Below are 72,089 nucleotides of genomic sequence, written 5' to 3' on the forward strand. Positions count from 1 at the left end.
TGAGCTTACTGCTGACATTTAACTGTTCATCAACTGTAGCCTGACAGAGGTTCTTGAATACCTCCATCTCCTCCTCAGTGATAGTTTTAGGCTGAACGTGACGAGCAGTCTCCAGCAGGTCCTGTGTTTCTTTCAGAGCTGCTGCGATCCTGTTCGTCTCTGCTCTCTGTTCGTCCATCTGGGCTTCATTGAGAGCCTGGGCTTTTTCCAGTGTCTGTTTTACTGCTTCCTTCTCTTGTGCTCGAATGGAAGCGATGACCTGCACCTGGGAGTAAAAGTGGTCACAGTTGTTTTGCTGGCGTGCTTTGAGGAAAGACTTCTCCTGTTGCCATTGTAAACGACCATTTTCCAGCTCCTGCTTGGCGTTATCAAGAGCCTCCTTGAGCTTACTGCTGACATTTAACTGTTCATCAACTGTAGCCTGACAGAGGTTCTTGAATACCTCCATCTCCTCCTCGGTGGTTGTTTTATGCTGAACGTGGCGCGCAGTCTGCAGCAGGTCCTGTGTTTCTTTCAGAGCTGCTGCGATCCTGTTTGTCGCCGCGCTCTGTTCGTCCATCTGGGCTTGATAGGAAGACTTCTCCGCTTGCCATTGTCGATGACTATTTTTCAGCTTCATCGTGGAGTTAGCCTGAAAGAATATCTCAGATATCTTCATCTCCTCTTCTGTCTTTTCGTGGACAACATCGAGAAAATGTTGAAGACGGTCTTCATTAATTTCCAGGAGGATTCTGTTCTTAATTTTGGTTTTGGTGATCCTCGCCTCGCTGTCCAACAGTTCACATCTTACTTGTTCCTCCAGGGAACTGATGTAATAATTAGTTGGATGTTCAACCTCTTCAGAAATGACTTCCATTGTTGATTTGGTGTATCTCTGATATACGTTACTCTGTGAGTTCGCCATTGCAATTGTCAAGTGTTTATCAATCTTAATCAATTTGATGTCTGCTCTCAGATGTGAAATGTAGGAAATGTACAGGGACACAAAGCCAAGGGGTACATATAAATCCACGGAATCCATGAGGTCATCAGGACAACATTCTGGAATCCGTGACATCATCATGACAACATTCTGGAATCCGTGACATCATCAGGACACCATTCTGGAGTCCTTGATGGCATCGTTACTATGGATACCAGATTGAATGTTTATCTTTGAATGTATGAATGTAATGATTTCTGATGATACTTAAAATATGGCAAATAAATTAAACGATATGTAACTATATACATATATGTATGTGTATATGTATATGTATATATGTGTATATATATATATATATGTGTATATGTGTATATATATATATGTGTGTATATATATATATATGTGTGTATATATATATATATATATATATGTGTATATATATATATGTGTATATATATATGTGTATATATATAATAATAATAATAATAACTTTAATTTATATAGCGCCTTTCAGGGAACCCAAGGCCGCTTTACAAGAGTAACAGTTAGACAAAAACAGTTTAGACAAACAGTCAGAAAAACAGAACAAGTGAACTAGGGGCCGAAAGCCTTGGCGAACAGATGGGACTTGAGGGCCCTTTTGAAGGCGTCCAGAGTGGAGATGTTGCGGATCACCGCAGGGAGAGAGTTCCAGAGGGTGGGGGCTGCCACACTGAAAGCTCTGTCCCCGAAGGTTCGCAGTTTGGTGCGGGTGGTGGCAAGCAGGCCAGAGTCTGAAGACCGCAGGTTCCGGGGAGGGGCATGTGGGCAGAGGAGGTCCGATAGGTACTGGGGGGCATGGGCATGGAGGGACTTGTAGTTGAGGAGGAGGATCTTGTATGAGATGCGGGACTTGACCGGGAGCCAGTGGAGGTTGATGAGGGTGGGGGTGATGTGCTGCCAGGGCTTTGTGTGCGTGAGAACCCTGGCGGCAGAGTTTTGTACATACTGGAGCCTGTCCAGGGTTTTGTTGGGTACCCCGAACAGGACACCATTGCAGTAGTCCAAGCGGGAGGTGATAAACGCATGAACCAGGGTTTCAGCAACAGACTCCGAGAGTGACGGTCGGAGTCTGGCAATGTTCCGGAGATGGAAAAAGGCAGTTTTGGTGACGGACTTGATGTGGGACTTGAAGGAAAGGGTGGAGTCCAGGATGACACCCAGGTTGCGGACTTCAGGAGATGGGGAGATGGAGCAGCCGTCATATATGTGTATATATATATATATATATATGTATATATATATGTGTATATGTGTATATATATATATAGATCTATATAGATCTATATATATATATATATATATATAGTTCTATATATATATATATATACACAGCAAAATTGGTAGTGTTAATTGGTGTTCATTTTCCAGTGTCAAATATTTTGACAACCTGGGTTTTGTGTATCGGCCAATACCGAGTACCGATCTGATACCAGTGTTATTAATTAACTGTATGCTTCACTGTGTGGAAGTTCCTATGATCATTATTTTATGTCGAAGGCAAAATCAGGCTTGACTTAAACATTGCTTTCCTAACTTTAAAAAACAAAATTTGACGAATAAATACCTGGATAAAAATGTACTGAATTGTTATTTTTCAGTGTGGGTTTAGCACAAAGGCAGTAAAACTGCCTGTGCCAAAGCACACTGTATATAATCCAAAGTGTCTCCCTCTCACTCGTGCACAGTTGTGAGAGTGTGCTTCGGTGCGATAGCTCGATGTTTGGATTGCGTCCTCATATTTTCTTGTATGGATATTGTGTAACCCCACCAAAAGTTTCATCCCAAAATCGCCGCTGTTTGCCAGTATAGTATTGAGCACTCACCATTGACTCCATTGTACATTTCTTTTCACAGCATGATGTTTGTCTTTGTGCTCTTCCTAATATCATTTCACCCGGGGGACCACGGTTTGATTTGTTGTTCAAAGTGCCTCACCAGAAGCAGCTCTGGATAATTTGGGGATTTGTGCGCATTTTGTTTTCCTGCTTACATTTAGGGATCAGATAACATCCCACAACGCACACTTGTACATCTCGCCCCCCAGCTTTATACAAACGAGAGCAATTTATTTGATAAATGTCTCGTTCTTCATTTCAGATCTCATAAAACGTTGTGCAGTCATGGTGGAGTATTAACTTTTCAGCGGGAGGAAGAGCAGATTATTTCGGGTCTTTCGTGGATTCTTGTCAAATTAGCGCAGACAGACTTTATCCTCACTGCGGCGGAGTCCCTGGGACGGGGACACATTTTCTTTTCAATGTGCTAAAATTGTTGAGTAGATCTGCAGCACAGCCTCCTGATGGAGGTTAAACTAGTAACAATAGAAGTAACAACGGCTTGATGTTGTACTTGTTGCCTAGATTTTTGTGTGAAAGAAGTACATATAATTGGGTCTAAAGTGTCATCACTTGAAACAAAAGCTAATTTCAGGTGTAAATATGAAGGTGACCAAAGGCATCAAAGTGAAGATGTGAATGTTAGGCGTTTCATATTTAGAAAGTTAATCATCGTCATATATTTAAGTTTCCTCCTGGCGTTTTGAGGAATAAGCGTAAAAGTGCAAACAACCGAAACACTGACCAAACTTTAAACAACTATCCAGAATGAAAATGTTAACTACACTCCCAAGATTCAAGTCATTCTGTTTTATTTCTGTCAAAAGCGAGTGTATTTAAAGATAATGGCAGAGGGGCTGGCATTCAGCTCCTTTCTTCTCCAGATTCACACAAATGTCACCCACGAGTCCCATTGGGGTGCATTAAACACACTTGGATGTTTACTTTGCTGCCAAAGGAAGCAGGGCAGAAACTATTTACCGAGAAAAACAACAACAGCCTGGGGATTGTGTTTGGAATAGTTGTGTGAAAATGAACAATTTGGCTCCGTCTGATGCAGTACATGACCAATCAGATAAGTCTTTTTCACTTTTACTATTTCACTTTGCTGAGCACTCGTATGACTCACTAGAAATTGTGACATTTGTAAACCAAATTGGCAGATTACTGTGCAAAGGTGGAGCTGAGAGTGGAACAACGATATTGTTGCAAGACCAAAGTATAGTTTCTCTTTATTTCTCTTTCTTTCCACGATTAAGAACCGTGATTACCGTTTATATGTAATTTCCTCTTTATAATTACATGAAACCAAAGCAACATGATGGCATTTCATTTCGTCACGAACTCCTGAAGTCCATCACTTCAAAGCTTCTAGATGCATTAAGAAAGTGAACACGGTGGTTGGTGCTGCACTTACTTTCTTTCATTAATTATCTGACTAACACACCATAATTGTCCTCTAAATGCATGGCCTGTTGGTGTGTAAAATGTTAACTGTTGCACACGAGCTCTGTACGTAGAGAAGAAGTTCACTGTGAAGAGTGTGTCGCATGAGTCCCGATAGGAAGTCTGAAGGGAGTTCTGGTTTGGAACAACCTGGACAGACGATGGTGTGACGGTTTGCAGAGGTCTGGCACTTTAAAGTTTATGAATACACTTTACTCGTGTTTGCTTTTTGAGAGATCATGTAACTTTTTTTCCCAGCTATTAAATCAGTGACTCGCATAGTTTGACTGTAACCTAGTTAGTTGTCTCTCAACTAAAAGGTCAGGCCCCCTCCAATAATGCTGAGATGGGCAAAGAAGTGAGAACACAAACACCTGGAATGTGTTTCCATTTCTGTCTTTCTTTAGCCACATTGGATAATGTTGTCTTTGGGCCTGGGACAGTTAGTTTCATGAAATGGGAAATATTTTATAACGAGTAACTATAGCTGTCAAATAGATCCAGAGGAAGAACATGTTCAACACTTCCTTCTGGGATGCGTTTTAGACGTATACGGTAGTTTCAAATGAAGATACTCTAATAAAATACCTTTTTTAAGTGAGGTAGGAGTAGATACTGCTACGGTGTATTTGGGAGGTCCTTTTCTATTGAAAACACACTGTTCATGTTGTATCAAAGTGCTCTGCAGGATAAGGGTCAAAAGCAATTAAAATGGAAAGAATATCCATAATTCAGCTATCTGGAGTGTGACGACACCTGTACAGCAGGTTCTCTCTAATCGTTCTATATTTCATTGAGGAAAACAGTCAGAAGTGACGTGATGTACGACCGTGTCTCTTTTCACCCCAACCTTGTGCCTCTTGCGCTCTCATCCCCACTAATCTGTCTCCTTTCCTCGCTCTCTTCCTCTCTAGTTTGACAAAGCATATGCCTACAGCGTGCGCCACATGTTTGGCAAAGAAGGCAAGCGAACAGACTACACCCCCTACAGTTGCATGAAGGTGATTTTATCAAACCCACCCAGCCAAGGCGACCATCATGGTGAGTTGATGACTGTCGGAAGACGCCATTACCCGTGTGATGAGCCACTCAGCCGCCATTATCAGGCTTTTTACTTCAAGTGCTTTGCCTGGAAACTGACACAACTGATAGTGGAGATTGCATGTGAGGCTCTAAATGCTGGTATTTTTAATGACGGACTATTTCCAATCACAACACAGCTGGTGTTTACTCGTTTTAACGTGTGTTTTGTGTGCATCTTTTGCTAAATGTTCCTGGAATTCCAGTGAACAAAATAATAAAAAACTGCATCATTTTGGCATAAAGTAAGAAGTGCTCATCACTGATCTAAAACCAGCCCCGGTGATGAGCGTGCTTGTAGCAGTATCACGCTGCAGGCAGCCTTCAGGGATATAGGGAATAATGAAAGAATGAAACAGCCAAAACCAGGTTCCACAGAGTCTCTCTCGCGCTCGCTCGCTCTCTCTTTTTTTTTTGCTGAGTGCTGGAGACCTTTGGATTGATATTTTAGCAGGTGAGTTACCCTGAATATGCCGTCGCCAACACTCCAGTGCTTTTAGTGTAGTACCAGATTGTGAGAGGTCTTATGTGAAGCAGCCACGGCCTGAGCTTCAACATATCTGCGCACATCATCTCTTTTCAGCTTTGCAGAGCTTAAGAAAACCAGAAAGTAAAAAAAATATGAATCAGGGCATTAATATTTAAAGTAGCCCAAATAAGCCTGTGATCTGTTTTCTCTGCGTTTGCAAAGATCTCGTGACATCATCGTGTGTAAATGTACTGTGTCGGTATCTACGGTTTAACAGTTTAGGGAAAGAACATAGTCCCATATAAGCCAGTTTCTTCATTCTTTCTACCGTCTACCTTTTTTTTGTCTCAGATCCTGGAGCTGGTTAAAGGGATGCACTTTCAGCTGGCGTGCCAGAAGTACTTTGAGCTGACGCACAACGTAAGTGCAGATTTAATTAGAAGCCGGGTGTAACTGGGGCTACCTTTTGTCAGAGACGGGGGTTTGGTCCTCAGGAGAGACCCAGAACTGTCATCACCTCCATCATCAGCTGGCTGTCATAGCCACTTAATTTTCACAGGTTTATTATAGCGTTTAGATCTTTTTAGGCCCCCATGGACACTTGTTTAATTTAATCTGTTTTAGTTTGGATGCTTGAGTCATCATCCCTTTCAGTCACACTCAAGCGCCTCATTTTTAGAGAAGCAGCGATTGAAAGAAGGAACCACGGTCTGAAACTCAAAGCATTCTTACTTGTGACTTTAAATGCAAGACATGTTTCAGATGTTGGGTTGTTTCCTATAAATTCACATTCAAACACACCCATTCACCTGGAACGCCATTGTGTAAACTACTGCGACTCTGCTGAACATTTTACAAGATCAACTTCAAAAACTACAAACTGTCTAATACACTATGATGGATGGATGTATGTATGTATGATATTTAAGTACAAGTTTATATGTGTATTGATCAACAACCCTTTAGGCCCAATGCAGATACATTATAATATTTTTCTAGGAAGTAGTAAAACTCCTCCATAATTGCCATTAAAACACATCACAACTATTTTTAGAAAATGATTTTCTTCACTCTAATTGTTCAACAATTAATTTAAAACATTGACTCTCAGTTCATGGTTTTTAAAACATCAATCACAATTGGCCAGTTGTTTTACAAATGGTGTAAAATGTCCCAGGAAGAGCATTTGAGAGAGCTTGAGCGTGTTGATGGATTCATAGGTTTTTACTCCTCATGAGTGATTTTGACATTCTACATCCTGAAAGGGCTTTTCATCTTTTCACTCAATTAGAACGCTAATTTGGCCATGAAAGCCTGCTGTCCTCATCATTGTTAATAAATTCCACATCGTCTCCAATGAAGCAGATGTTACACGACCATCTCATAGCAGATGAGATAACATTGATTCAATCAATCAACCAATCAATATGCCACCAACCTGCCTCTTGTGACGTCTATTCTCCTTCCTCCCCTGTGTTTTCTTTACTTCCTTGAGCAGATTGAGGAAGCCAATTTCTCGCTCAATCACCCCAACCAGTACTTTATAGAGAGTCAGAAAGCTTTGGGAGGAGGCAAGGACGTCAAGCGAGAGACGGACACTCCTCATAAGTCGCAGGAAAATCCTTCCGCCAAAGGATCCGGTGCCACCGGAGAGTCGGCAGCAAACACCTCGCAGGGTTTGGCTGAGATGACGGAGGAACTGGACTCCTACTTCCAAGATGCCTGATTTTTCTTTTTGTGTTTTTATCTGTTTTTTTTCCTATAAGGACTGGAGGTTAGGTGTGGTACATCATCTAACTTTAGCTGTACATGACATGTTAAGAATTCAAGTTGCATATCGCTCATTTGTCATTTCTCCATATTCTGCACATAGCAGACTTTAAGTTGACCTCGACTGGACCTAATAAAACTTCAACATCAGACCAAAGCAGAGCTTTCTGTCTTCCGTTTATTCCGTTATGTCGGTGACATGGCGTCATTAATGTTTCTGTTGAAGCTCACTGTTAAAAGTTATCTGCCTCATAGTGCACAATGCAGTTTATTCAAAGCATACATGGTCCGCAGATATTTCCTCCTCGAACTTCTGTTTGCAATCATTTGTGAACATGTTTGCACCAGTGTGGCAACATGGGCTGCTCTTTAGGAGGTCTCCACTCTTACGATCTGTTATCTTTAGATCCAATTAGATGCACTGAACATGCAGCCCTGAATTACATGAATACAAATGTGTGAATGAAAACCTTTCTGTAATTTAATGATTGTGCATTTTAAATCAAATTTTTATGTCTGAGGGTTTTGGAGGTAAAAAAAAGAGAGAGAAAAATTGCAGCACTTACGCACATTTGTTCTGCAGGCGTTTGTTAGACTTCATCACGCTTGTAACGGCGGAGCACTAGAGCTGCACACATAAAATGCAGGCATGGAGCTCGACACAGAGGATGTATCCAGTATAATAAGGCAACTCGATAACTGCGCAGTCAGGCTGCTGTCAGCAAGACGTCCATGTTTAATATTCGGTTGTGCATGACTACGTTTGACAAAGCTGGGCGCGTTCTTAGATTGTGGGCAGGCAGTTGACTGGGACAGTGTTTATCTCTGAATGGATTTACAATCATCAGTCATCAACTTGCTCTCTCTTGTAGTGCGATTTGTTTTCTTCCAGGGCTCATTACATGGGCGAGAGGTGTGCTGGGGGGTGGTGCATTAACAGAAAGGGCAAGGTGCGACATTTGTTCCATCAGCCTGGTATGGAAGCTGACATGCAGGGAGCATCTGTATGCAGAGGCGGGCCCTGTAGCTGGAGTGAAGCTTCGTGAATGTGTTGCAATCTGAAGCTGGTAAATCCTGCAAAACATACCACGCTCAAGTAAAATCTATTCAAATATAAAAGAGAAAGCAGAACTTCAGGTCTAATATAGGAACATAACAGGAATTTGTGATGGCTGCGAACATTCACACACACACAATGTCACAAACATTTGATCTCTTTAGTAAAATGAAGAATATACTTTGCTTGGACCCACAGCAAACGGGAATAAAAGTGGTGGGGCTAACGGACATTTCATGACATGACCATAGCACCACTGCTGTCTTTTTGACAGCACAGGCCTCGGGCCAATGCCTTCAGGATGGGTTCAGTCCGGTTCATCCTCAAGATGGAGACACGGCCTGTCTGCACCTGGAAGGTTGAGTTTAGGCTGTTGGATGCTGGAGGAAGGCAGACAATTACTCCTCCATGCAAATGAATACAGACAGCTGGAATCAACTCAAACTACATCCAGACATTGGAGTAGCCATTAGAACTCTAGCACACTGAGTTTGTGTTGTGGAGACTTTGTTTAACTAGCGTTAGTTGCTTGGTGTTTGAATTGTGTTTGTTTGCACCGCTCCTGTTTAAATGAGTAAACTATGGCTCTAATTACTTGATTAGAAACCATTTCAAATGAGCGAGGCTTCACTCTGACCGGTTTGTTTGGGAGGTGTCCTGCATGTGATGGTTTAGCTATCCTCCACTCGGCCCTCTTTAATTGCTGCAAAACCTTTCTGACTTCTGTTTCCTTCTTTAGGCAATGTTAATCTTTTGAATCAAATATTCAGGTCTCACTTTTTATTGTCACATCCCACGGCACAGCATATAAAAGGAAGGTTTATGTTTGACGTTGGTCTTGAATCGGGCTCAATCATACTAATCTTTATCCGAAAGTTTGGCACGCTTCTCCTCACACAGCGTTGCCAACAGCAGCGTGAAAAATACATCAAAACGTGCGGCCCGATCGGGAATAGTGTGCTGTCTATCGCAGTAGAAGTTTAGATTATTAGAACATCTGTTAACTTCTACTATCACAGTAGAAGTTAACAGATGTCCTAATAATAATAACATTAACAGATGTTCAAATAATAATAAAACTTCTACTGTGATAGAAGTTTTATTATTATTAGGACATCTGTTGAGCAAAACAACTTAGTTACATTGCAAAAGTTTGGAAAATGTGGATGAAACATTTAAACCATGAACAAATTTAAAGTTAGTGAAATCAATAGGAGAATGCTTTGGTCACCTGGGAATGTTAAAAAGAACCACAGTAAACCAGTGGGACACATACTCCATGTTGAGGTACTTGTACATTGCTTGTTTTCACATTTGATCTACTTTATACCTCTGCACCGCTGCAGTACACATGCAGTTATTCACCTAATAGGCCGACACATTTACAAGCATACGTGGGTCTCTGCAGCAATGAGCAAATGTGTTTCTATCTTTTTTACTTTACTCATATCAACCTTATAACTGAGCATTGAATGAGTATGTTATAGATAGTTTTATTTACTTCATTGTAATCTCAGCAATACCTTACAGCAGGGGTCACCAACCTTTTTGAAGCCGAGAGCTACTTTAAGGGTACTGAGCAGTACGAATGGCTACTTGTTTGATACAAACTTCCTGAATAACAAAATTGCACAGATCACCTTTTAATAATAATAATATATGTGAAGCGACTGTCTGATCACGTTTATGTTAATTATTCCTCACAATAATTAACAATTATTTCCACAACAATGATGGTAGGAAACAGATATATTTAAACATGCAACATTTATTTGTTAATCTCTTTCAACATTTGAAAGTCAGAGGACTAACATTTTTTAACAAATTGTGAACTCTGTCCCATGTTTATACAAATGATCTTATGTAAGTTATGTAAGATAAAAAAAATCAACTCTCACTTTTTTAAATGAATCCTATCACATTAGTACTACGGTAAATGGTCAAAATGACCTGCAGCCAATAGTAAGGTCAGGGTCAAACGGCCGCTGTTATTGGAACACCACTAGAATAAAAGTGAGGTTACATTTTTGTTTGAGCTAAGGGCACAGGAAAGTATGATATGGTCAACCACGAGAGTTGATGAAGCTCAACCTAATCCAGGTCTTTTATTGCCGACATGACACATACAGGTCCAACACAACCGAGAAGAGAAGTTGACAGAGATTCAGGCCATCAGACTCTTTGCCTGTTGGCGAGCAACATATAGCACACATGCCTGCCGCTGTCCTGATACATCTCTGTGTGGAGGCCAGGTAGCAACGTCACCGCGCCTGAAGAAAGACGCACCTGGATACATGGGTCCACGACGCGAGGAGAACCGAAGGAAACGCAGCCATATGTTAGCGGCTGTCTGTTAGCAGCACTTTACCATTGCGTAGCGTGAGCTGCCTCTACCGTTACACCCAAAGCATGGCCATTTGTAGAAGGTGTATCTTCTTCTTCCCACACTTTATGGAAATGTTCATTACCAAACACAGGAGCCATGCTGTTTCTCTCAGGAAAGGCCCAGTTAGCTCAGCTGCCCTTAAAAGAAGCTCTACAGAAGGTCCAACACAGACATTATTCAATGGTGAGTGAAGCTTCAGCATCTTTTTATTTGACAAGCACTTGCTTTTTTGTGTGCTTGTACAATAATGTATACACTGTCCTGCTTTCCTATGTTTTCTCACTTGAAGTCCATGGTATTTCAGTTGTGGAATGTGAATTGTCACCTTTCCTTATTATCAGGAACTATCGGATTAGTAGTTTGTCTCCATGTTTAATTATAAGGGAGAACCGTATCATGACATTTCTGAGTGAGTGTACTTTCCCTGCATTTGCAATTAGTTTGGACAACATGTCGTGTGTTTTCACATCTCTTTTAAAGAAAGATAAATATTTCGGCTAAAGAGCTGAGAGAAATGATCAGTATTTCGTGCTGTTATTCTGAGATTCAGTACGCTGCTTCCAGTTCTCAATCAATGCCTCCCTCCCTCCCTCCTTTCTGTAGCTCAGCATGGAGTACTTTCAAATATTTAACGCTTGTGAAACGGGGAAGTAGGTTTTTGTGTCACAGAGACTATACACTCACAGCCTTATGCTAAATATATCTGATGTAAAATATGCCGAGTGGGTTTTTCATTCATGTTTGTCGGACAGGGTGAATGGGTAATGTAGATAATACACCTGTTTTTGGAAGAACGTGGCCTGCACAAACCACTGAGTTAGTATATTGCTTAAGTGTTTAAATACTGCAGTGTCTGAATAAATACTTGGTTAGTAATCTGGTCTATTTAGACACTGTAGAATCATGATTTGCCTGTCTTCAATGCCTTTATTTAAATACAATTGTTCACAAGTTAGTGATTGTCCTCTGTTGATAATGCGGTGAAATGAGCCATGTTTGGCTGTCCTGTAGGAACGCGTGTCTCGCTTGTGGCTGTTATTGGTCGGTGAGAACGGCGTCGCGGCCACTTGGAAACAGCCTGTGGCCTCATTCTGGAAAACAATGCAGCGATATGGTGCACTGGAAAAAAAAAGAAGTAAAAACATCCCCCAATCTGGCAGTAAATTCTAAAACTTTTTTTAGATTGGAAAATTCTTTCAAATCCCAGTGAGGCAGCAACGAGATTCAAAGAAGACATTTTAAGCCAGCATGCAACTGGAAAGTCATTATATCTGACCATGGATCTTGGAGGCAGTGCAGAGGACAGGGAAAGGACAGTCCTTTCTTTTTATAAGAGGGCTAATGTTGAGTGGGCTTGCCCCTTGACATGCACACTCAAGGGTAAATTGGTTACACACACAAAACTAAAGATTCTTAGGACTGTTGCTGCTCGATTGTTGGTGGCGGCACTCAAGTACACGATTAAACGACTAAAGCCGTCAATACCACCATGCACAACAATACGCCATCTGAAAAAGTATGAGCACAGATGAATATCAGTACCACTGAAAGTCACTGCTTAACTGTAAACAAATCCAATAGAGAAAGTGTCACTTTCAAAATATAACTGACCTGTGCAGAGCTAGTCTATGCCGCTGGCGATCGGCATGCCCAGGCCTCCCGCCCGACCCACCGCCCGGTCTGCATAGCACCCGACCCCGATGCATGTCCCTGCGGGTGGTGGGTCCACAGGGTGGCTGCTCCATGGTGTTTATTCGGGCTGAGCCTGACCGGGCCCCATGGGCAAAGGCCCGGCCACCAGACGCTCGCCTACGAGCTCCCCTCCTGGGTCTGGCTCCAGGAGGGTGCCCCGGTTTCCCTGGTCCGGGCGATGTGGCTAAAGTCCGTGGGCTAACTATCATAGGGGTCGTTTTGAACCGCTCTTAGTCTGGGCTCTCCCCTGAAACCTGTTTGCTACCAGGGGCTAATGCCCCGGACAACATAGCTCCCAGGATCACTGAGCCACTCAAACTCCTCCACCACGATAAGGTGGCGATTCGCGGAGGAGATTTTTTTTATTTTTAATTTTCTTTTCTTTTATTTCTTTTTTTAATTTTTTTTAAATTTGCCTCAGAGGGTTTTACAATCTGTACACATACGACATCCTCTGTCCCAGAACCCTCGCATCGAAACAGGAAAAACTTCCCCAAAAGCCCCTTTAACGGGGAGAAAAGGGGAAGAAACCTGTGGCTTACTTGGCAAACAGTTAATATTTAGAACAGTTCATGTTTAGAATGAGCTGAAGAATAGACATCTACAAGGAAGTTGGACCTCTGTGAGGGGGAGTGATGCCCATATTAATTACAGGCTCGTCACTTGGTCCAGTTCAGATTTTTTTTTTTTTTAGTAGATTATTAGAACATCTGATAACTTCTACTATCACAGTAGTTATCAGATGTCCCAATAATAATAAAACTTCTACTATCACAGTAGAAGTTTTTAGATTATTAGAACATCTGTTAACTTCTACTATCACAGTAGAAGTTAACAGATGTCCTAATAATAATAATATTAACTGTTTGCCAAGTAAGTCCTTACTTACAAAAGTAGAAGTACCCGTGCAGTAAAATGTATGCTGCATGTTTTTCAACCCCGGCATGAGAAGAGTTTGAACCATTTTTTCTTCTTCTTCTGCATGTTGCTGATCTGGCTCTGAAGATCTTCGGTGGCCTGAAGGAGGTACTTCTCCTGCTGCCAAAGAAGACGCTCATTTTGGAACATATCTTCTGACTTTTTCCGGGCTACTTTGAGCCCGTTTGTCTCCGCTCTCTGCTCCTCCAGCTGGGCTTGGGACGCCCGGTTTCTTTTGGACATCTGTGTAGTTTCCTCTTCCAATGTTTGAAGAGTAGCTAGGTTCTTCAGCTGGGCATGATCGAGGTCCCTGCAGGTTTTTTCCAGGTGTGCATTGCGGGATGCCAGTTCCAGACAATTGAGATGCTCAGCTTCTAACTGATCTGCAGTCTTTTTCAGAACTGCCAAGATCTTGCTGGTCTCTGCTCTCTTTTCGTCCATCTGGGCTTTCTGGGCTTCCTGCAATCTCTGCAGTGTCTGCTTAGCCTCCCTCTCCATTCTTCCAGAATCAGCTGTGATCTTCACCTGTGTCTGATAAAGTTCAGAGGCTTTTTTATTCTGGTTTACGAAGGAAGACTTCTCCTTTTGCCACAGATTCTTCAGCTCATTCTCAGCCTTGATTAAAGCGGCCTTGAGCTTACTGTTCTCATCTAACTGTTGATTAATTGTCATCTGATAGCGGGTCTGAAATACCTTCATCTCCTCCTCAGTGGTAGTTTTAGGCTGAACGTGACGCGCAGTCTCCAGCAGGTCCTGTGTTTCTTTCAGAGCTGCTGCGATCCTGTTTGTCTCCGCTCTCTGTTCGTCCATCTGGGCTTGATAGGAAGACTGGGCTTTTTCCAGATTCTGCTTTGCCGCTTCCTGCTCATGTGCTCGATAGGAAGCTATGATATGCATCTGGGAGTGAGCGTATTGACTGCCTTTTATCTGGTGTGCTATGATGTTAACACGTTCATGTTGCCACAGGAGAAGAACGGTCTCCAGCTCCTTCTTGGCCTTGTCAAGATCCTCCTTGAGCTTACTGCTGACATCTAGCTGTTCATCAACTGTAGCCTGACAGACGTTCTTGAATACCTCCATCTCCTCCTCAGTGATAGTTTTAGGCTGAACGTGACGAGCAGTCTCCAGCAGGTCCTGTGTTTCTTTCAGAGCTGCTGCGATCCTGTTCGTCTCTGCTCTCTGTTCGTCCATCTGGGCTTCATTGAGAGCCTTGGCTTTTTCCAGTGTCTGTTTTACTGCTTCCTGCTCTTGTGCTCGAATGGAAGCGATGACCTGCACCTGGGAGTAAAAGTGGTCACAGTTGTTTTGCTGGCGTGCTTTGAGGAAAGACTTCTCCTGTTGCCATTGTAAACGACCATTTTCCAGCTCCTGCTTGGCGTTATCAAGAGCCTCCTTGAGCTTACTGCTGACATTTAACTGTTCATCAACTGTAGCCTGACAGAGGTTCTTGAATACCTCCATCTCCTCCTCAGTGATAGTTTTAGGCTGAACGTGACGAGCAGTCTCCAGCAGGTCCTGTGTTTCTTTCAGAGCTGCTGCGATCCTGTTCGTCTCTGCTCTCTGTTCGTCCATCTGGGCTTCATTGAGAGCCTGGGCTTTTTCCAGTGTCTGTTTTACTGCTTCCTTCTCTTGTGCTCGAATGGAAGCGATGACCTGCACCTGGGAGTAAAAGTGGTCACAGTTGTTTTGCTGGCGTGCTTTGAGGAAAGACTTCTCCTGTTGCCATTGTAAACGACCATTTTCCAGCTCCTGCTTGGCGTTATCAAGAGCCTCCTTGAGCTTACTGCTGACATTTAACTGTTCATCAACTGTAGCCTGACAGAGGTTCTTGAATACCTCCATCTCCTCCTCGGTGGTTGTTTTATGCTGAACGTGGCGCGCAGTCTGCAGCAGGTCCTGTGTTTCTTTCAGAGCTGCTGCGATCCTGTTTGTCGCCGCGCTCTGTTCGTCCATCTGGGCTTGATAGGAAGACTTCTCCGCTTGCCATTGTCGATGACTATTTTTCAGCTTCATCGTGGAGTTAGCCTGAAAGAATATCTCAGATATCTTCATCTCCTCTTCTGTCTTTTCGTGGACAACATCGAGAAAATGTTGAAGACGGTCTTCATTAATTTCCAGGAGGATTCTGTTCTTAATTTTGGTTTCGGTGATCCTCGCCTCGCTGTCCAACAGTTCACATCTTACTTGTTCCTCCAGGGAACTGATGTAATAATTAGTTGGATGTTCAACCTCTTCAGAAATGACTTCCATTGTTGATTTGGTGTATCTCTGATATACGTTGCTCTGTGAGTTCGCCATTGCAATTGTCAAGTGTTTATCAATCTTAATCAATTTGATGTCTGCTCTCAGATGTGAAATGTAGGAAATGTACAGGGACACAAAGCCAAGGGGTACATATAAATCCACGGAATCCGTGAGGTCATCAGGACAACATTCTGGAATCCGTGACATCATCAGGACAACATTCTGGAATCCGTGACATCATCAGGACAACATTCTGGAGTCCGTGATGGCATCGTTACTATGGATACCAGATTGAATGTTTATCTTTGAATGTATGAATGTAATGATTTCTGATGATACTTAAAATATGGCAAATAAATTAAACGATATGTAACTATATACATATATGTATGTGTATATGTATATGTATATATGTGTATATATATATATGTGTATATGTGTATATATATATATATGTGTGTATATATATATATATATGTGTGTATATATATATGTGTATATATATAATAATAATAATAATAACTTTAATTTATATAGCGCCTTTCAGGGAACCCAAGGCCGCTTTACAAGAGTAACAGTTAGACAAAAACAGTTTAGACAAACAGTCAGAAAAACAGAACAAGTGAACTAGGGGCCGAAAGCCTTGGCGAACAGATGGGACTTGAGGGCCTTTTTGAAGGCGTCCAGAGTGGAGATGTTGCGGATCACCGCAGGGAGAGAGTTCCAGAGGGTGGGGGCTGCCACACTGAAAGCTCTGTCCCCGAAGGTTCGCAGTTTGGTGCGGGTGGTGGCAAGCAGGCCAGAGTCTGAAGACCGCAGGTTCCGGGGAGGGGCATGTGGGCAGAGGAGGTCCGATAGGTACTGGGGGGCATGGGCATGGAGGGACTTGTAGGTGAGGAGGAGGATCTTGCATGAGATGCGGGACTTGACCGGGAGCCAGAGGGGGTTGATGAGGGTGGGGGTGATGTGCTGCCAGGGCTTTGTGTGCGTGAGAACCCTGGCGGCAGAGTTTTGTACATACTGGAGCCTGTCCAGGGTTTTGTTGGGTACCCCGAACAGGACACCATTGCAGTAGTCCAAGCGGGAGGTGACAAACGCATGGACCAGGGTTTCAGCAACAGACTCCGAGAGTGACGGTCGGAGTCTGGCAATGTTCCGGAGATGGAAAAAGGCAGTTTTGGTGACGGACTTTATGTGGGACTTGAAGGAAAGGGTGGAGTCCAGGATGACACCCAGGTTGCGGACTTCAGGAGATGGGGAGATGGAGCAGCCGTCATATATGTGTATATATATATATATGTGTATATATATATGTGTATATGTGTATATATATATATAGATCTATATAGATCTATATATATATATATATATATATATACACAGCAAAATTGGTAGTGTTAATTGGTGTTCATTTTCCAGTGTCAAATATTTTGACAACCTGGGTTTTGTGTATCGGTCAATACCGAGTACCGATCTGATACCAGTGTTATTAATTAACTGTATGCTTCACTGTGTGGAAGTTCCTATGATCATTATTTTATGTCGAAGGCAAAATCAGGCTTGACTTAAACATTGCTTTCCTAACTTTAAAAAACAAAATTTGACGAATAAATACCTGGATAAAAATGTACTGAATTGTTATTTTTCAGTGTGGGTTTAGCACAAAGGCAGTAAAACTGCCTGTGCCAAAGCACACTGTATATAATCCATCGGCAGGGGCGGACTGGGGGGAAAAAGTGGCCCGGGAGTTACTGTCAGACCGGCCCACTCAATACACGGCGCGCTGCCCACTCAATGCACGGTTTTTGCAGCAGCTCACTCTTTTCTGCAACACCGTCTATGATTTTCTCACTGTCCAGCATCTGCAAAACATCTGTCTGAGTAGCCATCAACATAAAAGCCTCCAGGTGCTGTTGAGAGAGCGAGCTCCTGAGCCTGTTTTTGATATATTTCAGCGTCGAAAAGCTTCGCTCGCATGCTACCTGTGTGACAGAGAGGATAATCAGGAACCTGTATGCAAGGCCTATGATGTGGTATGCATCTGTCAGGATGTTGTACTGCTTCAGAACTCGGTAGCAACAGATTGGACAGTCCTTGCAAGATGAGCACTTTTTGTAAACCATCTCTGCCTCATCTTCAGCCTCATCTTCAGCATCCTCCGGCCCGGGTTCTGTTGTCTTGGTTGTGTACTCCTCAAATACTGATGCCTTCAGCCTATCCCACTGTCGTGCCAGACGTTTGAGCTCGCTTTGTAACTCGCATAGTCAAATCAACGTAATTAACACAATGACAGCCACAAAGTCATAAGAACCAGTCAAATATATTCATATGACAACAAAGCACATCAATCCAGCAGACCTGCAGCGGATCCACGCATTCCACCACACAAGAGCACGAGCCATCAAATATTATTCATAAAAACGTTACTGCAGATGTAAAAAAACAAACGCAGTTTGTCACTTACCAAATTCTTTGTTGACAAAGAATTGAATCCCAGTACATCGTTTCAGTTCCAGTAAGAAGTCCTTCTCGATTCATGGACGCCGTGACAGTCGAGCCGCCCCTGTATTTCGCCGGTCTATGGCGGCCATTCGCACCTCCGCGGCCCCGCCCCGACCGTCGCCCGGCACGAGCGCACGGCGCAGACCGCGGTTATGGAGAAGTTGACAGAGATTCAGGCCATCAGACTCTTTGCCTGTTGGCGAGCAACATATAGCACACATGCCTGCCGCTGTCCTGATACATCTCTGTGTGGAGGCCAGGTAGCAACGTCACCGCGCCTGAAGAAAGACGCACCTGGATACATGGGTCCACGACGCGAGGAGAACCGAAGGAAACGCAGCCATATGTTAGCGGCTGTCTGTTAGCAGCACTTTACCATTGCGTAGCGTGAGCTGCCTCTACCGTTACACCCAAAGCATGGCCATTTGTAGAAGGTGTATCTTCTTCTTCCCACACTTTATGGAAATGTTCATTACCAAACACAGGAGCCATGCTGTTTCTCTCAGGAAAGGCCCAGTTAGCTCAGCTGCCCTTAAAAGAAGCTCTACAGAAGGTCCAACACAGACATTATTCAATGGTGAGTGAAGCTTCAGCATCTTTTTATTTGACAAGCACTTGCTTTTTTGTGTGCTTGTACAATAATGTATACACTGTCCTGCTTTCCTATGTTTTCTCACTTGAAGTCTCTGTCCATGGTATTTCAGTTGTGGAATGTGAATTGTCACCTTTCCTTATTATCAGGAACTATCGGATTAGTAGTTTGTCTCCATGTTTAATTATAAGGGAGAACCGTATCATGACATTTCTGAGTGAGTGTACTTTCCCTGCATTTGCAATTAGTTTGGACAACATGTCGTGTGTTTTCACATCTCTTTTAAAGAAAGATAAATATTTCGGCTAAAGAGCTGAGAAAAATGATCAGTATTTCGTGCTGTTATTCTGAGATTCAGTACGCTGCTTCCAGTTCTCAATCAATGCCTCCCTCCTTTCTGTAGCTCAGCATGGAGTACTTTCAAATATTTAACGCTTGTGAAACGGGGAAGTAGGTTTTTGTGTCACAGAGACTATACACTCACAGCCTTATGCTAAATATATCTGATGTAAAATATGCCGAGTGGGTTTTTCATTCATGTTTGTCGGACAGGGTGAATGGGTAATGTAGATAATACACCTGTTTTTGGAAGAACGTGGCCTGCACAAACCACTGAGTTAGTATATTGCTTAAGTGTTTAAATACTGCAGTGTCTGAATAAATACTTGGTTAGTAATCTGGTCTATTTAGACACTGTAGAATCATGATTTGCCTGTCTTCAATGCCTTTATTTAAATACAATTGTTCACAAGTTAGTGATTGTCCTCTGTTGATAATGCGGTGAAATGAGCCATGTTTGGCTGTCCTGTAGGAACGCGTGTCTCGCTTGTGGCTGTTATTGGTCGGTGAGAACGGCGTCGCGGCCACTTGGAAACAGCCTGTGGCCTCATTCTGGAAAACAATGCAGCGATATGGTGCACTGGAAAAAAAAAGAAGTAAAAACATCCCCCAATCTGGCAGTAAATTCTAAAACTTTTTTTAGATTGGAAAATTCTTTCAAATCCCAGTGAGGCAGCAACGAGATTCAAAGAAGACATTTTAAGCCAGCATGCAACTGGAAAGTCATTATATCTGACCATGGATCTTGGAGGCAGTGCAGAGGACAGGGAAAGGACAGTCCTTTCTTTTTATAAGAGGGCTAATGTTGAGTGGGCTTGCCCCTTGACATGCACACTCAAGGGTAAATTGGTTACACACACAAAACTAAAGATTCTTAGGACTGTTGCTGCTCGATTGTTGGTGGCGGCACTCAAGTACACGATTAAACGACTAAAGCCGTCAATACCACCATGCACAACAATACGCCATCTGAAAAAGTATGAGCACAGATGAATATCAGTACCACTGAAAGTCACTGCTTAACTGTAAACAAATCCAATAGAGAAAGTGTCACTTTCAAAATATAACTGACCTGTGCAGAGCTAGTCTATGCCGCTGGCGATCGGCATGCCCAGGCCTCCCGCCCGACCCACCGCCCGGTCTGCATAGCACCCGACCCCGATGCATGTCCCTGCGGGTGGTGGGTCCACAGGGTGGCTGCTCCATGGTGTTTATTCGGGCTGAGCCTGACCGGGCCCCATGGGCAAAGGCCCGGCCACCAGACGCTCGCCTACGAGCTCCCCTCCTGGGTCTGGCTCCAGGAGGGTGCCCCGGTTTCCCTGGTCCGGGCGATGTGGCTAAAGTCCGTGGGCTAACTATCATAGGGGTCGTTTTGAACCGCTCTTAGTCTGGGCTCTCCCCTGAAACCTGTTTGCTACCAGGGGCTAATGCCCCGGACAACATAGCTCCCAGGATCACTGAGCCACTCAAACTCCTCCACCACGATAAGGTGGCGATTCGCGGAGGAGATTTTTTTTATTTTTTATTTTCTTTTCTTTTATTTCTTTTTTTTATTTTTTAAAATTTGCCTCAGAGGGTTTTACAATCTGTACACATACGACATCCTCTGTCCCAGAACCCTCGCATCGAAACAGGAAAAACTTCCCCAAAAGCCCCTTTAACGGGGAGAAAAGGGGAAGAAACCTGTGGCTTACTTGGCAAACAGTTAATATTTAGAACAGTTCATGTTTAGAATGAGCTGAAGAATAGACATCTACAAGGAAGTTGGACCTCTGTGAGGGGGAGTGATGCCCATATTAATTACAGGCTCGTCACTTGGTCCAGTTCAGATTTGTTTTTTTTTTTAGTAGATTATTAGAACATCTGATAACTTCTACTATCACAGTAGTTATCAGATGTCCCAATAATAATAAAACTTCTACTATCACAGTAGAAGTTTTTAGATTATTAGAACATCTGTTAACTTCTACTATCACAGTAGAAGTTAACAGATGTCCTAATAATAATACTAATACAGATGTCCTAATAATAATGCTACTATCACATTAGACGTTTTTAGATTATTAGAACATCTGATAACTTCTACTATCACAGTAGAAGTTATCAGATGTCCTAATAATAATGCTACTATCACAGTAGACGTTTTTAGATTATTAGAACATCTGATAACTTCTACTATCACAGTAGAAGTTATCAGATGTCCTAATAATAATGCTACTATCACAGTAGACGTTTTTAGATTATTAGAACATCTGTTAACTTCTACTATCACAGTAGAAGTTAACAGATGTCCTAATAATAATAATATTAACTGTTTGCCAAGTAAGTCCTTACTTACAAAAGTAGAAGTACCCGTGCAGTAAAATGTATGCTGCATGTTTTTCAACCCCGGCATGAGAAGAGTTTGAACCATTTTTTCTTCTTCTTCTGCATGTTGCTGATCTGGCTCTGAAGATCTTCGGTGGCCTGAAGGAGGTACTTCTCCTGCTGCCAAAGAAGACGCTCATTTTGGAACATATCTTCTGACTTTTTCCGGGCTACTTTGAGCCCGTTTGTCTCCGCTCTCTGCTCCTCCAGCTGGGCTTGGGACGCCCGGTTTCTTTTGGACATCTGTGTAGTTTCCTCTTCCAATGTTTGAAGAGTAGCTAGGTTCTTCAGCTGGGCATGATCGAGGTCCCTGCAGGTTTTTTCCAGGTGTGCATTGCGGGATGCCAGTTCCAGACAATTGAGATGCTCAGCTTCTAACTGATCTGCAGTCTTTTTCAGAACTGCCAAGATCTTGCTGGTCTCTGCTCTCTTTTCGTCCATCTGGGCTTTCTGGGCTTCCTGCAATCTCTGCAGTGTCTGCTTAGCCTCCCTCTCCATTCTTCCAGAATCAGCTGTGATCTTCACCTGTGTCTGATAAAGTTCAGAGGCTTTTTTATTCTGGTTTACGAAGGAAGACTTCTCCTTTTGCCACAGATTCTTCAGCTCATTCTCAGCCTTGATTAAAGCGGCCTTGAGCTTACTGTTCTCATCTAACTGTTGATTAATTGTCATCTGATAGCGGGTCTGAAATACCTTCATCTCCTCCTCAGTGGTAGTTTTAGGCTGAACGTGACGCGCAGTCTCCAGCAGGTCCTGTGTTTCTTTCAGAGCTGCTGCGATCCTGTTTGTCTCCGCTCTCTGTTCGTCCATCTGGGCTTGATAGGAAGACTGGGCTTTTTCCAGATTCTGCTTTGCCGCTTCCTGCTCATGTGCTCGATAGGAAGCTATGATATGCATCTGGGAGTGAGCGTATTGACTGCCTTTTATCTGGTGTGCTATGATGTTAACACGTTCATGTTGCCACAGGAGAAGAACGGTCTCCAGCTCCTTCTTGGCCTTGTCAAGATCCTCCTTGAGCTTACTGCTGACATCTAGCTGTTCATCAACTGTAGCCTGACAGACGTTCTTGAATACCTCCATCTCCTCCTCAGTGATAGTTTTAGGCTGAACGTGACGAGCAGTCTCCAGCAGGTCCTGTGTTTCTTTCAGAGCTGCTGCGATCCTGTTCGTCTCTGCTCTCTGTTCGTCCATCTGGGCTTCATTGAGAGCCTTGGCTTTTTCCAGTGTCTGTTTTACTGCTTCCTGCTCTTGTGCTCGAATGGAAGCGATGACCTGCACCTGGGAGTAAAAGTGGTCACAGTTGTTTTGCTGGCGTGCTTTGAGGAAAGACTTCTCCTGTTGCCATTGTAAACGACCATTTTCCAGCTCCTGCTTGGCGTTATCAAGAGCCTCCTTGAGCTTACTGCTGACATTTAACTGTTCATCAACTGTAGCCTGACAGAGGTTCTTGAATACCTCCATCTCCTCCTCAGTGATAGTTTTAGGCTGAACGTGACGAGCAGTCTCCAGCAGGTCCTGTGTTTCTTTCAGAGCTGCTGCGATCCTGTTCGTCTCTGCTCTCTGTTCGTCCATCTGGGCTTCATTGACAGCCTGGGCTTTTTCCAGTGTCTGTTTTACTGCTTCCTTCTCTTGTGCTCGAATGGAAGCGATGACCTGCACCTGGGAGTAAAAGTGGTCACAGTTGTTTTGCTGGCGTGCTTTGAGGAAAGACTTCTCCTGTTGCCATTGTAAACGACCATTTTCCAGCTCCTGCTTGGCGTTATCAAGAGCCTCCTTGAGCTTACTGCTGACATTTAACTGTTCATCAACTGTAGCCTGACAGAGGTTCTTGAATACCTCCATCTCCTCCTCGGTGGTAGTTGTATGCTGAACGTGGCGCGCAGTCTGCAGCAGGTCCTGTGTTTCTTTCAGAGCTGCTGCGATCCTGTTTGTCGCCGCGCTCTGTTCGTCCATCTGGGCTTGATAGGAAGACTTCTCCGCTTGCCATTGTCGATGACTATTTTTCAGCTTCATCGTGGAGTTAGCCTGAAAGAATATCTCAGATATCTTCATCTCCTCTTCTGTCTTTTCGTGGACAACATCGAGAAAATGTTGAAGACGGTCTTCATTAATTTCCAGGAGGATTCTGTTCTTAATTTTGGTTTTGGTGATCCTCGCCTCGCTGTCCAACAGTTCACATCTTACTTGTTCCTCCAGGGAACTGATGTAATAATTAGTTGGATGTTCAACCTCTTCAGAAATGACTTCCATTGTTGATTTGGTGTATCTCTGATATACGTTACTCTGTGAGTTCGCCATTGCAATTGTCAAGTGTTTATCAATCTTAATCAATTTGATGTCTGCTCTCAGATGTGAAATGTAGGAAATGTACAGGGACACAAAGCCAAGGGGTACATATAAATCCACGGAATCCATGAGGTCATCAGGACAACATTCTGGAATCCGTGACATAATCAGGACAACATTCTGGAATCCGTGACATCATCAGGACAACATTCTGGAGTCCGTGATGTCTTCAGGACACCATTCTGGAGTCCTTGATGGCATCGTTACTATGGATACCAGATTGAATGTTTATCTTTGAATGTATGAATGTAATGATTTCTGATGATACTTAAAATATGGCAAATAAATTAAACGATATGTAACTATATACATATATGTATGTGTATATGTATATATGTGTATATATATATATGTGTATATGTGTATATATATATATATGTGTGTATATATATATATATATGTGTGTATATATATATATATATATATGTGTATATATATATATGTGTATATATATATGTGTATATATATAATAATAATAATAATAACTTTAATTTATATAGCGCCTTTCAGGGAACCCAAGGCCGCTTTACAAGAGTAACAGTTAGACAAAAACAGTTTAGACAAACAGTCAGAAAAACAGAACAAGTGAACTAGGGGCCGAAAGCCTTGGCGAACAGATGGGACTTGAGGGCCTTTTTGAAGGCGTCCAGAGTGGAGATGTTGCGGATCACCGCAGGGAGAGAGTTCCAGAGGGTGGGGGCTGCCACACTGAAAGCTCTGTCCCCGAAGGTTCGCAGTTTGGTGCGGGTGGTGGCAAGCAGGCCAGAGTCTGAAGACCGCAGGTTCCGGGGAGGGGCATGTGGGCAGAGGAGGTCCGATAGGTACTGGGGGGCATGGGCATGGAGGGACTTGTAGTTGAGGAGGAGGATCTTGTATGAGATGCGGGACTTGACCGGGAGCCAGTGGAGGTTGATGAGGGTGGGGGTGATGTGCTGCCAGGGCTTTGTGTGCGTGAGAACCCTGGCGGCAGAGTTTTGTACATACTGGAGCCTGTCCAGGGTTTTGTTGGGTACCCCGAACAGGACACCATTGCAGTAGTCCAAGCGGGAGGTGACAAACGCATGGACCAGGGTTTCAGCAACAGACTCCGAGAGTGACGGTCGGAGTCTGGCAATGTTCCGGAGATGGAAAAAGGCAGTTTTGGTGACGGACTTGATGTGGGACTTGAAGGAAAGGGTGGAGTCCAGGATGACACCCAGGTTGCGGACTTCAGGAGATGGGGAGATGGAGCAGCCGTCATATATGTGTATATATATATATATGTGTATATATATATGTGTATATATATAGATCTATATAGATCTATATATATATATATATATATATATATATATAGTTCTATATATATATATATATACACAGCAAAATTGGTAGTTTTAATTGGTGTTCATTTTCCAGTGTCAAATATTTTGACAACCTGGGTTTTGTGTATCGGCCAATACCGAGTACCGATCTGATACCAGTGTTATTAATTAACTGTATGCTTCACTGTGTGGAAGTTCCTATGATCATTATTTTATGTCGAAGGCAAAATCAGGCTTGACTTAAACATTGCTTTCCTAACTTTAAAAAACAAAATTTGACGAATAAATACCTGGATAAAAATGTACTGAATTGTTATTTTTCAGTGTGGGTTTAGCACAAAGGCAGTAAAACTGCCTGTGCCAAAGCACACTGTATATAATCCATCGGCAGGGGCGGACTGGGGGGAAAAAGTGGCCCGGGAGTTACTGTCAGACCGGCCCACTCAATACACGGCGCGCTGCCCACTCAATGCACGGTTTTTGCAGCAGCTCACTCTTTTCTGCAACACCGTCTATGACTACGACACAATTTATGAGTAACATCACTGTAGCGAAGTAATACAACTTAAACTGTAGCATAAAAAAAAAGAAAATGATTTAGAGGACTCCTCACCTATTTTATTGCTTGTTGTATGCAGCACCTCGGTCTCTTCTGCCATTTGCTGTTTGAGTCGCTGGAGATACTTCTCAGCTAAGTACTTAAAAACTACAAAAGAGAACAGAGATGTAATACTCGTGTTACCCAGAGTGAGACGGCTTCACCTGCTTATTAGACTCGTTAACTCTCAGTGACCTACCCTCGTTGACATTGAGGTCCTCTTTTACTGAAGCTCGGTAAAATCTCAGCTTGAGCCTTTTAGCCAAAGCTTCGGCCTCCTCGCTGCAAGTAAAGACAATACACAGTTATTACCATTTGTCCTGAACACTCACTTGCTTTACTGCTCAAGTAGGATTATTAGAATAAAGCAGCTACTGCTTACTTTTTTATAACGGTCTCTTCCAGGAGGTCAATTTTGTTCTGCACTAGAACTGTGGGAATATCTCCGATCTCGGCCTCCAACTTCTCCCTCCAGCTGTCGATGGCCTGAAACGACTCCCTGTCCGTGGTGGAGAAGGCTAGCACACACGCTTGGGCACCTGGAATGCAACAAGACAACACACCAACCGTTCATGTTTTTAAGCTTCTGTTTCTTTCAGCTGAAAGATAGCGGTGCTATGTGCGCCAGAGCATGTGCTTTGGTTGAATGGCGTGCTCGGTCAGTGGCCCGAGGCAGCAGTGTTGTGTTTGTCACGGTGGTGGGGTCTTACCACGGTAGTAGGCCTTAGTAATAGCGTCAAACTCCTCCTGCCCGGCGGTGTCCCACAGCATTAGTCGGACCTCTTCGTCATTCACGCTAAAACAAAGAGCGGGCAGTGAGGGACGGTACACACTGTTGGCAACATCTGAAAGAGGAAAGTAAACCTCGGAGAAGTTGCTTACATGATCTGCCTTTCCAGGAAGTCCACTCCGATGGTCTTCTTGTAGTCCTTGGTGAAGACGCCCTTGCAGTACCGTTGGATCATACTGGACTTGCCAACAGCCCCGTTGCCGACCACGACCACCTTGATGGCCACTTCCATGTCCTCCTCCAACATGGTGGTGACGTGTGGCTGCTGTACTCACTTCCACTGCCTGGGTAGTTTCAGTGATGTGACACAAACACATAAACCAACTGAAAGTGTAAAATAAACCAAACATTAATGTACGGCACATGTTTAGATGCTGGAAGTCAAACACACTCTTGTCTGGTTTACATTTGAAGCTTTGTGTCAGTGACAGGAAGCAGATGTGCTCATCTTTGAGTGTAACGGTTAGTCATGTAGCTGATTTACTGAAAATGATGGTTAAATTTGGTTTATAATCAGAAACGTCCCGCACTCTGTTTGTAAAAAAATACTTACTGAAAAGCTTTAATTTTCAATCAGACCCTATAATTAAACAAAAACAAAAAACAAAGAGTTCAGACACAGAAAACACTCAAAGATGTGACTTTGGCCACAATGAATGTTGAGCTTGTATTACAGTGTGAGCTCTCTTTTCTCCATGAACTAACATGACTTCTACAAGTTATAAGAGAAACAGTTACAATCACACTCCGTCCTTTCATCTCGACGCTTCAGCTTTAACTAGACACCAAACTGAACCAAGTCAACAGCAAACTGATTCAGATTAAATTGGTTAGATAAAGGTGGTAACTAAGTAATCAACTTTTATTAGGAAACATATTAGCAGACAAATCAGTCGGATGAGTCAATAACATGAAACCTAAGCTATTTCTTGCCCAAAATGTAGAAGATACATTTACATTACAAGTTAACTGTTTTTTAAAAATGTATCGATGTTTTTCAATTATTCTTTTTGTATACATCATGACAAAATCTCAAATAACCAGAGCTCAGCAAATGCTTCTTATGTTTGGTCAACAGTCAAAACTCTGAAAGCATAAACACAACGATATGAGAGAGGTAGTTCCCTCTAGTGACGGGCTTTACATACACGATGACTGGACTCATCCTTTAAACTCTTAACTGTTGTAAATGTGACTAGTTATGCGTCTGCAGCGACTGTGCGACGTGTTTACCCTTCCATTAGCGCCGAGAGCAGCAGACTCCACATAGCAACTGGGTCTTCCACAGTTATGTGTGTGTGTGTGTGTGTGTGTGTGTGTGTGTGTGTGTGTGTGTGTGTGTGTGTGTGTGTGTGTGTCTGTAGCTGCTGAGTGCGATGCTAAACAGTATTGTGGGAAAGCTGTTCCCGGTGGATACTGGCAGCCTACTGTGTGACAGCCTGTCTGGATTTGAGTCACAATATGTATTGCAGTCAAGAGCCAACCACATTGTTCATCAACTTTGAGCTGTATGACGCAGCAGTTGTTTTAATATGCAGGGCTGGAAATAAAAACGGCCTGCTCTTCACAAAAGGTTTGATGTCTACTTGTTAATGAGTTAACAGCTAAATTTCACCTGGAAGTCTCTTCAATTGATCTGATTTATGTTTAGTGAGGACTCAAGACCATTTCTATAAAGGTTGAAAAAAATCAGATTTCTCACACAATAAATTGTAAAATACCTGAGAGTGCCAGCTGTCCATTACCATCAACTCCAGTATAATAAACATCAATCAAACATTTAAACAAGTAGTTTTCCATACCTGCACAGATAACTATTCTCTTTAGTGCGTGTCTTCTGGTTATCATATTCATACCTGAGACTATTACCCCTTTCATACTACATGTCTTAAAGACATGACAGAGTATCTGAAACACACTTAGCATGGCAGCAGAGTATCCTATGCATTAAACTACACATATAAATGACCTCTGTTAAGTATGTAGAAGGTAATACACCTCCCCTCTGGAACAGTGAGTCATCTTCACAGACACTAAACTCGGGCCTAAAGGCGGGGGCACCGTTAAAGCCATAGAGAGGATACAATTACTGTAGTGCCATTAAGATGTAACTACTCCTTTCTGTTGAGGGTTACTGCTGCTGCAGGTGGTGTTTACAAAGTCTGTGAGGAGAGTTAAGTCTTCAGTCAACTTTTAATTCTGCTTCATTCCCTCAAATCAGAATCCCTTGGTCGTGATATGACTTGTTGAATAGCTGACAGGAGAGTCTCCAGGTACCAAGCAGCTGCTCGTTAATGCCTTAAAGCTGAGTGCTGGTGAGTAAGGATGTGAAGCAGAGTAGACAATCGCTTACCTTTAGAACCACTTTCCAACTCATCCGGTGTCCGCCAACATTAGATGAGCTAACCAGACACTTAACCCGCAATCACATATCTCCAGCCTTCCTCCGCTCTTCTCTGTGGTATGTGCTAAGGTTACCTAGCTTAGGTTAGCCACTAAAAGAGAAAATAACCGTCTGCTTATCTATCTTATATCTATCTTATGACTACAGAGACGTGACGTTTAATCAACGTGTACAACTAAATACAATCCGTGACATTTACGGGAAGACAACGCATTGCTATCTATCTATTCGCGAGCCTTCGTTCCAGCTAACTGCGTGCGCAATGAGAGCAGCTAACCAGGCTAACCAGGCTAGCTGGCTAATGTTTGTTGCTAAGCAGCAGTGTCAAGAGTTTCTTCTTCTACTACTTCTTGATGCTTTTTACCGCATGAAAAACAACGAAATATAGCATTACCGCCACCAACTGGTACAAAGTGTGGTTACACCTCTAAACACTGAATGTAAACATGTATAAATAGTATCAATACTGATGCATTAATGCGTAAAACATTGCATTTTGATATCCTAGATGAAGCTAATGTAGTTTTAAGTAATTTATATACTGTTAAGTATCTAAATCAAGCTCATCATGGTTTTTAATCAAACATCTTCATATGAAATATTGATTTCTAATATTTATTGTCGAGTAGAAATTACAGTAATTCCCTCTGAAATGCATGAAGTAGTATAGCAATTACAAAGTATAGTATTAAGTATAAAAATAAAGTACTTGCACTTGAGTAAACGTACATAACGTTATACTGAATATGTGCTCGTAGCTTCACACTCAACTGCAGGACAACCGAGATAATAGTTTTCCAAAGTTTCCATTAACTATTATAATTGATTGCAGAGAGCGTCTGGATAAATAAAGACAGGGTACTAAACCTTCCAATTCACTGAAGTAATATAATAATGTATGCTGGAAAAACAATCTGTCTATGTATGTGTTGTGGGTGCGTTTGTTATGTTGTACAAATGCTCCCGAAAGCTGTTGCACCCAGGTCGAGTCATGAAAATAATGCGATGTTTGTTTCAAACATTTTTACTACACGACTAGTTCACGATGATAGAACATTGTGAAGTTTTTGTATTTTCTTAACTTTTTATAGAAGTCCTCATTGACCGGGGTGAAATAGCGGGTCACGTGGTACAACTAAACGAGCGCACACACGTGACAGGTCTCTCTTCCTGTGTCGTCATCATTTACCCGCGTATGAACAGTCGACTTTGTTTGGCGGGATTGAGCAGAGAAGAAGAAGCAAACCCCCGTCGTGTGTTCGGTAATAACGACAATAAATATGTTAAATCTTGTTCCAGTGTTGTGTATCGTGTGATAAGTTGCTGAGCTCGTGTTAGACGTTTACCGTCTTCAACCCTTTGAACAAGGTAGTTTGCTGTCTGCTAGCCACAAAGACGTTGCTATTCTTTATTCTGTCGTATGGAAGCAGCTCCTAAGTACCTTACTGAGTTTAGTAAAGGCAGTTTTCTACACAGGTTTTTGCAGATAAAAGTTAAAGCTAGTTAAATTATGTGTGGTGCTACTTCTGCACGTAGAATGGCACAACGTTAGTAACAGGTTAGGTCATTTATCGATTTTGTTTTTGTAAATAGGATCCTTTGATTTGTCAAAACCAATTAGGGTCAATGGATTGCTAATTGTTGACACCTCAAGTATCCAATATATCATTTTCATTTATTTTCCAAACCGACACCGAGGTGAAGACATTAAAGCTGAAACAGAAATAAAGCACAAGTCGTGCAACTTATTTAATTTACATGACTATTTGTTGAAGCTCACACTGGAAGTTACGGCAAACATGTCAGCATGCTGACTACTAGTGGCCGACTGTCTTTATTCAAAACACTCTTGTTTTCTCTCTCCATCAGGAACCATGCAGTTTTCCAGCAGAAGAAGGAAGTTCATCACCAACTCTCAGACGGAGCTCTATGGACATCCTCTGCAGTTCTACGGGCAGCCACCTCTGGAAAACATCTGTCTCATGTTGTGAAAATAAAGCTATCTTTCACACTTAGAGCAGGTTTAAGAATGAAACAGAAGCTCTCAGAGGCGTATAGTAATATCAAAGCAATAGATTTATTTATCAACAGAGTTATTCAGCCAACACAATTAAACATGCATGGGCTCTAATGATTTCCCTCTCAGAGGTCCACCATAAGACACGCTTGAACACATCAGCGTGACCCTTAATATAGGGGGTCCGCCCCTCCGTACACATTGGCCAAAGTCAAAGATGCAAACGTTTGTACGTGTATTACGCTTGGAGGCCGTGAATGTCCATTCACCTTGGCCCCTCCCAGAAGGCATCTTCTTCCGTCAGTGTGTGTGAAATGTTGTCGACTGCGGGGGGGTGACTGGTTTAATACAGCCCGAGGCTGCTGGGCCTACTCTAAGCTGCTGGCCCTGCTCTTGTGACGCAGTTAAGCCAGTGATCTGCCAGTAATCTTCCACTGCTGCTCTCTCGCCCTACTGTCTCATATGAGTACTGCCTGAGTCACTATTAAAGCTAAGACTATTTAAGCTGCTATAAGCTACTGGTTATTAGAACTGCAAATAAGCTAGTGTTTAATTAAGCTGCATATAAACTAGTTGCTAATTAAAGCTATTTCATCCCTACTAATTGCGAAGCAGTAGCAGGTGTAAACTATTACACCTTAAGAGAAATAATTTTCTCAACAAATCCCTCTCTTGACGTCTGAAGGACGTCACTTTCTTTACCTTTCTGTCCTGTTACACGCATGTGTCTGGCTCTGCCTCATCTGACCCTACCAGGCTGTTCTGCTCTTCCCATGCGGGGTAGGCCCTATAGGGAGGGGGTGGTGATGGTTCCTTGGAGAGGGCAGTGGTGATAGGACGGCCAACCAAAGAACGAATACAGGGTATTATACAACATCCACATGAGACCAGTATTGCAATGAACACACCCGCTGACACTGCTATTGACAAGATCAGGTCTTTCCATTTTCCAAACATGGTTTCCATCCACTTTCCAAATGGATTGTTCACACCTGATGCTTCCTGCATTTCTTTTGACAGTGCCTTCAGACTATTCAGTGCTTTTGTGACTGAACCGTCCGGCGCAGTGTTGTTGGGGATGTTAGTGCAACACAGATCTCCAACCATTGAGCAAAAGCTCCAAAGCCATTTTGTTTTGCATAGAAATCAAAGAAGTTGGGGCCAGCTGCTCAGCCAGACCCTCTATTGCATCCCTAGTATGATTAGCCAAACGAAGAACATTGTAATGCACATAATTGATACGATCAACATTTTTATTCACAGTTATCCATGGAATAATACTTGCGATACTCTCAAAACCTGCTGCAATTTGATATACCAATTTGTATTGATTAGGCACTCCTCTGGTTCACTCTGATTGTATCTATGTAGGTTGGACCTTTGTCCAGACTGAACTATCCTACTGCAGTTGCGTTATCAATTGGTGGAAATATGGATGCCAGAGTCATGCAATTTGATGGAGTAGCCATTTTAGTCATATTTGTCATGCATGCGTATCCTGTTGGGTCAGATTCAGGATATAGTGGTGCTGGTTCGGTGAACCTAGCTGGTCTAGCTGCAGCACAAGCTACACAGCCACTCATTTTGTTTTTTATAGCATTATCAACAATTCAATTTAACCAAACATTGTCGTTTCCATGTCCTGTAGCTAATTGGATCACCTGTTGGTTGGTGGTTGCTGAAAAGTCAAATTACAAATTACAAAACAAATTATGCATTTTGCGTCAGATTACCTCGGACCTCTGCTAGAGGTCTGGACGGCTCAGATGCTGGGGCACAGTGTGACAGGTGGTGCCAAGGTGCTCCTGCTTTACCTATGACTTGGACCGAGTGTGAAGTAACCTCCTTCACTTCGTACGGCCCTGTCCACCTGGGGTCAGTCCACTTTTCTTATGAACTTTGACCCTGACCCAGTCACCCTCTCTGATGAGATTTTTTTTACCTTTTCCTGGTCAGCTGCACTGGTTCGCTGGACCTGTTTGGAGAGAGCCTCCGTGAGAATGATTAATGCAGTCACATATGCCTTCATTTCAACTTGCTGCACATCTAGGTATATGTACATCTATGTATATGACTACCGTCTCTTGGAGGACCAGGCATTTGCCTCCTTGTCATTAACTCATGTGGTGAAGGATGTGTCTTATTTCCTTTTGCGCTCCTCACTGCCATTAGAGCTAATGGTAAAATTTCAACCCATGTCAGCTTTGATGCTGCACATGTTTTCGCTATTTTTGATTTTAGCGTCTGATTTGCCCTCTCTACCAGTCCTTGTGACTGTGAATGATACACTGATCCATAACTATGTCTGATTCCTAGTCTAAGGATAAGAGCCCATAGGTGCTTTGTAGACCTGAGGCTGGAATATGTTGCCCCTGTATCCACCAACAATGTGTGTTCCTGTCCATTTATTGTGCAAGTGAGAGTTGGCTCACTTGCTAGTCCAAATTTCATAGCGTCGGTGCCAGGTGGTTGTGGGGTGTCCTAGTAGGGGCCCTGATTGTAATACCCCCACTGTGTTTGTGGTGCTTGGTTGACATGTTCTCCAGAGCGAGGGTCAGTTGGCGCCCATAGCTCAGTGCCTCCTAGTGGTGGCTGGTATGGCTGTCCAGCTTGATCTTGATTTCTCGGATCCTGATTGCCTCTCCCTCTCTGGTAACCTCCTCTTCTTCCTCGTAGCGGGCCACGCGAGCGACAGTCACGTGAGTAGTGACCTGGCTTTCCACAGTTGTAGCAGTAGAAAGTTCCTCCTTGGTCATCCCATTGGGCGCCTCCTCTTTGTTGGTTCTGCTGCCATGTTTGTTGCATCATCATCACCTGTTCTGCTTGTGCTTCCTGCTGGGTCATCTGTTTCTTTTTATCTTTAGCAATCTTTCGAGCCCCTTCAAGCTCTGCCAGCTGTCTCTTCATTAGTGCCACTTGCAGTGATTTGAGCTCCACCTCTGATCCTTCCACCGCTGCCCTGTGTTTATCATAGTGATGCAGTACATGTTCTCTCCATGCAGGTTGAGTGAAGGAGGCAATACCCACTGTGTTTCCAATTGCGTCTCTTACTTTTTCGGGCAAGCCTTTGGTCACCATGCTCCTCCAGAGTGCTAATGATGTTGGCGATGTATCTGGGGACTCTCTGAAGATTGTTCTCCACACTTGCTCCGCACGAGCTAGAAGATCGGCAGCAGCCTCCCCAGGCTTGGCCGCGAAGGTGGACATTTGGCTGTGGTCTGTTGGAGTAGGGTACTCTCTCCTTAGGGACCGATGTAGTTCCTCCCTGATACTGCCTATTGGTGTGGAGTCTGGCAGCTGGTCCGTTCCAGCTGCAATTTCAATTTTGTCCAGCGTGTGCTGGTCAGTAGCTCGGGCTAACAGGCCTCTGTAGTCACCCAGTGCTAGGCTGTGTGTTGACGTGAATGTTCCCAACTCACTGATCCATGGCTCTGCTCCTGAAGTTAGCGACGGCAGTGCGGCCAGCAGTGTCGTCATATCCATGAAGGAGAAGGGGGTGAATGCCATTCGACGAGGCGCGCCTGCTGTTGGAGCCGGCCTGAGGGGCATCATGTGGCTGCGGAATGGTTTCCCACTTCGTGTTTGTCCCGCCTCCTCGGCCGTGCCTGTGAAGTCTCCGTTGATTTTCAGTCTCTTTATTGTCTTCACTGGTGTCCGTAGCTGGTACGCTCCTTCCTCCTCCTCTTCTTCTCTCTTATCTCTTGCTTCATCTTCACTTGGGTCGTGAAAAACCGAGTCAACCCCGCCAGCTGCCTGCTCACCCTCCCCCTCTATGGTGAGATCTGCCCTCTCTGCTGGTAGATCAGGGAGCGGCGCTGTTGGATGGATCAAGTCAATCAACAGACGTGACTCTCTTCTTTCTTGTATTACCTGCATGCGCTTGATGTCGTTGACGAGGCGCTCTATATCTGCTGATTCTGCTGGTGTCAGTTCCTCATCAGGAGCGTCATAACGTGCTCCGCTCTTTCGTCTAGGTGTGCTTGGTGTTTGAAGCTCACGGAGGCGTTCTTCCAGCACCTTCACTGTTCTTTCAACTTCCTTTGCTTTTCTTCTTCTATCCTTCTCTTGGGGGGAAGTCAGTATTTCCAGACTTCCTCCCTCCACTGTGAAGAATCCTTTCAGTTCTCCTTTTGTCACCTCCCTCTGTGGGGCCTGTATGAAGGGGTTGGAGGACACCCTCTCGGGAGGTGGAGGTGGCAGGTCAGGATACAGATTGCTTTGTTCCTGCTCCTGCTTATTTTGGCTGTTAGGAGCATCGTTGTCGTGTGGGGGAGGGGCTGAGGGGTTTAAGGACGGAAATATGCCGCTGACATCTCTGGCGGCCCCTAGTGGTAAGCCTACTGCTCCAGCTGCCAGCTTCATCTCGTCCTTCTGTTCTCCCATGGGCATCGGCTTCCCGTCCATCCTCTTTGTGTCATAGTTAAAGCACCTCTTGATGTAGGGCCAAACTCCTCTCTCTTCATCTACTTGAGTCGACGCCCTCCTTTTCCCCATGTTAAGACTTTTAGGATTTCTGTTCTCCCATGCCTTCTTCTTCTCTTCGTAGTGTTTCAGTACTTCTTTGCTTATCTGTTGCAGTTATTCTCCCGTTGGAGGACTCCCACGTTCTCCATTCCAAATGTCTTTATCTTTCCATCTCTTTATCATCCTCTTAAATGCCTCTTTCTCCACTGGCCAATGCGTCTTTCTCCCATTCATTCTGCTCTGATTCTGGACCTCATTCTCCAAACTCCACAGATAATTGCTCACTTTCCCTGCCATGTCAAACTTCTCTGCACTGTTCACTGTGCACTGTGATTTGAAATATAAAATTTTGGAAGTAGTATTCTCAAATGTCCACTAGATGGAGCCAAGCCTCCTGTCAAAATGTTCCTGTTGCCCCTAGCAACTCTCTGTGTCCAGCTGGTTGCTTATCTCCAACTTTGAGCCTCTTGTGGCCTTGTTCTGTTTTCGCTCCTAACTTTGTTTAGTCTCCCAGTAAACTAAAGTATTAACCCCCAGCTGTCCCTCACACATACCAAATTAAAACTTTCGCCTCTAAAATACGCACAAATCACGTATCGATCTATTCTAATGTTTTATGTTTGTGTTTGATAGCTTTTTGTTTGGTCTCATATGTGTTCTCTGCTGCCCAACTGGCCCTCAAACTTTGAAAGTCACACACCAACAATTGCAGCAGGCAGTTGCAGCCCTCAGCTTTTTCTCTCATATGCACGCTCCAAATAATCACCCTCCTTTAAACCATTAAAACAAACAAAATAAACACAATTGAAACCAAGCACCCTGCCGCCTTTGGAATGCGCACAAATCACAAACACGGTAAAGGAATATCTTTACAAACACAGTCAAACAAATAAACAAAAGTTAAAACGCAAATGGTCACACACATTCATACCAAATAATCAAAATCACACACTCCCGTCTCTGAACACTCGGATTAACTGAACAGTTAATCCACTTTCTCACCCTCAGCAAACCGACTGTGTATCGATGACCTCTTGATCACGATACAAATGACAAACTGCTTTTTCAGCAAACAAATACAGTCAAATCATAAAAATTCTTTCCCTAACCAACACACAAAACAAACAACGTTACTTTAATGCATCACAGCGGCCGCTGCGTATCATAAACACAAGTATAATATCTGCTTTGGCTGGGGTTCGAACACGGCCCTCCCACGTGGAAGGCCGCAATGCTAACCACTATGCTATCAGCTGTATATCCACAACACAATTTAGCACACTTAAATAGCGACAGCCTCTGCTCCGGCCTGTCTCCTGTCGACTTTTCTTTTACACTTCGTCCGTTATCAACGATTCACCGGTTAACTCAAGATTTGCGCTCTCGCCCAGAAACTCCGTCGAGGATACTCTAAGCAGAGATATCATGTTTTTCCACTAAACGCTACGCACAATCCTGGTGTCCTGAGACTTGATGTCTTGATAAGGTAATTTTCTCTTCGTCCGCTATCAATCAGTTAATTTAAAACCTGTGCTCCCGTGCAGAAACTATCTGAAGGTTACTCTACGCAGAGTTAACTTGGTTTTACACCACACGTAACACACTTGATACGGTAATATTTCACGGTCCATTCACTGTCAGTTTACAGTTTATCAATGACCTTTAACACACATATATCCCCGTCATGTTATACAGTTTCTTCGTAGTCCAAAACGTCTTATAATTACGTTAAAGATTACGCTTTATTTGTGGCAGGAATTTGAGTGCGAGGCGCGAGGCGCGTGACAGCGACAGAGAAGGCGCGTGGCACGGCTCACATTCCTACACTCTACGCTGCCACAAAAAAACATCATTTTTCGCCTTTTATCTAACGTCTTCTGCTGGACTCATTCATTCCTGTGCACAGACCCCCCAAATGGCTGTATAACAACTCTGTTGCTGTGTGTTTATTCTTTACAATACTTTATAACTATTCCTTACCCACAGTTCGGTCAGTCTGATATCAAATTTAGAATTCAAGCTATGAATACAATATGCAGGATTCAGTTAAATAGGACCTGCTCACCTGTTTGTTATGCCGGCAATATCAGACCTCCCGAAACTGCTGGCACGGACCCAGTGGCAGATACTGGGGCTCCCAGCCTCGGGGAGGATTCGCCAATTATTTCTGAAATCACAGATAGAGAGGTCTGTTAACATTCCAACCCGATATGCTCTGTATCAAGTCTTGCCCGCATCCTCCACCAATTTGTTGTGAAAATAAAGCTATCTTTCACACTTAGAGCAGGTTTAAGAATGAAACAGAAGCTCTCAGAGGCGTATAGTAATATCAAAGCAATAGATTTATTTATCAACAGAGTTATTCAGCCAACACAATTAAACATGCATGGGCTCTAATGATTTCCCTCTCAGAGGTCCACCATAAGACACGCTTGAACACATCAGCGTGACCCTTAATATAGGGGGTCCGCCCCTCCGTACACATTGGCCAAAGTCAAAGATGCAAACGTTTGTACGTGTATTACGCTTGGAGGCCGTGAATGTCCATTCACCTTGGCCCCTCCCAGAAGGCATCTTCTTCCGTCAGTGTGTGTGAAATGTTGTCGACTGCGGGGGGGTGACTGGTTTAATACAGCCCGAGGCTGCTGGGCCTACTCTAAGCTGCTGGCCCTGCTCTTGTGACGCAGTTAAGCCAGTGATCTGCCAGTAATCTTCCACTGCTGCTCTCTCGCCCTACTGTCTCATATGAGTACTGCCTGAGTCACTATTAAAGCTAAGACTATTTAAGCTGCTATAAGCTACTGGTTATTAGAACTGCAAATAAGCTAGTGTTTAATTAAGCTGCATATAAACTAGTTGCTAATTAAAGCTATTTCATCCCTACTAATTGCGAAGCAGTAGCAGGTGTAAACTATTACACCTTAAGAGAAATAATTTTCTCAACACTCACTGAATTTGAGGCATTTTCTATGGATCGGCTGAAACGTAAGACCTGGGTTTCGTGCTCGTCTGATGATATTTTGAACTGTTGGCATTTTCTGTATGTGGTGTTTTCTCTGCTTTTGTGAAATGCATAATGTGTTCAAATGCCTGATATTTAAAATGTGTTAATTTAATGCCACTGCAGTGTTGAAGACCATTGAGAATTTGGGCGTGAGCTACGTGAAGCTGTCCGATATGTACAAAAAGAAACTGGATTCTGAGTCTAAAGCCCTGAACTTTCCTTACAGACCAGATGCTGTGAGTATGTTTAGCAGTGCTACATCTACTACCTGTCATGAGTCCTAAAGCTTCATCATGAAGAGATTTCGTCATGACAGTTTACCAAATCTTTACTTTCATGCAGGCAGGGCTCAAAGTTAGCACCAGCTAAGTGCCTGGTGCTTCACTCACCAGCCAAATAACACCAAAGCTGCCAACATTGAACATGCACTAACCATTTGGCAGGTGGGCAAAACATTTGAACCCTGCATGCAGTGTATGTCGGCAGTTATTGCTGGACACTGTACTCCAATGGGTTGGTGGTCGGCTGAAACTGCAATCAGATGCCACTTTATTTGGGTACACTAAGCCAAAACCCATGCAGACTAATACGACTGATCTGTACTGTTAAACAGGCATGTAGTTCAGTTATTTTGACCATCTTGTTCATATCAATGGTGGTAGGCTGAATAACAGAAACACCTGTGACTGTTAGTAAAACACGCCTGTGGCTGGTGCTATGTATTTAGCTTGATCTGCAGCATTGACTTCTACGGCTCCGGTCGATTCTGTAGTACAGCTTCAAACAAGGTAAAATTGACTTGTTAGCACTTTTTCATAACCTCAAATTATTTCATAATCGTTCACCTGGCTGACAGTGAAGATGATAATCCATGAAAATGACGACATCTTCTGTAAAGCGCGTGAATGGCAGTATCAAAACACAAAAGAGCTTATCTCAGAGGCATACAGGTAGCTGCTTACTTTGCAAACTACAAATTAATTACTAGAGCCAAAGTCACTGTAGATAGAGTACAGATAGTGTAAACATGACTGCAGTACCTGTTATGTATACAGAGCCACAAAACTCCATTTAATAAATATGTTATTTGGATTTGACCTCACAGCTAAGATTATAGTAGTGAATAATGAAAACAACTATCTTTAAACATTGTGTACCTGCTTTCACCCGTTAAGGATGACAGGAAACCTCAGGCTGGACCGAGTGAATATGAGAAACGAAGAAAGGACCACATCTCCCACTTCATCCTCAGACTGGCCTACTGCCAAACGTAAGTTTAGTAGTAAGTGAGTTCGTTGTCAAATCAAATGTAATTTAAAAAAAATAATGCAACTGAATGTTTATTTCCAGTTGAATTGTAAAGGGAGGATCTGAGGCGGTGGTTTATACAACAGGAAGTGGATCTTTTCCGCTACCGCTTCAATGAACTGTATCCGCCACAGAAGCTTGAATTTCTTCACAGAAATAATCTGCAGTACGACACTGTGAGTATGTCTGCGGTTACATATTTCAAAAGCCTGTTTTCTAATTGAATGTACTTAAACTCAAAAGGTTCATTTTTGCAAAAAAAACAATATTATTTTCACCTCCGGTGCTTTTATTGGTTCACATCTGGCCACATCTATGAATGTAAAGGCTTGTGGACTGATCTGAAAGCCTCTGTAAAATATGTAATTCTAAAGAAACCGTCAAAATGTATACCGGTAATAGAAACTAACCAAGAAAAGGAAAAGTAACATTTGTGTTGAATTGTATTTCCACTAGATGGAGCTGTTTGATCGATTTAACACACGTGAATCTTAAGGGTTTCCTTCATTGGTGATTTAAAAGTTTAAATGTTGAAAGAGGTTTTTTTTTTGTGCTCTAATTTTGTGGCGAAATAATGTATTTGTGATCAAATGAGATTTCAGAAGTGATAAATGTCGATCAATGCTATTTTTAACAGTCACAGTACTCTTCATCAAATGTGAATAATAAGTGTGTTTAGTTTCTCTTTTCATTTTAAGTGAGTCTTCAGACCCAATTAAGGAAAGAACCGAGCCAGGTTTTCGAAAACGGAGATGCATATTTGAAGGAGGAAAATGAAAAAGCAACTCTTTTAACAATCCATCAACACATTGTGTGTGAAGCAAGGAGGAGAACCACACCTGTATCTGACAAATGATGTTTGGCTCCCACGAGCCTCAGCCGTCACTGTATTAACATGGACGCAGCGAAGCCGCTGCTGCTCTTCACTGACCTTTGTCATCAATAACTCTTCAGATTAGTGTCGAGGAGAAGAAGCCTCTGCGGGATAAACTCGTCAACTCCAGTTACACCGTCAGTGGAATCACTGTGGAGGAGCAGGACTTCTACAAAGTGAGTTACTCATCTCTCTCTCTCTCTCTCTCTCTCTCTCTCTCTCGCTCTCGCTCTCGCTCTCATATCATTTCACAGTTGAATGGATTTAAGTCGTCTGTTGTCTATTAAATGAAAGAAGGAGAGGTGAAAATACGATGGCCTTGACTTTGAATTTACTTTGCAGTATTTGTTAAGAGCATGTAAATCATCACATTGCCTTTTATATAACATCAGTAGAATACACACAGCTAAGGGTGGGCCTCAGAATCCTGACATTCACTACACATTCAGAGTATTAACAGCTATATCTTTTAAATGCATTCGTTATTTCAAATATTTTTTTGTTTTTCTTTAAAGGTCCCATTTCAGGATGCCCTGGATCTCGTGCGAACAAGGAAAGTGTACCTGAAAGCGGGCTACGTGTACATCCCTCACCAGGACATCGTCACCATTGTTCTCAACGATTTCCGCACCCGGCTGTCTAAAGCTCTAGCAGTAAGTGTTTGAAGCTCTTCACTGTTTCAGTTGAAACTGGAGTTTAAATGATGCTCAATTGGTCCTAAGAGGCCCACAGTGTGCCAAGGAAATCTCCCCCTCACCATCACACCTCCTGTCCTATATCTGAAGTTAGAACCGTGGTTGTTGCCTTCAGGGCCTTAGAGGAAAACTGGAGAAATGCGAGGTTCAAATAAGTTTGCACACAAGTCTGCACTGGTCATGCATGTGTCACAGAAAAGATAATTCACTCCTTTTTAACCAACACATAACACAAACAGTCTTGACCCAGATCCCATAGATGCATTTGTTTTAATTATGACTTGTACGTGTCTCTCAAGTGGGAAACGATGTCACGGCGATGATGTTTCGAGTGTGCGTCATGCTTCATCTGGTCCAAAGAGACGCCGGTCTCAATGGCTTTCCAAAGCAGCGCTTTGCGTCTACCGTAGAGCCGGCAGCTCATTGCTTTGTTCTTCGAAAATGATTCGGCAGTTTGAACAAAGGAGCATTTTTTCTTGTTTTGGTTTTGTTGTTTGACCCTTTTTGTATTTAACCGTGTCGTCACTTTTAATCAGTGTGTTGCCCGTGTTCATGACAAAGAGCGGCTTCTGTTTAGCCAGAGATCTAAACAGCCTATCGGAGCTCTCGTTTAAAACTCACTACCTGAATGTGCTCGATTTAATACAATTACACAATCGTGATTTAGTGAGTAGTTCTTAATGTAGCTCACTCATCTTACAATGCATGCAGAGCATCTTGGCCCGCTGCTCTGATGTGTGTTTACCTTCACAGAGAGAAGGTAAACTGTTTATTGTGGGCGAGTTCTGTGAAGAGTGAAGACTCCTCTCAGGACTCCACTGGCTGCAGAACCCGGTCTGGAGTCCAAAGCCTGATTGGATACCAGGTTGTGTGTCCTTGGTGTAGTAGAGAAAGTCGTTGCCGCTGCACTAATGTTTTCATAGTGGGCAACATGCACTTGATTTGCTTCCACACATGTCCTCCATCATGGGACCGACAGCAGGACCATCTTCTCCAAATTGCAACAGGAAAAGCAACTAAAAAAGAGCAACTTGGACCAGTTCTGCCATTCTCCCATTTCCTGCTAATTATCCGGACCACTAACTGTTGGAATGGAATAATGCTCTAAAACAATTTTCCTTGTAACTGTGACTGTTTGTGTTGCTATAATGGTTATTTACGCCCACTGGGGACAGCGCAGAGACTGTGTCATTAAAAAGGCATGAAATTGAAAGCTGCTTCTCCATATCACTCTTGTTATTTGTTGGCTGTTCATTTTAGCAGAAAACAACAGAAATATAGTGGCTGTCTGAAGCGTGTGTGTGTAAGGCAGTCGTAGAAGTGATAGACTGTGGACTTGTGTTTGTTTGCTGATTGGAGTCCATGTTCATAAAGCAATTAAACAAAGTAAAGCTATCTGTTTGGGAGGGATGAACATCCAGTCACACTCTCACACTCTCAGCTGAAAAGTTCACTTCTAACTGAGATAGGAAAACCAAACATCAGGATCAGGGGGGTGTATACAGATGTTCCAGGATGGGGTCATATAATGACTTTAAAGAAACAGTAAATTACGTTAATGTAGCTTTATTTACATTTTATTCTGTGAAGTACTTCATCTTTGTACTCACCCTGCAATGTTGGGCTGTCCTTTTGAAAAGCGCTCTCTAGCATTACTCATGTGATGTCCATCTCACCTGCAGCTGACAGCGCGCTCGCTACCAGCAGTGCATTCTGATGAACGGCTCCAACCGCTCCTTAACCACCTCAGGTAAGCAGCGTCAGGATTAATAACTATGCTGGCACTTTGCCAGGACTCCGTTTGGAGAAAAGAAGAAGAAGAGATTTAGCAGGATTGATCTTTGGCACCAAAGAACGGCAGCTTGTGGCTGGCCTGAGTAAACCCAATCTGTCCTTGTGGTGAAGTCCAGATGTTGTGGGTATTTGTGTTGCCTGGCTCCGTGTGCAGCGTCGTCTATTCCTATTGTTACAGTCACTGTTTTTCAATATTTAGCACTAATGCTTCTCATGCACTGTACTGTATTTCTGTGTTGGTTGCGTCTGATTGCGTCTAGTCTTCAATGGCGGCTCTTAATTTGATTACATTGAGTGAACTAATATCTAATCAGATTCCATGGCCCTGATTGCTTCTAAAATGGTTTTATTTGTCACAGTCCTGATCTTTTGTAACAATGCGTTTTTGTTTTAGTCATGCCTATGTGGGACAGGATTACAGCATCCAGAAGAATGTTGGGAAAATCTCCTTGGATCAAATTGATTCAGTAAGTGTCATTGGCCGTCTCCTCCTTAAATGTCAAGTTTAAGTTGCCGTTTAGCCCGAGGAATGTGTGGTGTAAAGCGTATAATACGGTTTGTATTTATTCTCGTGGCACAGAGCTAGGAATGAAAATAAAGTGTATTTAGTGCCACTTTAGAGTCAAAAAGAAGATATGAAATCAAATATAAGAATAGATATTCACGTGTACAGATGGATTACAGTGGTATTGTTGTCCGCCTCCAGCTTTCGGGAAAGTCCTTCCCGCTCTGTATGAGGCAGCTCCACCAGTCCATCCGAGAGAACCACCATCTCCGCCACGGCGGCCGCATGCAGTACGGCCTCTTCCTCAAAGGGATCGGCCTCTCCCTGGAGCAGGCGCTGCAGTTCTGGAGGTCGGAGTTCATACGAGGCAAAGTGGATGCTGACAAGGTAATGCTGACAACATGAATGCCGTGATGTGTTTTACGGTATTACTTTTGACTGCTGAATGTCCTGTTAAATGTGAAGTCTCTGCCATCAATTACAGAGACTGCGGCGGCTTGACAAAGACTATTTTACCCCGCCATAGTGCCATTCAACGCCTAAATGGCCGGTGCTGGTTCATTCGCGATGACGTGACCCCATCAAAGCTGTATTGAGAAGAATGCATCTCCCTGGTAGCATTATTTGCATGCACTCAGTGCTAATGAAGACTTAAGTGCTTGTGGTCGCAGATGTCGTGTCTCTCAATAGAAGAGCGAGATGCAGTAAAGACATTACGGTTTGTTTTGCATGAAGATAATCACTTCTCTTTATGTGAATAGGAGACGAAAGTGACAGGATACTCCACCTGATGGAACAGTTCACATAGAACAGATATAATTTCATCCTGTGCATTGTTATAATGCTTTAAATATTCATATTTATCTATTTCTATTATATATATTATTTCTGTTCTAAACGAGCCTGGCCTGCACCAGCATTTATTTAACAGTTGTGAACTATGGTATCAAGCCACGCTGTCAAGAGAATAACTGTTCTATCGATAATTAGGCTTGTATCAGTTTGCCTTCACAGACGTGACTTTACCGTGAACACTACAGAGCAGGGATGTCAAACTCATTTCCACTCTGGGCCACATCAGCATCACGGTCGCCCTCAAAGGGCCGGTTGTAACTGTAAGACTGTATAACTAACTTCTCCCTAACCTATTGTTAAATAACTCTCTCTGCATTTGATTATTGTTTATTTAAGTGTAAACATATTGTACATGCAGTTATATAAATGAAAAATTATATTTAAACACATTTCTGTGATTATAACATAAATCATTTTAATTGAGGGTTAAGAAACCCACATGACTCTATCAAAGATCAAACTACTAAAGAAAATAACAAAGACAAATATCAAACAAGTTATTACAATAACTTTGTTCAAAGCTGTTTGTGTCACCTCTCTGCATCACTGATGTTCCTCCCTGTCATCGTCCTGTGCATGCAGCTACATCCAAGAGCTGCTCACTGAGAGTCAGGTCTGATAAACATGGATAGATGATGTATCCGTGTTGTCTGTGCTTTCATCAACAGTTCATTAGAAACACAAGTACCTGCTCGTCTGTTAGCTAGCTGTGTTGTTAGATTGCTGCTAGTTCATGAACTCGGTCTGCGATGGTGTTTCTTCACAAACTGACATTTGTAAAAGTCTGTATCTGGTCGGAGCTCTGCTCACATACCTTCAGCATGCACTGGGCTGTAGCTGTGTAAATATATTCTGCTGTGATTGCAGTCTGCCTTTTAATTCTTGGACAGTTTGATGTTTTTCTTGGAGGCTAAATTTAGCTCCGTGTTTGGTGTCAAAATGCCGTCGTGAATTGTATCCTTCATCACCGACACGCATCATAACACAGAAGACAGACCCGTTTCTCTCCTTGAAGCACAAATATGTATTCGCTTTCCCATCTTTCATTACATTTTCTTCCCTCTGCATCAATTTTTCAAGATCAATGAATACAAATGAAAATGATCCTTAGTTTCAGCAGTCAAACCATTCAGGGCGTCTATTTGGCTAACATACACGTACGTCATGACGGCTATCAAGCTAGAGGCTGTAAAATGTGCCATCATTCACCAACCCTGCAGCTCCCCGTCTGTTTCTTTTACGCTTTATATCCAAATGAATGTTGGACGTTTCAACACAGATGTGTCTGGCTATCGTTAGCTAAACAAAGTGTAAATGCTGACTCGGTTCATTGATGAACAAACAACTACCGGTACAAAGGCCCTGATTTAGAGAGGCATAACGGCTGACAATAACAGAGAAAGCTGTCTAACGTTAGCCCTCCTGACTATTATTAAATATCAATAACTCTTGAATGCATGCAGAATACCACCTGCTTGGCACCAATGTGAGTTCAGTGATGTAACGACCCTTCCTCCTTCTATATTCAGTATTTCTTGCACTGCAACAGGAAATAAACTGACACATTTGGGCTGTTTAACGTTCCACAACTGTGAAATGTTCGATATATTTGTTACGTGTGTGTGTGTGTCTTGATCCCCGAGCCGTGTTGTCTTTTAGATTATTATTGGGAGTAGTAGTAGAGCTCATGGCTGCCATGTAGCTCCGGGCGGTCTGCACTCTTTCCAGTCCGGCGACATGTGTTGCAGCAGCCAGACAAAGTGGTGGGAGATCTTGAGCCCCCTGTTTACTGCTGGGGCCCCAGTTTCTGTTGTAATCAGAAGATGCATCAAATGGTTCTGACCAGACAAAGACACACAGAGAGTCCTTCATGTATTTAGCTGTTCATCAGATATGTTGTCTCTTTTGTAATGTTTTTCACATCTCTTAGCCTGTGCAAAAGAACACGTTTGTAGACAGAAGGAAAGATACAATAATATGCAGTTGGTAAAAGGCAGAGTTGTCTATACAGAAATGTATCATAACTAATGTGAGTGACGAAGAGGCTAAAGCATTCCCAAAATCCTCAGTGAACATGCTGTGAATAGAAACTAATTTCAAAAATGTATCTCACTGGAAAAACCTTCAAAAAGCAAAACATCAAAGTCGAGGAGTAAACAAGTGAAGTGTGTTCATAATATTTAACCTCAATATGGTCTGTCCAGGTTGTCCCAAACCAAAACTCCCTTCATATTTTGAGTATGAAGCATTAAAAGTGAAGTGGACTCTCCCTCTAAAAATACACTTTCCTTGTATAATTGTGGAAATGAGTTTCCTGCTGGTGTACCCATTGACTGCAATGACCACCTGTATTCAAGCATTCAACGATAATGAGAACGAACAAGGTTGCTGCGTTACTCATCCGGGATGAAAGTAAACGAAAATACCCCCAGTCATTTGTGGAGCTCTTTGAAAGGGTTTCGCACTGCAGCAGCAGAACATGTTTGACGTCAGGGCAGTTATTTCTGAGTTCTAAAGACTAAATTCAGAAAGAGGGGTTTTTTGTTTGTGTGCAGACATTTAGTCAAACCGTCTAAAGATTTCCCGGCACCCCTTTTTGTGCATCTTTGTTACCGACGCCTGTTAAAGATGAAATCAACTTGATCTATCCATTTTTACTTATTTTTTTGCCACATGAAGTTCGCGAGAGTGTCTGTTTGAACCACATTCAACGAGTTAGCGGGTTGCGTTTCCCTCGGGGTAGGACTGCTTGTTTTACAGATGTTAACTTCGGGTTAATTAATTTCCACTCACTGACGCCATTGTTCTTGTTCTGGCTTTGCTTTGCTCTGGGGTCCCTTTTAGCAACGGAGGGTTTTTATTAGATGACACTTTCTATTAACTGCTCTCAAGTGTGGTTACAAATATACACCATGTTGTGTTTTTATGACTGGTATTGTCAGTACATTTGAAAGTAGCCCCCGGCTGCATAAACACAATATCACTTTTCACTTCACTTTTGTTCTTGAAGGCAGACAAGAGAGGCAACGTTAACATTCTTGAATTAGGAATTCATTGGGACGTCTTCACTATTTCAGCGACTTGACATTCATTCAGTAAACCGAATATCGACCAATACGTCACCTTATCTCGTATACAGGTCGGCTAGAGGCGAGGCGACCCATCCGCCAGGACCTCCCCTTCAACCTTTGGTCCCGGCTCTCATTGGCTGATATCTGGAATGCGTCTGAGAGGCAGCCGTGAGCCTCGTGGCTCACATCGTTGAACATCTGAGGCTTTTTGTCCGGAAGCTCCATAACCGCGAGAGAGAGGGGAGAATCAGGGCTAAAGTCATGTCGTGTGAACTATGCCTGAACCGGCATAGTGCTCCAGTGAGCCAGCATGCACAGGACCAGGACACGAACCTGCAGCTGTCTTGGACTTATTTTAATGGTATTACATGTAAGAGGAATCTGAGCTGCAGGCACATCAGTCACTGTGGACTGATGGCGCCTAAGAAGCCATGCCAAGTTTACACACACATTCGCGTACGTAATCCCTTTGATTGTGTCCTAGTTCGCCGTCTCCATCGCCTCAGGTTTCTGTGAATGTGTCCTGCAGTGTGGGGGGATGTGTTTCAGTGACGAAGCCCCGTGAGCCAAGATGTGCACCAGAGGAGCGGCGGCTCTGCTGTTCTTTTAATGCCGCTTTGTGCTTGTGTGCAGACTCTAACACGGCTGACCTCCAAACCGAGGGAATTCAGAAACCCACAGTAGATCCAGGATTATCTGAAGTGTGGGCTGGGGTGTAGGAACACGGTGGGAATATTTTTCAGAGGGGTTGCGTTCAATGCGAGTAAAAATAGGACAAGTTGTCAACAAACTGCAGGCTGCATTGTAGCCTGCATTGTCTGTTTTTTAAGGACAAATCGAACGTCTTTTAGAAAACTGCAAAATGTCTGAAATCTATTTTTGGTCGATCTCAGGGTTTCAGAAAGAGTTTGTCGATAATCTGTTCTTGTGACTTTAATTTCCATTGTTAGCAAAGTAAGAATAAAGTCAGGCCACCTCAGTGAGAGTTCATCATTTCTTAGTGTGTCTTCTTTTTAGACCACATAGGATCTTTTTATGTCCTAATTATTTCACATAATGCATATTAAACACACTTTAGTGCCAGTGGAGTTTTAATAGAGTAGGGGGGTCTTAAATCGGGAAACAGCCTCTTGAATCCTCCCGCGCTTCACATAATTAATATTTGATTTAGTGTACTTCATGAAGACTTTATGGATCTGTGGATTGCCGCTGCAGCTTGTCACATTAGCAAGTTCAAGGGTTTTATTGCAACATTTACGTGTTATGATGGGAGCAGTGCTGGTGATCCTGTTCTGCTACTGGCGCAGCACACTGTTGGTGTTTTACTGTTTGATTTTTAGACGCAGGGTTCCTGTAAATCACGTTTAACTGTTGCACACGAGCTCTGTACGTAGAGAAGAAGCTCACTGTGAAGAGTGTGTCGCATGAGTCCCGATAGGAAGTCTGAAGGGAGTTCTGGTTTGGAACAACCTGGACAGAAGATGGTGTGACGGTTTGCAGAGGTCTGGCACTTTAAAGTTTATGAATACACTTTACTCGTGTTTGCTTTTTGAGAGATCATGTAACTTTTTTTTCCCAGCTATTAAATCAGTGACTCGCATAGGTTGACTGTAACCTAGTTAGTTGTCTCTCAACTAAAAGGTCAGGCCCCCTCCAATAATGCTGAGATGGGCAAAGAAGTGAGAACACAAACACCTGGAATGTGTTTCCATTTCTGTCTTTCTTTAGCCACATTGGATAATGTTGTCTTTGGGCCTGGGACAGTTAGTTTCATGAAATGGGAAATATTTTATAACGAGTAACTATAGCTGTCAAATAGATCCAGAGGAAGAACATGTTCAACACTTCCTTCTGGGATGCGTTTTAGTCGTATACGGTAGTTTCAAATGAAGATACTCTAATAAAATACCTTTTTTAAGTGAGGTAGGAGTAAATACTGCTACGGTGTATTTGGGAGCTCCTTTTCTATTGAAAACACACTGTTCATGTTGTATCAAAGTGCTCTGCAGGATAAGGGTCAAAAGCAATTCAAATGGAAAGAATATCCATAATTCAGCTATCTGGAGTGTGACGACACCTGTACAGCAGGTTCTCTCTAATCGTTCTATATTTCATTGAGGAAAACACCGTCAGAAGTGACGTGATGTACGACCGTGTCTCTTTTCACCCCAACCTTGTGCCTTTCGCGCTCTCATCCCCACTAATGCCTCCTGTCTCCTTTCCTCGCTCTCTTCCTCTCTAGTTTGACAAAGCATATGCCTACAGCGTGCGCCACATGTTTGGCAAAGAAGGCAAGCGAACAGACTACACCCCCTACAGTTGCATGAAGGTGATTTTATCAAACCCACCCAGCCAAGGCGACCATCATGGTGAGTTGATGACTGTCGGAAGACGCCATTACCCGTGTGATGAGCCACTCAGCCGCCATTATCAGGCTTTTTACTTCAAGTGCTTTGCCTGGAAACTGACACAACTGATAGTGGAGATTGCATGTGAGGCTCTAAATGCTGGTATTTTTAATGACGGACTATTTCAGCCCCCCCCCCCCCCCCCATCAGTGAAACAAGTAATGTGCCATGTTAACTGTGAATCTATGTGTTGATGCATTGTAATACATTTGAACTTTGTGTTTCTAGGCTGTCCTTTCCGTCACACTGACCCAGAACTGCTGAAGCAGAAGCTTCAGGCCTACAAAGTGTCTCCCAGTGGGATCAGTCAGGTGGGTGCCGTCCTGTCTAGGCTGGGCCTCAGACTAGCCTCCGCTATCTGCTTCTAACGGGGGACATTTCTCCTCTTATCGCATGGATGTTCATAAAATAATGTTTATCTTAAAGCATTTATTAGTTTCTGATAGATCTCCATACAGTAGAGGTTTATTTCTGCATGAGCTGCAATGTAAAGGCTGTTCTAGAATGATCTAGTGTGGATGTTCGGCATGCTGTTTCTCTAATCCCCTAAGAACCTTCCAGTCCAGGATAAATCCCGCTAATTGGACAGGAAGTGCTAAGTGAAGGGAGGTACCACACCAGTGAGTAAAAATATCACACTGGTGTGGTACTTTTCTCCTTTTGCATGAGAGGAAAAATAACTCCAATCACAACACAGCTGGTGTTTACTCGTTTTAACGTGTGTTTTGTGTGCATCTTTTGCTAAATGTTCCTGGAATTCCAGTGAACAAAATAATAAAAAACTGCATCATTTTGGCATAAAGTAAGAAGTGCTCATCACTGATCTAAAACCAGCCCCGGTGATGAGCGTGCTTGTAGCAGTATCACGCTGCAGGCAGCCTTCAGGGATATAGGGAATAATGAAAGAATGAAACAGCCAAAACCAGGCAGGTTCCACAGAGTCTCTCTCGCGTTCGCGCTCTTTTTTTCTTTTTTTTTAACTGTGTGCTGGAGACCTTTGGATTGATATTTTAGCAGGTGAGTTACCCTGAATATGCCGTCGCCAACACTCCAGTGCTTTTAGTGTAGTACCAGATTGTGAGAGGTCTTATGTGAAGCAGCCACGGCCCGGGCTTCAACATATCTGCGCACATCATCTCTTTTCAGCTTTGCAGAGCTTAAGAAAACCAGAAAGTAAAAAAAATATGAATCAGGGCATTAATATTTAAAGTAGCCCAAATAAGCCTGTGATCTGTTTTCTCTGCGTTTGCAAAGATCTCGTGACATCATCGTGTGTAAATGTACTGTGTCGGTATCTACGGTTTAACAGTTTAGGGAAAGAACATAGTCCCATATAAGCCAGTTTCTTCATTCTTTCTACCGTCTACCTTTTTTTTGTCTCAGATCCTGGAGCTGGTTAAAGGGATGCACTTTCAGCTGGCGTGCCAGAAGTACTTTGAGCTGACGCACAACGTAAGTGCAGATTTAATTAGAAGCCGGGTGTAACTGGGGCTACCTTTTGTCAGAGACGGGGGTTTGGTCCTCAGGAGAGACCCAGAACTGTCATCACCTCCATCATCAGCTGGCTGTCATAGCCACTTAATTTTCACAGGTTTATTATAGCGTTCAGATCTTTTTAGGCCCCCATGGACACTTGTTTAATTTAATCTGTTTTAGTTTGGATGCTTGAGTCATCATCCCTTTCAGTCACACTCAAGCGCCTCATTTTTAGAGAAGCAGCGATTGAAAGAAGGAACCACGGTCTGAAACTCAAAGCATTCTTACTTGTGACTTTAAATGCAAGACATGTTTCAGATGTTGGGTCGTTTCCTATAAATTCACATTCAAACACACCCATTCACCTGGAACGCCATTGTGTAAACTACTGCGACTCTGCTGAACATTTTACAAGATCAACTTCAAAAACTACAAACTGTCTAATACACTATGATGGATGTATGTATGTATGTATGATATTTAAGTACAAGTTTATATGTGTATTGATCAACAACCCTTTAGGCCCAATGCAGATACATTATAATATTTTTCTAGGAAGTAGTAAAACTCCTCCATAATTGCCATTAAAACACATCACAACTATTTTTAGAAAATGATTTTCTTCACTCTAATTGTTCAACAATTAATTTAAAACATTGACTCTCAGTTCATGGTTTTTAAAACATCAATCACAATTGGCCAGTTGTTTTCCAAATGGTGTAAAATGTCCCAGGAAGAGCATTTGAGAGAGCTTGAGCGTGTTGATGGATTCATAGGTTTTTACTCCTCATGAGTGATTTTGACATTCTACATCCTGAAAGAGCTTTTCGTCTTTTCACTCAATTAGAACGCTAATTTGGCCATGAAAGCCTGCTGTCCTCATCATTGTTAATAAATTCCACATCGTCTCCAATGAAGCAGATGTTACACGACCATCTCATAGCAGATGAGATAACATTGATTCAATCAATCAACCAATCAATATGCCACCAACCTGCCTCTTGTGACGTCTATTCTCCTTCCTCTCCTGTGTTTTCTTTACTTCCTTGAGCAGATTGAGGAAGCCAATTTCTCGCTCAATCACCCCAACCAGTACTTTATAGAGAGTCAGAAAGCTTTGGGAGGAGGCAAGGACGTCAAGCGAGAGACAGACACTCCTCATAAGTCGCAGGAAAATCCTTCCGCCAAAGGATCCGGTGCCACCGGAGAGTCGGCAGCAAACACCTCGCAGGGTTTGGCTGAGATGACGGAGGAACTGGACTCCTACTTCCAAGATGCCTGATTTTCTTTTTGTGTTTTTATCTGGTTTTTTCCTATAAGGACTGGAGGTTAGGTGTGGTACATAATCTAACTTTAGCTGTACATGACATGTTAAGAATTCAAGTTGCATATCGCTCATTTCTCCATATTCTCCACATAGCAGACTTTAAGTTGACCTCGACTGGACCTAATAAAACTTCAACATCAGACCAAAGCAGAGCTTTCTTTCTTCCGTTTATTCCGTTATGTCGGTGACATGGCGTCATTAATGTTTCTGTTGAAGCTCACTGTTAAAAGTTATCTCTGTATTGCCTTCTTTTTTCCCACACTGGGCTGAACTCGGATGGCTTCTATCCAGTCTCAGTGCGCAGTGTTTTGGCAGGAATGTGGTTGTCGGGGGGGGTTGATGACGAGAACAATGTCATTGTATTTGCTGGCAGGAGGATGGATGAATTGTGGCAGGAGGATGGATGCAAATAAACTATTTCCACATTTGTATTATGCCGCCTTGGAATGTTGCCTCATAGTGCACAATGCAGTTTATTCAAAGCATACATGGTCCGCAGATATTTCCTCCTCGAACTTCTGTTTGCAATCATTTGTGAACATTTTTGCACCAGTGTGGCAACATGGGCTGCTCTTTAGGAGGTCTCCACTCTTACTATCTGTTATCTTTAGATCCAATTAGATGCACTGAACATGCAGCCCTGAATTACATGAATACAAATGTGTGAATGAAAACCTTTCTGTAATTTAATGATTGTGCATTTTAAATCAAATTTTTATGTCTGAGGGTTTTGGAGGTAAAAAAAAAGAGAAAAATTGCAGCACTTACGCACATTTGTTCTGCAGGCTTTTGTTAGACTTCATCACGCTTGTAACGGCGGAGCACTAGAGCTGCACACATAAAATGCAGGCATGGAGCTCGACACAGAGGATTTATCCAGTATAATAAGGCAACTCGATAACTGCGCAGTCAGGCTGCTGTCAGCAAGACGTCCATGTTTAATATTCGGTTGTGCATGACTACGTTTGACAAAGCTGGGCGCGTTCTTAGATTGTGGGCAGGCAGTTGACTGGGACAGTGTTTATCTCCTCTGAATGGATTTACAATCATCAGTCATCAACTTGCTCTCTCTTGTAGTGCGATTTGTTTTCTTCCAGGGCTCATTACATGGGCGAGAGGTGTGCTGGGGGGTGGTGCATTAACAGAAAGGGCAAGGTGCGACATTTGTTCCATCAGCCTGGTATGGAAGCTGACATGCAGGGAGCATCTGTATGCAGAGGCGGGCCCTGTAGCTGGAGTGAAGCTTCGTGAATGTGTTGCAATCTGAAGCTGGTAAATCCTGCAAAACATACCACGCTCAAGTAAAATCTATTCAAATATAAACGAGAAAGCAGAACTTCAGGTCTAATATAGGAACGTACCAACAGGAAGTGTGCATTTGTGATTGCTGCGAACATTCACACACACACACACACACACACACACACACACAATGTCACAAACATTTGATCTCTTTAGTAAAATGAATATACTTTGCTTGGACCCACAGCAAACGGGAATAAAAGTGGTGGGGCTAACGGACATTTCATGACATGACCATAGCACCACTGCTGTCTTTTTGACAGCACAGGCCTCAGGCCAATGCCTTCAGGATGGGTTCAGTCCGGTTCATCCTCAAGATGGATGCAGGTGCAGACACGGCCTGTCTGCACCTGGAAGGTTGAGTTTAGGCTGTTGGATGCTGGAGGAAGGCAGACAATTACTCCTCCATGCAAATGAATACAGACAGCTGGAATCAACTCAAACTACATCCAGACATTGGAGTAGCCATTAGAACTCTAGCACACTGAGTTTGTGTTGTGGAGACTTTGTTTAACTAGCGTTAGTTGCTTGGTGTTTGAATTGTGTTTGTTTGCACCGCTCCTGTTTAAATGAGTAAACGATGGCTCTAATTACTTGATTAGAAACCATTTCAAATGAGCGAGGCTTCACTCTGACCGGTTTGTTTGGGAGGTGTCCTGCATGTGATGGTTTAGCTATCCTCCACTCGGCCCTCTTTAATTGCTGCAAAACCTTTCTGACTTCTGTTTCCTTCTTTAGGCAATGTTAATCTTTTGAATCAAATATTCAGGTCTCACTTTTTATTGTCACATCCCACGGCACAGCATATAAAAGGCAGGTTTATGTTTGACGTTGGTCTTGAATCGGGCTCAATCATACTAATCTTTATCCGAAAGTTTGGCACGCTTCTCCTCACACAGCGTTGCCAACAGCAGCGTGAAAAATACATCAAAACGTGCGGCCCGATCGGGAATAGTGTGCTGTCTATCGCAGTAGAAGTTTAGATTATTAGAACATCTGTTAACTTCTACTATCACAGTAGAAGTTAACAGATGTCCTAATAATAATAACATTAACAGATGTTCAAATAATAATACAACTTCTACTGTGATAGAAGTTGTATTATTATTAGGACATCTGTTGAGCAAAACAACTTAGTTACATTGCAAAAGTTTGGAAAATGTGGATGAAACATTTAAACCATGAACAAATTTAAAGTTAGTGAAATCAATAGGAGAATGCTTTGGTCACCTGGGAATGTTAAAAAGAAAAGCAAACAACCACAGTAAACCAGTGGGACACATACTCCATGTTGAGGTACTTGTGCATTGCTTGTTTTCACATTTGATCTACTTCATACCTCTGCACCGCTGCAGTACACATGCAGTTATTCACCTAATAGGCCGACACATTTACAAGCATACGTGGGTCTCTGCAGCAATGAGCAAATGTGTTTCTATATTTTTTACTTTACTCATATCAACCTTATAACTGAGCATTGAATGAGTATGTTATAGATAGTTTTATTTACTTCATTGTAATCTCAGCAATACCTTACAGCAGGGGTCACCAACCTTTTTGAAGCCGAGAGCTACTTTAAGGGCACTGAGCAGTACGAATGGCTACTTGTTTGATACAAACTTCCTGAATAACAAAATTGCACAGATCACCTTTTAATAATAATATATGTGAAGCGACTGTCTGATCACGTTTATGTTAATTATTCCTCACAATAATTAACAATTATTTCCACAACAATGATGGTAGGAAACAGATATATTTAAACATGCAACATTTATTTGTTAATCTCTTTCAACATTTGAAAGTCAGAGGACTAACATTTTTTAACAAATTGTGAACTCTGTCCCATGTTTATACAAATGATCAGTTATGTAAGATAAAAAAAATCAACTCTCACTTTTTTAAATGAATCCTATCACATTAGTACTACGGTAAATGGTCAAAATGACCTGCAGCCAATAGTAAGGTCAGGGTCAAACGGCCGCTGTTATTGGAACACCACTAGAATAAAAGTGAGGTTACATTTTTGTTTGAGCTAAGGGCACAGGAAAGTATGATATGGTCAACCACGAGAGTTGATGAAGCTCAACCTAATCCAGGTCTTTTATTGCCGACATGACACATACAGGTCCAACACAACCGAGAAGAGAAGTTGACAGAGATTCAGGCCATCAGACTCTTTGCCTGTTGGCGAGCAACATATAGCACACATGCCTGCCGCTGTCCTGATACATCTCTGTGTGGAGGCCAGGTAGCAACGTCACCGCGCCTGAAGAAAGACGCACCTGGATACATGGGTCCACGACGCGAGGAGAACCGAAGGAAACGCAGCCATATGTTAGCGGCTGTCTGTTAGCAGCACTTTACCATTGCGTAGCGTGAGCTGCCTCTACCGTTACACCCAAAGCATGGCCATTTGTAGAAGGTGTATCTTCTTCTTCCCACACTTTATGGAAATGTTCATTACCAAACACAGGAGCCATGCTGTTTCTCTCAGGAAAGGCCCAGTTAGCTCAGCTGCCCTTAAAAGAAGCTCTACAGAAGGTCCAACACAGACATTATTCAATGGTGAGTGAAGCTTCAGCATCTTTTTATTTGACAAGCACTTGCTTTTTTGTGTGCTTGTACAATAATGTATACACTGTCCTGCTTTCCTATGTTTTCTCACTTGAAGTCTCTGTCCATGGTATTTCAGTTGTGGAATGTGAATTGTCACCTTTCCTTATTATCAGGAACTATCGGATTAGTAGTTTGTCTCCATGTTTAATTATAAGGGAGAACCGTATCATGACATTTCTGAGTGTACTTTCCCTGCATTTGCAATTAGTTTGGACAACATGTCGTGTGTTTTCACATCTCTTTTAAAGAAAGATAAATATTTCGGCTAAAGAGCTGAGAAAAATGATCAGTATTTCGTGCTGTTATTCTGAGATTCAGTACGCTGCTTCCAGTTCTCAATCAATGCCTCCCTCCCTCCCTCCTTTCTGTAGCTCAGCATGGAGTACTTTCAAATATTTAACGCTTGTGAAACGGGGAATTAGTTTTTGTGTCACAGAGACTATACACTCACAGCCTTATGCTAAATATATCTGATGTAAAATATGCCGAGTGGGTTTTTCATTCATGTTTGTCGGACAGGGTGAATGGGTAATGTAGATAATACACCTGTTTTTGGAAGAACGTGGCCTGCACAAACCACTGAGTTAGTATATTGCTTAAGTGTTTAAATACTGCAGTGTCTGAATAAATACTTGGTTAGTAATCTGGTCTATTTAGACACTGTAGAATCATGATTTGCCTGTCTTCAATGCCTTTATTTAAATACAATTGTTCACAAGTTAGTGATTGTCCTCTGTTGATAATGCGGTGAAATGAGCCATGTTTGGCTGTCCTGTAGGAACGCGTGTCTCGCTTGTGGCTGTTATTGGTCGGTGAGAACGGCGTCGCGGCCACTTGGAAACAGCCTGTGGCCTCATTCTGGAAAACAATGCAGCGATATGGTGCACTGGAAAAAAAAAGAAGTAAAAACATCCCCCAATCTGGCAGTAAATTCTAAAACTTTTTTTAGATTGGAAAATTCTTTCAAATCCCAGTGAGGCAGCAACGAGATTCAAAGAAGACATTTTAAGCCAGCATGCAACTGGAAAGTCATTATATCTGACCATGGATCTTGGAGGCAGTGCAGAGGACAGGGAAAGGACAGTCCTTTCTTTTTATAAGAGGGCTAATGTTGAGTGGGCTTGCCCCTTGACATGCACACTCAAGGGTAAATTGGTTACACACACAAAACTAAAGATTCTTAGGACTGTTGCTGCTCGATTGTTGGTGGCGGCACTCAAGTACACGATTAAACGACTAAAGCCGTCAATACCACCATGCACAACAATACGCCATCTGAAAAAGTATGAGCACAGATGAATATCAGTACCACTGAAAGTCACTGCTTAACTGTAAACAAATCCAATAGAGAAAGTGTCACTTTCAAAATATAACTGACCTGTGCAGGGCTAGTCTATGCCGCTGGCGATCGGCATGCCCAGGCCTCCCGCCCGACCCACCGCCCGGTCTGCATAGCACCCGACCCCGATGCATGTCCCTGCGGGTGGTGGGTCCACAGGGTGGCTGCTCCATGGTGTTTATTCGGGCTGAGCCTGACCGGGCCCCATGGGCAAAGGCCCGGCCACCAGACGCTCGCCTACGAGCTCCCCTCCTGGGTCTGGCTCCAGGAGGGTGCCCTGGTTTCCCTGGTCCGGGCGATGTGGCTAAAGTCCGTGGGCTAACTATCATAGGGGTCGTTTTGAACCGCTCTTAGTCTGGGCTCTCCCCTGAAACCTGTTTGCTACCAGGGGCTAATGCCCCGGACAACATAGCTCCCAGGATCACTGAGCCACTCAAACTCCTCCACCACGATAAGGTGGCGATTCGCGGAGGAGATTTTTTTTATTTTTAATTTTCTTTTCTTTTATTTCTTTTTTTAATTTTTTTAAAATTTGCCTCAGAGGGTTTTACAATCTGTACACATACGACATCCTCTGTCCCAGAACCCTCGCATCGAAACAGGAAAAACTTCCCCAAAAGCCCCTTTAACGGGGAGAAAAGGGGAAGAAACCTGTGGCTTACTTGGCAAACAGTTAATATTTAGAACAGTTCATGTTTAGAATGAGCTGAAGAATAGACATCTACAAGGAAGTTGGACCTCTGTGAGGGGGAGTGATGCCCATATTAATTACAGGCTCGTCACTTGGTCCAGTTCAGATTTTTTTTTTTTTTAGTAGATTATTAGAACATCTGATAACTTCTACTATCACAGTAGTTATCAGATGTCCCAATAATAATAAAACTTCTACTATCACAGTAGAAGTTTTTAGATTATTAGAACATCTGTTAACTTCTACTATCACAGTAGAAGTTATCAGATGTCCTAATAATAATGCTACTATCACAGTAGACGTTTTTAGATTATTAGAACATCTGATAACTTCTACTATCACAGTAGAAGTTATCAGATGTCCTAATAATAATGCTACTATCACAGTAGAAGTTATCAGATGTCCTAATAATAATGCTACTATCACAGTAGACGTTTTTAGATTATTAGAACATCTGTTAACTTCTACTATCACAGTAGAAGTTAACAGATGTCCTAATAATAATAATATTAACTGTTTGCCAAGTAAGTCCTTACTTACAAAAGTAGAAGTACCCGTGCAGTAAAATGTATGCTGCATGTTTTTCAACCCCGGCATGAGAAGAGTTTGAACCATTTTTTCTTCTTCTTCTGCATGTTGCCGATCTGGCTCTGAAGCTCTTCGGTGGCCTGAAGGAGGTACTTCTCCTGCTGCCAAAGAAGACGCTCATTTTGGAACATATCTTCTGACTTTTTCCGGGCTACTTTGAGCCCGTTTGTCTCCGCTCTCTGCTCCTCCAGCTGGGCTTGGGACGCCCGGTTTCTTTTGGACATCTGTGTAGTTTCCTCTTCCAATGTTTGAAGAGTAGCTAGGTTCTTCAGCTGGGCATGATCGAGGTCCCTGCAGGTTTTTTGCAGGTGTGCATTGCGGGATGCCAGTTCCAGACAATTGAGATGCTCAGCTTCTAACTGATCTGCAGTCTTTTTCAGAACTGCCAAGATCTTGCTGGTCTCTGCTCTCTTTTCGTCCATCTGGGCTTTCTGGGCTTCCTGCAATCTCTGCAGTGTCTGCTTAGCCTCCCTCTCCATTCTTCCAGAATCAGCTGTGATCTTCACCTGTGTCTGATAAAGTTCAGAGGCTTTTTTATTCTGGTTTACGAAGGAAGACTTCTCCTTTTGCCACAGATTCTTCAGCTCATTCTCAGCCTTGATTAAAGCGGCCTTGAGCTTACTGTTCTCATCTAACTGTTGATTAATTGTCATCTGATAGCGGGTCTGAAATACCTTCATCTCCTCCTCAGTGGTAGTTTTAGGCTGAACGTGACGCGCAGTCTCCAGCAGGTCCTGTGTTTCTTTCAGAGCTGCTGCGATCCTGTTTGTCTCCGCTCTCTGTTCGTCCATCTGGGCTTGATAGGAAGACTGGGCTTTTTCCAGATTCTGCTTTGCCGCTTCCTGCTCATGTGCTCGATAGGAAGCTATGATATGCATCTGGGAGTGAGCGTATTGACTGCCTTTTATCTGGTGTGCTATGATGTTAACACGTTCATGTTGCCACAGGAGAAGAACGGTCTCCAGCTCCTTCTTGGCCTTGTCAAGATCCTCCTTGAGCTTACTGCTGACATCTAGCTGTTCATCAACTGTAGCCTGACAGAGGTTCTTGAATACCTCCATCTCCTCCTCAGTGATAGTTTTAGGCTGAACGTGACGAGCAGTCTCCAGCAGGTCCTGTGTTTCTTTCAGAGCTGCTGCGATCCTGTTCGTCTCTGCTCTCTGTTCGTCCATCTGGGCTTCATTGAGAGCCTTGGCTTTTTCCAGTGTCTGTTTTACTGCTTCCTGCTCTTGTGCTCGAATGGAAGCGATGACCTGCACCTGGGAGTAAAAGTGGTCACAGTTGTTTTGCTGGCGTGCTTTGAGGAAAGACTTCTCCTGTTGCCATTGTAAACGACCATTTTCCAGCTCCTGCTTGGCGTTATCAAGAGCCTCCTTGAGCTTACTGCTGACATTTAACTGTTCATCAACTGTAGCCTGACAGAGGTTCTTGAATACCTCCATCTCCTCCTCAGTGATAGTTTTAGGCTGAACGTGACGAGCAGTCTCCAGCAGGTCCTGTGTTTCTTTCAGAGCTGCTGCGATCCTGTTCGTCTCTGCTCTCTGTTCGTCCATCTGGGCTTCATTGAGAGCCTGGGCTTTTTCCAGTGTCTGTTTTACTGCTTCCTTCTCTTGTGCTCGAATGGAAGCGATGACCTGCACCTGGGAGTAAAAGTGGTCACAGTTGTTTTGCTGGCGTGCTTTGAGGAAAGACTTCTCCTGTTGCCATTGTAAACGACCATTTTCCAGCTCCTGCTTGGCGTTATCAAGAGCCTCCTTGAGCTTACTGCTGACATTTAACTGTTCATCAACTGTAGCCTGACAGAGGTTCTTGAATACCTCCATCTCCTCCTCGGTGGTTGTTTTATGCTGAACGTGGCGCGCAGTCTGCAGCAGGTCCTGTGTTTCTTTCAGAGCTGCTGCGATCCTGTTTGTCGCCGCGCTCTGTTCGTCCATCTGGGCTTGATAGGAAGACTTCTCCGCTTGCCATTGTCGATGACTATTTTTCAGCTTCATCGTGGAGTTAGCCTGAAAGAATATCTCAGATATCTTCATCTCCTCTTCTGTCTTTTCGTGGACAACATCGAGAAAATGTTGAAGACGGTCTTCATTAATTTCCAGGAGGATTCTGTTCTTAATTTTGGTTTTGGTGATCCTCGCCTCGCTGTCCAACAGTTCACATCTTACTTGTTCCTCCAGGGAACTGATGTAATAATTAGTTGGATGTTCAACCTCTTCAGAAATGACTTCCATTGTTGATTTGCTGTATCTCTGATATACGTTACTCTGTGAGTTCGCCATTGCAATTGTCAAGTGTTTATCAATCTTAATCAATTTGATGTCTGCTCTCAGATGTGAAATGTAGGAAATGTACAGGGACACAAAGCCAAGGGGTACATACATATCCACGGAATCCGTGAGGTCATCAGGACAACATTCTGGAATCCGTGACATCATCATGACAACATTCTGGAATCCGTGACATCATCAGGACACCATTCTGGAGTCCTTGATGGCATCGTTACTATGGATACCAGATTGAATGTTTATCTTTGAATGTATGAATGTAATGATTTCTGATGATACTTAAAATATGGCAAATAAATTAAACGATATGTAACTATATACATATATGTATGTGTATATGTATATGTATATATGTGTATATATATATATATATGTGTATATGTGTATATATATATATGTGTGTATATATATATATATGTGTGTATATATATATATATATATATATATGTGTATATATATATATATGTGTATATATATATGTGTATATATATAATAATAATAATAATAACTTTAATTTATATAGCGCCTTTCAGGGAACCCAAGGCCGCTTTACAAGAGTAACAGTTAGACAAAAACAGTTTAGACAAACAGTCAGAAAAACAGAACAAGTGAACTAGGGGCCGAAAGCCTTGGCGAACAGATGGGACTTGAGGGCCCTTTTGAAGGCGTCCAGAGTGGAGATGTTGCGGATCACCGCAGGGAGAGAGTTCCAGAGGGTGGGGGCTGCCACACTGAAAGCTCTGTCCCCGAAGGTTCGCAGTTTGGTGCGGGTGGTGGCAAGCAGGCCAGAGTCTGAAGACTGCAGGTTCCGGGGAGGGGCATGTGGGCAGTGTTGAGAAAATTAGCTTATATACAGCTTTAATCAGCAATTAGCTTATATACAGCTTAATTAACAGCTAGTTTATATGCAGCTTTAAGTAGCAACTAGCTTATATACAGTTTAATTAACAGCTAGCTTATATACAGCTTTAAGTAGCAATTGACTTATATACAGTTTAATTAATCACTAGCATATTTGTAAGTTTTATTAACCATTAGCTTATGCAGCTCTATTAACCACTTATACAGTGCTCACAGCATACACAGGGCCAGAGAGAAGCAGGTGAAAGGTTACTTATTTAACTGCGACACAAGGAACAGGACGCCATCCTTAGAGAAGATAAGAAAGAGACAATGAGACAGTGAGACAACGCCCCCAGCTGAGCCCGGCTCTTCATACACACTCTTTCTCAGGACCTCTTGCATCATCTCACTCACACTGACGGAAACCAACGCCTACTGGGAGGGGCCAAGGTGAATGGACATTCACGGCTTCCAACCAGGTGTCATAACGTACAAACGTGCCACGCCTGCATCTTTGACTTTGGCCAATGTGTAGCAAGGGGTGGAACCCCTATATTAAGTTTCACGCTGATGTGTTGAAGCGTGTCTCATGGTGAATCTCTGCGAAGTTCATCCATTAGCACCCAAGCTTGTTTTTGATAGCTGGGCTGAATGACTCTGTTGATAAATAAATCTATTGCTTTGATTTAACTATACGCCTCTGAGAGCTTCTGTTTCATTCTTAAACCTGCTCTAAGTGTGAAAGACAACAACATCACATTTTTTCACAACAATTTGGTGACCCCGACGTGATAGATATGATACGGAGCTTCGGGTTGGAATGTTAACAGACCTCTCTTGTGATTCCAGATAACGGCACATCTCTCCCTGAGGCTGGGAACCGATAATTGCCATCGGAGCGAGCTTGCAGTTCGGGAGACAGTCTGATTGTGCCGGCACATCTCAAGGTGAGCAGACGCCTATTTAACTGAATTCTGCATATTGTATTATAGACATGAACTAAATTAGATCCGACTGTCCGAACTGTAAGTATTGCGTAGTCATAAAAGTATTGTAAAGAGTAATCACACAGCAGCAGGGTTGTTCAGCCCAGCATTTGGGGTTTTTGTACATATGTGTGAATGAGTCCAGCAGAAGACGTTAGATAAAAGGCGAAAGATGATGTTTTTTTTGTGGCAGCGTAGAGTGAAGTAGTGTGAGACGCGGTCGCGCGCCTCTTCTGTCGCTCAAATTCCTGCCACAAATAAAGCGTAATCTTTAACGTAATTATAAGACGTCTTGGACTACGAAGAAATTGTATAACATGACGGGGATATATGTATATGTTATTGATGTCATTGGTAAATTGTATTGAGAGAATTGACCGTGAAATATTCGTATCAAGACATCGAGTGTGTTACGTGTGGTGTAAAAACCAAGTTAACTCTGCTTAGAGTAACTCTTATAAAGTTTCTGCATGGGAGCACAAGTTTTAAGTTAGCCGATGTATCATTGATAGCGGACCAAGAGAAAATTACCTTATTGAGATCATCAAATCTCCGGATCTAGATTTGTGTGTGGCGCTTAGTGGAAAACCATGATATCTCTGCTTAGAGAATCCTCGACGGAGTTTCTGGGCGAGAGCACAAAATTTACGTTAATTGATGTGTCGTTGATAACGGACGTTGTGTAATAAAGTAACCTAAAGCGAAAAGGACCCGCAGAGTCCTAGGTTACTTAAAAGTGTATTAAATTGTGTTGTTTGATGTATTGCGTTGGTGGTGTGGTTGGTAGCACCGCGGACTTCCACGCGGAAGGGCCGTGATCGAGGCCCAGCCAAAGCAGATATAGTGCTGTTTTCTTTTGTGTGCAAGAGAGGGAAAGAATCCTTTATAATTTGACTGATTGTTTGCTGAAAGAGCAGTTTTTCATTTGTATCGTGGTCAAGAGGTCAGCGGTACACAGTCTGTTTGCTGAGTTTGAGTAAAAAGAAATTGCTGTTGGAATATAAAATAGTGTGTCTAAAAAAAAAAAAAGAGCTGTCCATCTCCTTAACGGACCGCGCTTGTGTTTATGATTTGACTTAAAGAGACAGAAGGGTATGTTCTAATTTGTGTTCATTGTTTCACTGCATTTGTAAAGATATTAATTTCCTTTTAGACCGTAATTGTGAATTGTGCGCATTTCAGATTTGGTTTTATTTTGTGTTTATCATTTGACTGTGTTTGTTTGCTGAGAAGCAGTTTGCTTAGTTTGAGAAAAAGAGCTGTACATCTCCCTACAGTTCCGTGCTTGTGACTGATTTATGCTTAAAGAGACGGCAGCGTGTGACTTTGATTATTTAGTATGAATGCGTGTGACTATTTGCTGAGCTGTACGTTTTCACTTTTGTTCATCATTTAACAGCGTTTGTAAAACTCTTCACTTCATTCTGAGACCGTGTTGTGACGGCAGAGTATTGATTCAAGTTTGTTTGAATGAGTGGAACTATTTGGCATACATGAGCGAGCTGACAGCTGAGCCGCTGAGCTGTACGTTTTAACTTTTGTTTATTTGTTTGACTGTATTTGTAAAGATATTCCTTTACCGTATTTGTGATCTGTGCGCATTTAAAAATGGCAGTGTGTTGCAATTTTGTTTGAATGAAAGTGAATGTTTGAAGCGTACATATGAGAGAGAAAGAGCTGAAAGCTACAGTCAAGTTGTTTCAGATGTCCGTGTGCTTATCACATCATATGCTGAGGTTTTGAGATGTGTGGCAACATGTTCGTGCGTTGTTTCAAAGTTTGGTGTCTAGAGCAGGAAAAACACACATTATACACGGGTGTTGCATTCACACACACACATAAATCACTAGAATATGCTGAGAGACAGCTGAGGGTTAATATAAGTGTCAGTTTTACTGGCGTAGTTAAATTTATTGGAAAATTGTGTTCCTTAGGGATCGTTAGCAAAGTCTAATGCGGAAACACAGCAGCCACTATATTCAGCCAGACAGATGCTAAAATTAGGGAGTCAGCAAATTTAAAAATGCTGTAACAAAGCATCCATTCATTTAGTCAGACAAACGCTGGTGGGAAAATAAGGGAGGAAAAAGCTTTCCTGATAAGAAAGAACAGTGCGGCCTTAGATTGTGTCCACTGCAAGGACAGAGCTGAAGAAAATTACAATGGGGGGGGGGTTATGGGCATATTTGTTGCCTTACTAATCTGAGAAATTCGAAACCACGTAACACACACACACCCGTACTAGACAAAGCACCCCCACCAACTTCTGATTCAGATGATAGATGATCTAAACCATAGAGTTACAGCCATTGATTGAGTAATTAAAAACATAGACGTTCACACCTAGCAGGGGTATATAGGGAGATTTGTAAATAACATATATTCATACACTGTTAAATAATATGCGTTATACTTGTAAAGCTATATTGCGGAGTTGTGAGGTCACTGTATGAAGGTTTAAAACGCCGAGAGGAGCACTCCGTCATCCTTTCGTACGACAGGAACAGATAACAGTAACCCTGAAAGTAACGCTTGCTTAAACCCATCAGATTAGGGCAGAAAACTGCCATCTTAACGCAGGAACAGAGTGTTCTGCTTATCTATCCACACAGAGACTTCGAAATATGTTTAGAACATTACTGTTTTCGTCTTCTTCACCCTAAGTGTTAATAATAAAATAGATCATCATTTCACACACACACATTCCAGAGAAAGCAAGGTTGTGAACGAGGGCCAGTGTGAATTCAGAGAGCAAACATGTCAATTGAAGGCATGAGAGGAGGTTTGGCTCCCTCTGCTGGCACTTCACGAACTGAAAAAAAAGGAAAAACATTTGACATGAGTTTTGGCTTTTCTGTGGCCACTCCAAGAACTGCAACAGGAACAGTGGATAGGAGCTTTGGCTCCATCATGTGGACATTTGGGAATACTGATTTCAGACTTTCTATTGATTATTGCAGAGAAGGACACGTCATGGCTGCGAAATACTCCTCTTGTCTGTGCAACTTGGAGAATGATGTCCAGGATCAGAGCAGGATGAATGGAAGAATCAAACATTGGCCGGTGGAACAACAAGCGTACAAAAGAATGATAAAGAGATGGAAAGATAAAGACATTTGGGATGGAGAACTGCTGAACTGTCCTCTCACTGAAGATAATCTGCAACAAATAAGCGAAGAACACACTTATGATGAATACAGAGCTGCTGTGGAAAGAACAGATATGGAGCTCGAAGCACTAAAAGTGTCAATACAGCTGGCAAAGCTTGACGTGGCTCCAAAGCCTGCTAAAAAGAAAAAGAAACAGCACGGACGAAATTTCTACTGCTACAACTGTGGAAAACCAGGACACTGCGCACGAGACTGCCCCACGCGTGGTCAACAACAACAATCAGGCTCACCACATGGAAGAAGAGGAAATTATCAGAGAGAGACAGGCAATCAGCATCCAAGAAGCCAGAATCAAGCTGAACAGCAATATCTTTCACATATCTGGCAACAACAGAGACACTGCTGCAACTATTAGCCACAATACCTGCGTCATATCCAGTTCCAGATCCACATATTCCCTTAACAACCCGCAGCCCACAGCCCACAGACAAAGCATCCTCCATCATGAAACACCTCAGCCCCTTTAGTTTGAACACAAGAAACAGAAGATGTGTTCACCATTCTCACGTAGACTCTGTCACCTGCATCGGCACTTCAAGAATTGACTATTCATTCCCTTTTCCACCTAGATGTTTCTGAACAAAAAGAGGGATGTTAATGCAGTTTTGTATCAGAAAAAAGGGGGAGAAAGAGACTCATCAAAAGAATCCTCCTAAGAAAAATTCACGTTTGGAGCTGCAAGAAAATCGAAAAGAGAAGGAGCTGCATCAAAGAATCCTCCTAAGCAAAGAAATTCACATTCGGAGCTGCAAGAAAATCGAAAATTCAAAAGAATGCACAAAAGCACATATTGTCTATGAAACAGGAAGAATGTTGCTACAAAGGAGATGAAGGAAACACAGCATCCTATGCTGTGGTGAGACAATTCGAAGATCTAAAACACACAACAGTAGCATCAGGTATCCTACCTCAACCAACATCTGCGCAGCTAGCAGAAGTCGAAGCGCTCATACAAGCCTTAATAATAGCAGAAGGAAAATCTGTAAACATCTTCACAGATTCTGCTTACGCACATGGAGCAGCTTACGTTGATGGGCCCATGTGGCGAAGAAGAGGATTCACGACATCAATGGACGCACCCATCAAACACAAGAAAGAAATCATGGCAATGGTGGAAGCTATGAGCCTACCAAACAGAGTGGCAATCATGAAATGCAAAGGACATGATGGCAAAGCAAGAACCAGAATAAGTATGGGAAACGACATGGCAGATGAAGCTGCTAAAGAAGAAGAGGATACAGACCAAAACAGATGGTTCTGAAAACAGCTATACAAGAGCCAGAAATCACTGAAGAAACACTGATTGACATACAGAAGAAGGCGGGACCATACGAATGGTCTGAATGGCAAAGAAGAGGAGCAACAAAAGGAGAAAGTGGACTTTGGAGATCCCATGACGGCAGAGTGGAAACACCGGCAGAATTGTGTGTCTCACTGATATCAGAGGCACATGGACCAACACATGAAAGGAAGAAAAGAACATTGCAAAGAATGCAAGGATTGTGGTGGCATCCACACATGGAAAGTATGGTGTCCCTCTTCTGCGACGAATGCACCACCTGTGGGGATCACAATGTGAAGAAACCGTACAAAACACCTATGGGCTCTTATCCTGTACCATCAGCCTGCTTCCAAGACATCAGCATGGACTTTACTCATCTTGGTAATGGTGGACAGATTCTCAAAGTGGGTGGAGGCAATCCCAACTAAAAAAAGAGAAGACGCACAGACAGTAATGAAGTGGCTGCAGACAGAGCTGATACTCCGATAATGGTTCACATTTCAGTAATAAGCATTTGCAGGAAGTAGTTATGGATCAGTGTATCATTCACAGTCACAAGGACTGGTAGAGAGGGCAAATCAGACGCTAAAATCGAAAATAGCGAAAACATGTGTAGCATCAAAGCTGACATGGGTTGAAATTTTACCATTAGCTCTAATGGCAGTGAGGAGCGCACAAGGAAATAAGACGCATCTTTCACCACATGAGTTAATGACAGGGAGGCAAATGCCTGGTCCTCCAAGAGACGGTAGTCATATACATAGATATACATAGATACATAGATGTACATATACTTAGATGTGCAGCAAGTTGAAATGAAGGCATATGTGACTGCATTAATCATTCTCACGGAGGCTCTCTCCAAACAGGTCCAGCGAACCAGTGCAGCTGACCAGGAAAAGGTAAAAATCTCATCCGAGAGGGTGACTGGGTCAGGGTCAAAGTTCATAAGAAAAGTGGACTGACCCCAGGTGGACAGGGCCGTACGAAGTGAAGGAGGTTACTTCACACTCGGTCCAAGTCATAGGTAAAGCAGGAGCACCTTGGCACCACCTGTCACACTGTGCCCCAGCACCTGAGCCGTCCAGACCTCTAGCAGAGGTCCGAGGTAATCTGACGCAAAATGCATAATTTGTTTTGTAATTTGTAATTTGACTTTTCAGCAACCACCAACAGGTGATCCAATTAGCTACAGGACATGGAAACGACAATGTTTGGTTAAATTGAATTGTTGATAATGCTATAAAAACAAAATGGGTGGCTGTATAGCTTGTGCTGCAGCTAGACCAGCTAGGTTCACCGAACCAGCACCACTATATCCTGAATCTGACCCAACAGGATACGCATGCATGACAAATATGACTAAAATGGCTACTCCATCAAATTGCATGACTCTGGCATCCATATTTCCACCAATTGATAACGCAACTGCAGTAGGATAGTTCAGTCTGGACAAAGGTCCAACCTACATAGATACAATCGGAGTGAACCAGAGGAGTGCCTAATCAATACAAATTGGTATATCAAATTGCAGCAGGTTTTGAGAGTATCGCAAGTATTATTCCATGGATAACTGTGAATAAAAATGTTGATCGTATCAATTATGTGCATTACAATGTTCTTCGTTTGGCTAATCATACTAGGGATGCAATAGAGGGTCTGGCTGAGCAGCTGGCCCCGACTTCTTTGATTTCTATGCAAAACAAAATGGCTTTGGAGCTTTTGCTCAATGTTTGGAGATCTGTGTTGCACTAACATCCCCAACAATACTGCGCCGGACGGTTCAGTCACAAAAGCACTGAATAGTCTGAAGGCACTGTCAAAAGAAATGCAGGAAGCATCAGGTGTGAATAATCCATTTGGAGATTGGATGGAAAACATGTTTGGAAAATGGAAGCACCTGATCTTGTCAATAGCAGTGTCAGTGGGTGTGTTCATTGCAAAACTGGTCTCATGTGGATGTTGTATAATACCCTGTATTCGTTCTTTGGTTGGCCGTCCTATCACCACTGCCCTCTCCAAGGAACCATTACCACCCCCTCCTTATGGAGCTTACCCAGTAGGGGAAGAGCAGAACAGCCTGGTAGGGTCAGGAGAGGCAGAGGAAGACACCAGCGTGAGAACAGGGCAGGAAGGTAAAGAAAGTGACGTCCTTCAGACGTCAAGAGAGGGATTTGTTGAGAAAATTAGCTTATATACAGCTTTAATCAGCAATTAGCTTATATACAGCTTAATTAACAGCTAGTTTATATGCAGCTTTAAGTAGCAACTAGCTTATATACAGTTTAATTAACAGCTAGCTTATATACAGCTTTAAGTAGCAATTGACTTATATACAGTTTAATTAATCACTAGCATATTTGTAAGTTTTATTAACCATTAGCTTATGCAGCTCTATTAACCACTTATACAGTGCTCACAGCATACACAGGGCCAGAGAGAAGCAGGTGAAAGGTTACTTATTTAACTGCGACACAAGGAACAGGACGCCATCCTTAGAGAAGATAAGAAAGAGACAATGAGACAGTGAGACAACGCCCCCAGCTGAGCCCGGCTCTTCATACACACTCTTTCTCAGGACCTCTTGCATCATCTCACTCACACTGACGGAAACCAACGCCTACTGGGAGGGGCCAAGGTGAATGGACATTCACGGCTTCCAACCAGGTGTCATAACGTACAAACGTGCCACGCCTGCATCTTTGACTTTGGCCAATGTGTAGCAAGGGGTGGAACCCCTATATTAAGTTTCACGCTGATGTGTTGAAGCGTGTCTCATGGTGAATCTCTGCGAAGTTCATCCATTAGCACCCAAGCTTGTTTTTGATAGCTGGGCTGAATGACTCTGTTGATAAATAAATCTATTGCTTTGATTTAACTATACGCCTCTGAGAGCTTCTGTTTCATTCTTAAACCTGCTCTAAGTGTGAAAGACAACAACATCACATTTTTTCACAACAGCAGAGGAGGTCCGATAGGTACTGGGGGGCATGGGCATGGAGGGACTTGTAGGTGAGGAGGAGGATCTTGTATGAGATGCGGGACTTGACCGGGAGCCAGTGGAGGTTGATGAGGGTGGGGGTGATGTGCTGCCAGGGCTTTGTGTGCGTGAGAACCCTGGCGGCAGAGTTTTGTACATACTGGAGCCTGTCCAGGGTTTTGTTGGGTACCCCGAACAGGACACCATTGCAGTAGTCCAAGCGGGAGGTGATAAACGCATGAACCAGGGTTTCAGCAACAGACTCCGAGAGTGACGGTCGGAGTCTGGCAATGTTCCGGAGATGGAAAAAGGCAGTTTTGGTGACGGACTTGATGTGGGACTTGAAGGAAAGGGTGGAGTCCAGGATGACACCCAGGTTGCGGACTTCAGGAGATGGGGAGATGGAGCAGCCGTCATATATGTGTATATATATATATATATGTATATATATATGTGTATATGTGTATATATATATATAGATCTATATAGATCTATATATATATATATATATATATATATAGTTCTATATATATATATATATACACAGCAAAATTGGTAGTGTTAATTGGTGTTCATTTTCCAGTGTCAAATATTTTGACAACCTGGGTTTTGTGTATCGGCCAATACCGAGTACCGATCTGATACCAGTGTTATTAATTAACTGTATGCTTCACTGTGTGGAAGTTCCTATGATCATTATTTTATGTCGAAGGCAAAATCAGGCTTGACTTAAACATTGCTTTCCTAACTTTAAAAAACAAAATTTGACGAATAAATACCTGGATAAAAATGTACTGAATTGTTATTTTTCAGTGTGGGTTTAGCACAAAGGCAGTAAAACTGCCTGTGCCAAAGCACACTGTATATAATCCAAAGTGTCTCCCTCTCACTCGTGCACAGTTGTGAGAGTGTGCTTCGGTGCGATAGCTCGATGTTTGGATTGCGTCCTCATATTTTCTTGTATGGATATTGTGTAACCCCACCAAAAGTTTCATCCCAAAATCGCCGCTGTTTGCCAGTATAGTATTGAGCACTCACCATTGACTCCATTGTACATTTCTTTTCACAGCATGATGTTTGTCTTTGTGCTCTTCCTAATA

General features: G+C 42.8%; 3 protein-coding genes across 3 annotated transcripts; 2 read left to right on the forward strand and 1 right to left on the reverse strand.

The window, feature by feature from the left end:
* Nucleotides 1–6,157: 6,157 nt before the first annotated feature.
* LOC306786178 (DNA primase large subunit-like) lies at nt 6,158–7,556 on the forward strand. Its single transcript, XM_079280865.1, has 2 exons — nt 6,158–6,217; nt 7,296–7,556. Exons 1-2 carry the CDS (start codon nt 6,170–6,172, stop codon nt 7,521–7,523), a joined length of 276 nt encoding a protein of 91 aa, XP_079136991.1. The 5' UTR covers nt 6,158–6,169; the 3' UTR covers nt 7,524–7,556.
* A 16,530-nt stretch (nt 7,557–24,086) lies between these two features.
* LOC306785745 (ras-related protein Rab-23-like) lies at nt 24,087–29,370 on the reverse strand (the record flags this gene model as incomplete). Its single annotated transcript, XM_079280200.1, has 9 exons — nt 29,056–29,370; nt 27,256–27,282; nt 26,795–27,026; nt 26,623–26,708; nt 26,295–26,451; nt 26,112–26,194; nt 25,928–26,020; nt 24,995–25,217; nt 24,087–24,099 (listed from the first exon to the last, which is right to left on the reverse strand). Exons 3-9 carry the CDS (start codon nt 26,947–26,949, stop codon nt 24,087–24,089), a joined length of 810 nt encoding a protein of 269 aa, XP_079136326.1. The 5' UTR covers nt 26,950–27,026; nt 27,256–27,282; nt 29,056–29,370.
* Nucleotides 29,371–30,328: 958 nt separating this feature from the next.
* On the forward strand, nt 30,329–52,859 carry LOC306785283 (DNA primase large subunit-like; the record flags this gene model as incomplete). The annotated part of the gene is made up of 15 exons (XM_079279599.1): nt 30,329–30,368; nt 30,976–31,090; nt 38,538–38,572; nt 38,715–38,827; nt 39,767–39,861; nt 39,955–40,075; nt 40,854–40,949; nt 41,289–41,426; nt 43,151–43,218; nt 43,657–43,729; nt 43,969–44,154; nt 49,936–50,062; nt 50,330–50,412; nt 51,485–51,553; nt 52,632–52,859. The coding sequence occupies exons 2-15, from the start codon at nt 30,981–30,983 to the stop codon at nt 52,857–52,859; spliced, it is 1,542 nt and encodes a 513-aa protein (XP_079135725.1). The 5' UTR covers nt 30,329–30,368; nt 30,976–30,980.
* Between the last annotated feature and the right edge of the window lie 19,230 nt (nt 52,860–72,089).

This window comes from Melanostigma gelatinosum (assembly GCF_949748355.1).
Source record: "Melanostigma gelatinosum genome assembly, chromosome: 12".
In the NCBI taxonomy this organism is placed as follows: Eukaryota; Metazoa; Chordata; class Actinopteri; order Perciformes; family Zoarcidae; genus Melanostigma; species Melanostigma gelatinosum.

Bases quoted from the DNA above. Each gene is read 5' to 3' on its own strand.
- LOC306786178 (XM_079280865.1), top strand. From the start codon at position 6,170: ATGCACTTTCAGCTGGCGTGCCAGAAGTACTTTGAGCTGACGCACAAC. The intron at 6,218-7,295 runs GTAAGTGCAGAT...TTCCTTGAGCAG, and splicing joins ACTTTGAGCTGACGCACAAC to ATTGAGGAAGCCAATTTCTC.